At 43.9% G+C, this 61,703-nt stretch overlaps 1 protein-coding gene across 1 annotated transcript; it reads left to right on the top strand.

Moving 5' to 3' along the window:
• The first annotated feature begins 24,612 nt into the window (after positions 1 to 24,612).
• On the top strand, positions 24,613 to 52,613 carry Ctr9 (CTR9 homolog, Paf1/RNA polymerase II complex component). Its single transcript, XM_059268828.1, has 25 exons — positions 24,613 to 24,834; positions 25,908 to 26,006; positions 31,142 to 31,381; positions 31,833 to 31,950; positions 32,960 to 33,049; positions 35,936 to 36,084; positions 37,885 to 37,992; positions 39,892 to 39,999; positions 40,104 to 40,340; positions 40,460 to 40,549; positions 40,637 to 40,765; positions 40,852 to 41,035; positions 42,229 to 42,317; positions 42,921 to 43,106; positions 43,183 to 43,270; positions 43,412 to 43,560; positions 45,349 to 45,465; positions 45,586 to 45,731; positions 46,429 to 46,500; positions 46,888 to 47,023; positions 47,128 to 47,274; positions 48,036 to 48,193; positions 49,185 to 49,281; positions 49,506 to 49,618; positions 51,614 to 52,613. Exons 1-25 carry the CDS (start codon positions 24,790 to 24,792, stop codon positions 52,032 to 52,034), a joined length of 3,516 nt encoding a protein of 1,171 aa, XP_059124811.1. The 5' UTR covers positions 24,613 to 24,789; the 3' UTR covers positions 52,035 to 52,613.
• The last annotated feature ends 9,090 nt before the right edge of the window (positions 52,614 to 61,703 follow it).

Below are 61,703 nucleotides of genomic sequence, written 5' to 3'. Positions count from 1 at the left end.
TACTATACTCTACATGAAATTCAGCCACTCCTTTGGACTCAGTGCTAAAACAAAAACAAAAAAGACCACACCAACTATGTGCACAATCTTTGTGGAAAACATGAAGCAGAGGTCCTGGGAAAGGATGTTACAATATAGCACCTGGCCTGGCACCATCCAGGGTCCTTCTGCCTGTTGCTGGAGAATTTTTCTCCAGCTCCCGCCACCAAGTCCCGCCAGTCCCAGAGCCCACTTATAAAATAAACACACAGACTCTTACATTATTTAAACTGCTTGGCCATTAGCTCAGGCCTGTTATTGTCTAGCTCTTACTCTTATATTTAGCCCATTTCTATTAATCTTTACTTTGCCACATGGCTCATGGCTTACTGGTACCTTACATCTTCCTTGTCCTGATGGCGGCTGGCAGTGTCTCTCTCTCAGCCTTCCACTTCCCAGAATTCTTTTCCTTGTCCCGCCTATACTTCCTGCCTAGCCAATGGCCAATCAGTGATTTATTTACTGACCAATCAGCAACACACTTGACATACAGACCATCCCACAGCACTTCCCCTTTTCTTTTCTTAAAAAGGAAGGTTTTAACTTTAACATAGTAAAATTACATATAACAAAACAATTATCAAGCAAGAATTACAGTTACAATATTAAAGAAGAGATCCTATCTATCTTATATTTGTAAGTTTAAGGTTTTATATCTAACTTATCTTTTATTATAACTAAGGAAAATTGTAAGTATCTAGTCTTTAACCATATCAAAGACCTCAGAAGGATATATTACTACCTGAGAAATGGAGAAGGATATAAGCAACTTTTAGGAGTCTTGTAGGGTAGACAGAGACAGCTGGCAGCCTGGACAGTCATTCAAAGTTCTCTTGTAAAGTTGGGGCATCTGTCTTCAGCCCACAGGCCTAGAGTCTCTTATTCATTTTTCTCTGTGTCCTGTAGAATGTCTGGCAGTTTTCTCTGCAAAGCAGGAACCTGAAGGACCATTTTGTCAAGCAAAGTTCAGTGGTCATCTTTGTATGGGTCCTGCATGTCCAGTTGATCAGGCAGTCCAGGCAAGAACAGTTTCTTGCCCAAATGGCTATTTTTGTCAAGATGATAAACTCCGTATGGAGTGTCTTCGATGCCCATCCTCCTTTTTGAAGTAAATCGGTGCTGTCAGGAGCAGACATGTCTCACTGTCCAGAAAGTCTAAATTTTTAAAACATTTTAAATGCCATATTCTGTAGGTCTTTGAAGTGTTTGAAGACTACCTATCTATCTGAAATATAACTATGTATACCTAGAAGACTTAACTAACATGGCTACAAATATGATTATCATAGATGACTAATTATTAATCTATTTTTTAATTATCCATTATAATTTTAAATGAGTTACATAAACATAATACCTCAAACAAGAATAGAAATATATATATATATACAGTATAACAAAATTAAGTTTAAACTTGTATCAATAAACTAAAATCTATAGCGATGTAAAACATTTTAAACAAGTTGTTACTCTTTAAAAGTAGGTTCATTAATCTACCCTTTCATCCTATCATATCTAAACTATCCCCTTTTTTTCTTTAGAAAGAGATTGTATTTATAATCAACCTGCTTTAAATAAAAATATTGGTTTTTCTCTGTCCCACACCAGAGGGCTCTTCTGATTTGGGACATAAGAATCTCTTAACCATTTTTTTTTTTTTGAGCAATATGTCTGGGTTTAGAGGGGGAGTGAGCCAATTCCATCTCTAAAGCCAGCTTGGTATATTTGGGAATTTGGGCGTAGCTTCTCTTACTACTTCCTGCTGGAGGGGGGCGCTGTATCTTATGGGGACATAAAGAAAATTTTAGCATCATGGAGTAGTCCGTGAGGCTGTATCGTCTGAGCCAGTTGACTTGAAACCATTCTGGATGTTGAATCATCTGGGCCATGGTGTCTTTGGAGACCTTTCAGGGGGTCTTGGCTGGTCAAACCTGATGTATCTTAATCTGGAACAAATCCATAGTCTCTGGCTTTCTGTGGAAACAAGAGCAGAGACTCTTTTCCAAAGCAACATATCCTTATATCCAAATTTTGAAGTCAAGGTACCTTTAAAATATACATTTTGGCATAACTCAACAGCTTTTACAATCAAATGTTTTTCTGCAGTTACGAATATCAAAGAGAACATAATCCAGATTCTTTGTGTGGTAGCCATCTTTACGTGGCTTATTTTTTTATATTAGTGTGAGCCTATTGCTTTAAACTGCAGCCTTCTAAGCCTGAAATGGCGCAGTGGCTGCTGGCTCCGCCCATTTCAGCTTCCCAACATGGCGGCGGTCCGCTTTCCGCCAGCTCTGGGAGCCATGACTCTCAGAAATAGTGGGTCTACATTTTTACCAAAGTAGCGTGTAGCCCAGAAACCTCTTTTTTTGTTTTGTACTAGCAAAGGCTAAATTCACCACACAGTTTAATGTGCTACTTGCAGAGGCCTCATTCCCACCATATTGTAGGTCGAGAGCGCACGCTAGGAACCCGCCAGTAGCTCAAACCGGCAGCTGCCGCTTATTTGAGAGAGACAATTAGGAAGCTGTTTTTAGTTCCGTTTTAGAATCTTTTTTTTAAGTTTTTAGGTGGAAACTCTTGCCCCACGTTGGGCGCCATTTGTTGCTGGAGAATTTTTCTCCAGCTCCCGCCACCAAGTCCCGCCAGTCCCAGAGCCCACTTATAAAATAAACACACAGACTCTTACATTATTTAAACTGCTTGGCCATTAGCTCAGGCCTGTTATTGTCTAGCTCTTACTCTTATATTTAGCCCATTTCTATTAATCTTTACTTTGCCACATGGCTCATGGCTTACTGGTACCTTACATCTTCCTTGTCCTGATGGCGGCTGGCAGTGTCTCTCTCTCAGCCTTCCACTTCCCAGAATTCTTTTCCTTGTCCCGCCTATACTTCCTGCCTAGCCAATGGCCAATCAGTGATTTATTTACTGACCAATCAGCAACACACTTGACATACAGACCATCCCACAGCATCTGCCTCTAGCTATTTCTGCTCACCTCTCTCCAGGTACATCTCAGTGACTCATTCACACACACACACACACACACACACACACACACACACACACACATTCTCTGAGAGCAACCCAGCAATTGAAGCCTCTCCATCCCACTTGGATTGCTTAGCTGAAGAGTAAAGTCCACTCTGGCAAGGGTCAGCCAGTCCAGATTCACAACAGGGGATTAAGCGTCTTACAGAATCACCAGAAGGGATTTAGAAAAGAGTTTAGGCTGAGCTTTCAGCAAGGCTCCCAGAAGACCTGGGCCACCAGACAAGCAGCAGGGACCCTCTAGCCAGGAGTCCACCTTTTCCAGAGCCATTGGCACCCGACTAAATGTGCACCCCTTGCTTCCCAATGCCCCAGCTGATGGCTGAAGGATGTCTGTCTGTACTCCCAGAGAAAGGCCAGTCAGCTCCACCATTGCAAGGCCAGCAGCAAGTGCAGGAGAAAAAGTGTGGCCTCTGTTCTCCCACAGAGCTTCAGAAACCCCTTGGGTGTCCCAGCTGCATGGGATTCTGGGAAATATAGGTTTTAGCTTTCCCGTCTTTGCTATGTTGTAGAGGTCTAGATGGCAAGAAACTGAAGGAAGCTTCCAGGCAACAGCTCAGAAGAAATTAATGCCACCAACACACATGAGTAAACTCAGTATGTCCCCAGACACCTAATGACTACGCCATAAGTCTTCACTCTCTCTGTGGAAACTCTGAAATGGAACCAAGTAAGCTGAGCCAGAGTCCTGAGCTCTGTAAAGCTTTGAGAATCTCTTTCACACTGCAATAGATTCTGAGGTACTTTCCTTCACAGTGTCCTCAACTCCATTCTGGACCATAGCTGTCCCTGTGAGGACAGAGGAGAAAGAGGTGTAATACTTTTCTTGTGTAGTACTTTGACGTCAGACTTTCTGCCCAAGAGAATACAGACCTGAGTCAGATCTCCTGGTCTACCTAGAAGTTGATATACCCAGCTGAGCACTCATTCTTGAGATATGAAACACACACACACACACACACACACACACACACACACACACACATGGGCACAGGCACAGGCACAGGCACACCCTTCACTTAGCAGACGCCATCTTCCCTGCTCTGAAACAGAGCAGTGACAGGAAGCCTGCTTCCCCATGGCCCCAGGTAGGGTAGGAGTGAGGCAAGGAGGGTGCCCCAAGTCCTGAGTTTTCTACGTTACAGGAGATACCCCCCCGTTAGGCTCATGCAAGGTCAGGGTGCCAAGAGAACCAGTGTATCCTTAAATGCATGCCCTGTAGACCTCCCCTGGACCTTCCACTCCCACTTTCTCCAGAGCAGACCTAACATACACGACTACCTGAATCTTGCTATTCCTGAGGGCCCTGGCCTGGCATGGTGGGCAGACTTCCTGCCATATCCAGTATGATTCCCAGGCCAGATGTGAGAGGTGCTGGGACTCTCTGAGAACCAACTCTTTCTGCCCGATGTATTAGTTACTCAGCTTGTTGCTGTAACAGGAATAACCGACAAGAGCAGCTTAGTGAAGGAAGGATTTACTCTGGCCCACAGCTCGAGAGGTTCATCATGATGGTGAAGGCACCAGCCATGGGATGACCCTCCTCAGTTAACCCTCCCTGGAAACACCAGACACACCAGAGGTGTATTTCCTAGGTGACTCTAAATCCAGTCAGCTTGGCAATAAAGAGTAACATCAGGCTCTCTGGATTCATAAGACTTCCACCATTTCCTGATGCCTCCGTGGGGCCACTAGCCTTCTGCCCATGCAGTAAGAACGCCTCCTTCTTTCCCACCAACAGTTGGCATGAGAGGCAGCATGTGGCTTGGCCTGCCCCCCCACTGCTCCCAAGGGGAAAAATAAACAGGAAGAACTGTTCATGCATTCATGCACTGCCTTCCTGCCCCCTCTCAGACTCAGTGTGGCAATTTTTATGAGGAAAGGACTCCAGGGTGCCTGCAAACCTGCTCAGCACTGTGTCTTATGCAGCGTGGGAACAGCTGCTCTTTGGGGAGCCAGACACTGAGTTAAGTGCTCTACTTATGGGTTTTGGTTGGACTTACACCAAGACTTGTGCTCAGGTCTGAAACTCAAAACTTGATAGTTTGCTGTACTCTCTGATGTCACAGAGCAAATGCATCATGGCCCTAGAACTTAAACTCATAGTTGGGCTCCAAGTCCAGGTGCCCAGTTCCTGAACTGCAGGTCCACTGGGCCTGTTTTCTTTTCTCTCTTTCTTTCCTTTCTTTCTTTCTTTCTTTCTTTCTTTCTTTCTTTCTTTCTTTCTTTCTTTCTTTCTTTCTTTCTTTCCTTCTTTCTTTCCTTCCTTCCTTCCTTCCTTCTTTCCTTTCTTTCTTTCCTTCCTTCTTTCTTTCCTTCCTTCTTTCCATCCTCCTCTCTTTCTTCCTTCCTTCACTTTGTGTATGTATATGTGTGTGTATTGATGTGGGTGGGTGTTCATGTTCGTATAGGTGGGTGTTTATGTGTGTTGAAGTGTGTGTGTTCGTGTATGTGTGTATTCATGTGCATGTGGGTGTTCGTGTGGGTGAGTGTTGATGTGTGTGTTCATGTGTATGTGTGTGTGTGTGTGTGTGTGTGTGTGTGTGTGTGTGATGTGGGTGGGTGTCCATGTAAATATGGGTTCATATGAGTGCACATATATGTGGAAGCCAAAGTACAATCTCAGGTGCCATTCCTCAGGAGAACCATCAGTTTCTGTTTGTTTTTAAGGTTTACTTATTTGTATTTCATATGTATGAGTGTTTTGCTTGTACATCTGTGAGTGAGCCAGGTGTTTGCAGTACCCAAGGAGGCCAGAAGAACTGGAGTTACAGGTAGCTGTGAGCTGCAATGTGGGTGCTGGGAATCAAACCCAGGTCCTCTGAAGCACTGAGCCGTTTCTCCAGGTCTCCTGTCTGTCAGGATCTTTAAGACAAGGTCTTTCACTGGGACCTGGGCTGGCCTGGTGGTCTAGGCCTGTCTCTGTGTCCCCAGAGCTGGGGTTGATTACAAGCATGTACCCACCACACCCAGATATTTTAAATAAGGGTTCTGGGGACCAGACTCAGGTCCTCATGCTTTGAGCGCTTTACGAGCGGAGCCGTGGCCCCAGGCCAGAAAACGACTTTCTAAGACCTGCCTTGCTTCTAGCCACCACAATTAGAACTTACTCTTAGAGGCCCTCCTCCCTGCTCCCCCACCACTCCTGTGAACAGTTAGATAACTGAAAGAACATTTGCGGTCTTAGTTCTTCACAAACCCTTTCTCCTCCGAAGAGCCTACCCAAAGCAGATCACACACAGGAGGCAGGCCGCCTCCTGGAATGCCGAGTTCAGGCATTCCATCCTGGAGAGGCACTGCAAGCTTTTGAGCCAAAGGGCCCTAGACTGGAAGCTGAGCTCCACCCTGTGTTGAGTGGAAGACACCCGCTCGGAGACATGCTCATCATCTGTCCTCAAAGTGGGATGAGTAGTGTTCACTTCTCAGAGTGGTTAGAGGCTGGCAGTGGGGGGCGACAGCCAAGGTTTCCTGCCCGCCCCCCCACCAATCCAAAGACACTGGCTTGAATCTCATCTCAGCCTCTACAAGAAGTTAAGATCCACATTGTCCTCCAGGTTTGAATTGTGCCACTTTCCTTAGAAGGCAGAGGCTGGCTGGAGAGATGGCTCAGAGGTTAAGAGCACTGATTGCTCTTCCAGAGGTCCTGAGTTCAATTCCCAGCAACCACATGGTGGCTCACAACCATCTGTAACGAGATCTGGTGCCCTCTTCTGGCCTGCAGGCACACATGCTGTATACATAATAAATAAATAAATCTTAAAAAAAAAAAAAAAAAAAAAAAAGAAGGCAGAGGCTGCTCTGGGTCCTGGTTGAAATGCTTCTCCTCCTATGTGAAGTTCCAAGAACTGTGTCTGTGGTCACACTGAGGACCAAAAGGCAGAAAGGAAGGAGAGAGCGGCTGCACCTCTCCAGGCCTCCCGTCGAGAGTTCTGACAGGAGCTGCTGCTCCTTGGGAATTGTGGATAGAAGAAACAGAAAAGCCCAGGGTGAATGAATTAAAAAACCATGGCAACGTAACGATGGAATCTAAAGCACAGAGGTGGCACAGGCTGTTCTGGGGTTCCCAATATGGGGAGGAGGGGTGCTGTTGCAACTCTGTCTGCCAGTCTCTCATCTGCATATACCCATCGGCCTTTTCTAACCTGGCCTTTTCTTGGAGTAAGGGAATATTCGTTGACAGCTTCCACGGCTGCTTGGCTTACTCATTCTTCAGACAGTTGTAGTCACCAAGGCAGTGTCAAGGGGCTGGGATTGTGTTGGTGGTAGCTGGGGACTGAGAATTGATTTGATCCTAGACTTAAATCACACCAAGATGTGTGCATATAGTGCATGTGGTGTGTGGACGTGTGTTTATGCAAGGCGTATGAGTTGAGAAACCAAAATCTTGGACTAAGCAGTTTCCATGCAGGACCTTGCACTCTGGTTGCTGCCGCTGTGACCTCCATGGCCCCCAGGAACCTGTACAGGATCCCTTTCCCCAGCAGTGCCCATGACAGGCTGGACATTTAAAACAAACACAAACAAAAACCCTTACCAACGAAAAGGACAGAAGGAAAACCAACTCAGAGAGCAGAAGAAATGAAGGTATTTCTAACCATGTATGTCCTGGGACCAACACTTTCAGCCTTCCCAGCTCCCCGCTTGGCAAACAGGCCCCAAATCCCACTTGTAGTAGTCACCATTCCACCTGGGGGCCAGGCAGCCCTTCATAGCTCCACCCCCACCCGTCTTCCCATCTCATTTTTCCCTTTCCCAGGAACCCACAGGAAGACACTGACACTCAGTGCTGTATCAGCATATCTCAACACAGTAGTAAGGCTCCCTCAAGCTCTGTCTTTACTCTGTCAAGCACTAGAGAACTGCGGAAAAACTAGAGAAGCCCAGGATGTGGCTGGCTGCTCAGCCCAGGACCTGCAGGCAGATCCCGGAGTCCAGGTCCTGCACGGCCCTCTGCTGCCCCCTGCTGGGTCCTGGCCTGCACAGCCTCTGGCTCCCCGGCAACTGCCCATTCAGTCAACCCTCCCTAAAACAGGCTTGCCAACATTTTCACCTACACATCACACATCACTACTCACTATGCTGGAACCCGTACGAAGTCACATCAATGTGTTTTTTTTTTAAGATTTATTTGTTTGTTTGTTTGTTTGTTTGTCTGTTTGTTTATTATGTATACAGTGTGCCTGCAAACCAGAAGAGGTACCAGAGGGCACCAGGTGGTTCTGAGCCACCCCGTGGTTGCTGGGAATTGAACTCAAGACTTCTAGAAGAGCAGCCAGTGCTCTTAACCTCAGAGCCATCTCTCCAGCCCCTCAATGTGTTTCTTAAAAAACAAAAAGGAAGCTGGGCAGTTGTGGCCCATGCCTTTAATGCCAGCAGATGCAGGCTGATCTCTGAGTTTGAGGCCAGCCTGGTCTTCAGAGCGCATTACAGGACAGCCAGTGCTACAAAGAGAAACCTTGTCTTGGAAAACAAAAACAGAAATAAAAACCCCAACAACAACAACAAAAGGCAGAAAAGGGTTAAAGTTACTTACAGAGTCACAGTAGGGTTCAAAGCTTATTCAGTGCTAAACCATACTTACTGTATGCCTGCTATTTACTAGATTCTGGTCAGAGCTAAGGATAAGAACAGGAACAAAAAGAAGCAATCCCTAGGGCAACTTGCCCTGAATCAACACAGCAGTGACTCATCCTGAAAATAAGGTGCTGTGGGGTGGGGGTGGGGTAAAAAGAGGCAACCAACCATCTGATAAGGGGGCAAAGGACAAAGGGCCAGAGGCAAGGAGTCAGGGGAGATGGAGCCAAGAGCACGGGGTGGGGGTGGGGGGGTTCCGCCCTGAGCAGAGGATGAGAAGACACTGGCCTGTCACCTAAAGCACTGTGTCCCGGAAGGCTGTACAGATGGGAGATGGTGCCTGTTTGTCTTTCTGTTCCCATCCCTGGCTGACCTCTCCTCCAGGCTCTGGGAACTGTCATCCCTTGGTGTCTGTTTCCTGCTCTGTTCTGTCTGCACTCTCTTGCCCCATTGTTCTGATTCTAAACAACGTTCACACATGGGCTGGTGTCTCCACGTGGACCTCTCTGCAGACTACATATGGCATAAACTCTTTTCTGCCTGCTTTTGGGTTTCCTAGGCAAGACCCTAACACCTCTACCCTAAACTCCACAGTTAATGCCAATCTCCTCCCCTTCACTCCCAACCCCATTTCCTCTAACTTTTGGTTAGCACACAGAGAAATGAGTTGTACTGTCACACATTCATACATATATGTCATTATACCCTGTTTATTCACCCCACATTGTAGCAGGAATCTTAACAGTTCTTATTCATAAAAACAAACCCGGGGCCAGTTACTGGGGTGAAATGCTGGATGGTCAGAAAGATAGAACAAGCCACAGCTAACCTCACCTGGCCAACTTCTCAGCTGATCTTGTTTCCTCAGACTGGAAGCCTCTGTGTCCTCATATCTGAATGGCTCTCAGCTGAACTGTGCTGCTCAAAACCTAAAAGCTTAACCAGCCAAATGCTTCTAGTTCCTGGTCTTCATGTCTTATATACCTTTCTACTACCTGCTATCACTCCCTGGGATTAAAGACTCACTTCTAGGATTAAAGGCGTGAGTCACCATGCTTGGCTGTATCCTTGAACATATGGATTTCTGCCTCTGGAATGCTAGGATTAAAGGTGTGTGCTACCACTGCCTATCCTCTATGTTTAATATTGTGGCTGTTCTGTCTCTGACCCCAGATAAGTTTATTAGCATGCACAATACTTCAGGAAACACAATACCACACCACATTCACTGCCTCCCCCACTCCACAAAGCTCCCCTCTGCTGGTCCCTTTCCTCTCCCACCATGGTCCCCCTTCTTTCATGACACTTATATTCCATTATCCTCTCTTGCCTGCTGCTCCAACCCACCTTGAATGCTTCCTTTCCTCTCATGGTCTCATTTCTCCTTTCATGTCACACACACACACACACACACACACACACACCAAAACAAATTTTTAATCTAGATTTTGTTTCTAAGTGAAAATATATAGTATTTGCCTTTCTATGGCTTATTTTTCTTAACATAATGGTCTCCACTTCCATCTACTGAAAAATGTCATAATTTCTTTCTTTTTTTACAACTAAACATAATCTCACTGTGTATATGCACCACATTTCCTTTTTCATGAATCTGTTGATGGAATATAAAACCCAGAGGCCTTAAAGAGAGAAGCCAATAAATTAGCACAAATAACACTATTATTTGGGTATGAAAGGAGAAAATTATTCAAAAGACAAACTCCAAAACAGAAAAAAAAATCTTAAAACAGATTTGCCAAAGAGTTCTTTCCTTAACTTAAACAGAACTGGTATAAATGAATGTGTGTGTGTGTGTGTGTGTGTGTGTGTGTGTGTGTGTGTGTGTGTGTAGCCAATAGAAAACCATGCCAAGTATAAAAATACTTTATAGAAAAATAAATGTGGAAGACTCTGAACATATGGGTAGATGTTCTCCTCTGGTATAATTGAAGAAATTAAAATAGTTCATTTAGCAAACTGGCAAAAAACTCTTCTCTGGTGCCAGGAGGAATCACCCCCTCACTGAGGGTGCAGGCAGAGCAAGTACATACATTCTTCTTTCTTTCTTTCCACCCCGCAGGACAGGGTTTCAGAGATGAGACTCCATCTGTCCTGGAACTGGCTCTGTAGACCAGGCTGGCCTCGGACTCACGAGATCCACCTACCTCTGCCTCTCAAGCACTGAGGTTAAAGGCTTGTGACACCACCACCTGGCACATTCATTCTTTTTCTTTTTTTGCTTCCTGGGGATCAAACCCAGGAACTTGTGCATGCCAAGTGGCATACTCTGCCCCCGAGCTACAGTCACAGCCTGGATGCATCAAATTGCAGTTTCATTTTAGAATCTATCAACATTTAAAAGATATATGTCCATTCACATAGCAAATAATTTAGGCATGTTTGTGTTACACTTACATATACATGGAGCTATGTGTAGATACTACCTGTCTTTGTTAGGGTTTCTATTGCTGCAACGAAACACCCTGACTAAAAGGTGAGTTGGGGAGGAAAGGGTTTATTTGGCTTACACTTCTAGATCATAGTCCATCACCGGAGGAAGCCTGAGTAGGAACTCAAGCAGGGCAGGAACCTGGAAGCAGGAGCTGATGCACAGGCCATGGAGGGTACTGCTTATTGGCTTGTTTCCCCTGGACTGCTCAGCCTGCTTTCTTATAGAACCCAGGACCACCAGCCCAGGGATGGCACCACCTACCATGGGCTGGGCCCTCCCCCATTGGTCACTAAATGAGAAAATGCCTTACAGATGGATCTATAGAGACATTTCATCAACTAGGGCTCCTTCCTCTCTGATGACTGACTCTAGTTTCTGTCAAGTTGACACACAAAACCAGCCAGTGCACTATCCTTGTGTATGTAGAGGGTTGCTCTTGACAGAATTTTTATAAGAGCAAACTGCAAAGTACACATCAAAGTAGGCAAATTGGGGCCTGGAAAAATGGCTCAGCAGTAAGAGCACTTGCCCAGCAACTTTGAGGACCAGAGTTCAGATCCCAGCACCCACATAGGCCAGATATGGCCTTGCTGATGTCTATAACTCCGGCACTGAGACGGGCAGAGACAGGAGAATCGTTGGAGCTCTCTGGTTACCAGCCTGGCTGAAACAGAAAAGCTAGAGACTGAGTTGGTAACTGATCAGACCTGCATGATGAAGTCTCCATAAAAGTCCCTCAACTGTCCCATCCAGATGACTTAGATGCCTGGATACAGGAGGTGGGATCCTTAGGAGGACATAGCGGCCCAGCACCCTTCTCTACTATATCTTGTTCCGTGCTTCTTTTCCTGGCTGTTCGTCTTTTTCACTTGTTTTTCAACTGTGAGCAGCCTGTAATCCAGTGTTGCTCTGAGTGTGTGAGCTTCTCTCACAAGGTAATGGACCTAGAGGAGGGAGACACTGGAACCCCAGTTTAGAGCTGAAGGTGCAAGTGCTGGGTCACCACCTAGAACTTGAGATCTGCAGCTGAAAGAGGTAACAGTCTTGAGTTGCTGAGCCTTAACCCGTGGGCTGTGTGGCTCAGTCTCCATTGGATAGTGCTCAAACTGAGTCAAATTAACAGGACCTCCAGATTGGGTCTTCTGGAGAATTCACTAATACATGGGAAACACCTCACATACATTTTAGTGACTGGAAGTGTCTGTGTTGAGTGGTAAGTAGGAAAAGATAAAAAACACTGTATATGTCAGCAATCCCAGCATTTGGGGAGTGTTGCTGGGAAGGTTAGAGGTCATCTTCAGCTGTGTAGCTGTTTATGAAACTCTGCCTTAAAAAGCAAAGCAAGAGGGTTGGGGATTTAGCTCAGTGGTAAAGTGCTTGCCTAGCAAGCACAAGGCCCTGAGTTCGGGTCTCAGCTCTGGAAAATTAAAAAAAAAAAAAAAAAAAAAAAAAGCAAAGCAAGAAGCCAGGTAAGGTGGGTCACCCCTGTAGCCCAGGCACTTAGGAGGCTCAGAAGGAGCTGGACTGTGAGGCCAGCCTCGGGGTACACAGCAAAGCTGAGATTATTCTAACCTATAAGAGAGCCTCCCTCGAGAAACTGAAACACAGCTGGTGTGGTGCTCACCTTCAATCCCAGCACTTGGGAGGTTGAGGCAGGCAGATCTTTGCAATTTTCAGGACAGCCAGGGCTACACAGAAAAATTCTCTAAGTGAGTGAGTGAGAGAGAGAGAGACAGAGAGAGACAGAGACAGAGACAGAGAGAGACAGAGAACACTAAAACAAATACACAAGTATTCCTGCATGTAGAGGGAACTAGACAAAGTTTCATCTAGACAGACAAACTTATTTTAATAGATACCGCTTGGATCTAAAGACAGAAAAATCCTTTTTGTTACTGTGTGTTCTTGGACAGCTCAGTGAACTTTCTAAGCTTCGGGTCCTTCACCTGAAACAGGAACAGTCACTCTCCCTTTTAGAGATCTTACTCAAATCAGACGTATCGTGTGCTGAGTGCCTGCTATAAGACCATTTTTCTACTGTCTGACTTAACAATCTTCTATTCCTAGGTTCTCAACGCGTGGGCCCTGGACCAGCAACATCAGTATCAGCTGGAGACTCAATAAAAATGAACGTTATCCACTCCTAAGAACTAGACACTTGGGAGCTACCCAGCAATCTGGGTTTAACTCACCCCCAGGTGAAGGCTGTAACACTGACAACTTGCAGAGCTCACAGAGACTGATTTGTCTCTGAAACACACGAAAATCTCTCCAGACCTTAAAAGGCTCTCCTTCTATCTGAGTGTGGTGGTGCACTCCTTTAATCCCAGCACTTTGGAGACAGAGGCAAGCAGATCTCTATGAGTTTGAGGCCAGCCTGGTCTACACAGTGAGTTCCAGGACAGCCAGGACTATGTAGAGATACCTTATCTCAAAAAACAAAGAGATCCCCTTCCATCCCATCATAACAGAAAGTTATTTTAAAACGCTATTAATGTTGGAAGAGAATCTTTCCAAACAAAGCAAAAAGACTTGAAATAAAAATAGTGCTGACATTTAAATCCCAATGCCTTTTAAAATTATCTCTGTAAGCAGGTCTGCTGTATGGGAGCAGCCTGCCCTGTGGCAAAGGCATGTCAGGGTGACCCGGATTTGAACTTTCCTTGGCCAAAACTCACTGATAAGTTGGCAAAGTTTACTACTCTGCTTAAGCCATTAATTTCACTAGCCACAAACTCCATAGTCAAGCTGACTTTCCACATAATTGAGGGGATAGCTGGGAAAGACTTTTGTAAATCATTATATCATTCTTTAGGCATAAAAATCACACGAGGATAAGCAAAAGAGTCTCCAGTAAAGAACAAGTTGATTCACTTTGTTTTGTCTTGCTTTGTTTTTCTCTGCCATAACAAGTCCCAGAAGTCAGTGGTATGTTTCCTGTTTTTGTTTTTATGTGTATGGGTGGTTTGCCTACATCTATATCTATACACCACATACATGCCCGGTGCCAACAAAGGCCAGAAGAAGGCATCAGACACCCTGAAACTAGAGTTACAGATGGTTGTGGGGCAGCCATGAGGGTGCTCACCATCCTGGGAACCACCCTTTTGACACATTTCAGCAGAATTTCAGCAGAAGGCTTCCTAGAGCAGAACGGAAACACAGCAGACACCAAAGAATTTACGTTTTAGTGGTGTCATGATCTCACTTGTCACAGGCCCTAAAGCATCTTCTTGTCAAGATGCTGTTCTGCTTGAAATCCGTTTACTTCTCTCCTTCAAAAACCATTAATAGTAAAGTCTTTAAAAGGAGAAGAGGGGGATCTAGTGGCTCTTGGGGGACAAGGAAAGTGGGGAGAGAAAAGCTAAGAAACTCTGTCCCACTTTAAATGAGAGAAAACACAAAGGACACATAGAGGGTGGATGACGTAGAAACAGCACCGACCACACATATTACACTTCATCTCATTTTCCCATCATCACAGGAGACAGACGACTGCCATCACCTGTACTACAGACGACAGTGCTCATGTCATGGGGCTGCACTGAAACAATGAATGGCTTTCAGGATGTAATATTCTGACACAAGAAGACATTCACAGTTTGCTAGTTGCTACTATTCAATTACTACCTGAGGAAATAAGGATCAACCAAAAAGATTAAGTGACCTGCCCAGACATTCTGAGGATAGCACACACTTAAGGACCATTGCTACATTTACCTGTTGGCTTGGGAAGTCCCAGGCCAGGCAAATCAACCTGCAATACAGACCTGTGCAAACACCTATACTTTAAAAAAAAAAAAAAAAAAGGATTATTTCATTTTTAAAATCTCAATCCTTCTTCCCCTCTCTTCCTCTTCCTCCCCCCCATATGTGTGTGTCTGTGTGTATGTGTGTGTATATGTGTGTCTCTGTGTGTGTGTGAATGCCTTTGGAAGCCAGAAAAGGGCATCCAATCCCCTGGGCTGGAGTTAGATAGTTTCGAGCCACCATGTGGATGCTGAGAACCAAACTCAGGTTCTCTGCAAGAGCAGCCAATGCTTTCCCTATACTTAACTTTTATACCCACAGGCCAGACTGTCACCTATATTGGTGGGATTTTTTTTCCAGCTTTTCCTTTTCCTCCAGCTTACTCCTTTTTTAAGGAGTGTAGCATGGGTCTGAGGCCCTAAGTCTGTGTTCTTACAAATATCAAACACAAGTCCCTGGAATATGGAAACAATACCCTGCTCTCACCTGTCACTCTATGGGAGACATAGCAAAGGCTTAAAATGTTAAATTATTAGGTGACTTAGCCAAGAATTTCTGAAGATGTACATTCTTTTTTTAATTCAGCAAATGTAGGCATTCTTAGCAAGAAAGTGTTGTGGGTTATTTGTACACTGTGTGAAGGTGTTTTGCTATGATTGGTATAATAAAAAGCTGAATGGCCAATAGCTAGGCAGGAGGTATAGGTGGGATTTCTAGGAGAAGGAATCTAGGCAGGAGAGTGGGGAGAAGACAGAGAAGAAGCAGGATGGGTGGTACATGACAAGAGCATAGATGAATAGAAATGGGTTAATTTAAGTTATAAGAGCTAGTTAAAAACAAGCCTAAGCTAAGGCCACGCTTTGATAATTAAAAGTCTCTGTATCATTCTTTGGGAGCTAGCTGGCAGGATAGAGAAAGACTCATTACATAAGGCGTCCAATGTGGCAACATGTATTTCCACACAGGACCTGAGAAAGCTTTAACAAAGTTTCAAACACACAAAGAGCTAGATACAGCTTCCTTGTCCTGCAGCCTCTCAGGCCAGCTGGTGCCCAGTGGTATACAGAGCCATGGCTCCCTGCCCCTGCCTGTGGGCTGGAGGCAGCTGTCAGAGCAGCACAGCAGCTGGTGTGGCCGTCAAGGTTTGTCTTGTGGTCAGAGAATGCTGTAGGCTTGAAGTACAGATCAAGAAAACCTTTAAACAGATACAATAAAAAATGGGTATAGACAAGTCATAGAAAAAATAAATAGCTTAAAAATAATTAAGTAAACCGGGCAGTGGTGGCGCACGCCTTTAATCCCAGCACTCGGGAGGCAGAGCCAGGCGGATCTCTGTGAGTTCGAGGCCAGCCTGGGCTACCAAGTGAGTCCCAGGAAAGGTGCAAAGCTACACAGAGAAACCCTGTCTCAAAAAACCAAAAAAAAAAAAAAATTAAGTAAAATCTTTAAAGAGAGAGTAAAGTAATATAAAAAGAATAAGCCACATAAAGATAGAAAATACACAGGGTGTCTGGATCATCTAGTGCTTTGTCGACTTTTTTAAATGCTAGTGAACAAAACACAATAGCTGCTGAGAGCACTGGATTATGGAAACTGCTAAATTACACCAAACTATATATTTTTAAAATGTCTTAACTTCAAAATGGAAGTCAGAAAATATGTGGCATTGGGGGAGAGGTTGTGCCTTTGTTTCCACAGTAAACAAAAAGTTATGGTTCTCTTCAAAATTAATGAAGATCAGAATTGATCAGGGGAGACCTCCTGAAAATCTTGGCTACAAACATAAAAAAAGAAACCAAAAGAGACTATAGGATAGGTGACATATACGCTGATCCCTTCACATGGGAACAGCTCTGGGACTGGATGAGACATGATAAATCTTGTTGGCTACAGAGTCCTCATGACTTCTTGTTACATGCCATCCTTTCATAGGGCATGGATAGAGGTTTGGTTATACAGTACAAATAGACTTATAAAGTTGACAGATGCCTTTTACCTGCTCAAACACAGAACAAAAAAAAAAAAATCATCTTTAACTGACTTGTGCACACTGCACATTCCATACTTGTGTTAATGTAGATATGTATGTTACCTTTAAAAGTTTGTGTATTTTCAGAAAGAAAAAAAGGGCCAAACACCAATAAAGAAGATAAGTAACCCAGATGATCCAGTCTCTCAGAATGCCTCTGTTGCAGTTTCCTCAAAAATTTATATACAGGGCCAGGCGATGGTGGCACACACCTTTAATTCCAGCACTCGGGAGGCAGAGGCAGGCAGATCTCTGTGAGTTCGAGGCCAGCCTGGGCTACAGAGTGAGTTCCAGGAAAGGTGCCAAAGCTACACAGAGAAATCCTGTCTCGAAAAAAAAAATCTATATCCAGAACAACTTCAAAGCTGCTAGCTGAGATGATCCTGCTCCACGAACTACTCTAGTCAGGACTTCAGATAACCCTATACTGTCCCATTACACAGAGACTGGACAACAAATGAAACAGCTAGCTCTCCCAGGACTTGACCATGATCTCAATTGTCTCAGGGTCCCCTAAAGATGCCAGTGCCCCCAGACAACAGGAAGCAGTCTAAAGGACATGAAGCCCACATTCCCAAGAGGTAGAGTGGGTGGGTTTTGATTATTTGGTGGGTTATGGATGTTTATCACTGTTTAGGGGGTTTGGTTACAATTTGTTATTGGTAATGGTCAAGAAAAAAGCTGAACAAAGCTTAGAATCAGGGATCTCTTTCTGAAGGGAAAAAGGGTGAATATAATACAGAAATGATGGGATAAAAGAGTGGATTGTTGAGCCTACTTTTGAACAACCACTGGTCTCAAGATATTTTACATTGGTATAGATTTTTGTATATTCATACAAATTGAAGGTTATTTTTGTTATGCTGTATATATGTTGCTATTCTTGTTTAAGGTATTGTACCAATGCAGCTTATTTTAAAATGTAATATAAATTTCTAGTCCTTGAAAGTTATTATTGTAAACTATTTAGGATAATTAAGAAATACAGGTTAGTAGTTAGTCATCTAACAATCAAATTTGTGGCCAGATTAGGTATGCTTTCAAGGTCAAATAGAGACATATTTTAGATAGACCAATGGTCTTCAAACACTTCAGAGACCTACAGAATATGGCATTTAAGATATTTTAATAACCTAAGGCTTTTTATGACAGTAAGACACATCTGCTCCTGGTAGCACCAATTTACTTCAAAAAAAGATGATGGGCATCAAAGAACCTCCATATGGAGCTTGCTTTTATTGTGGAAAAGTTAGCCACTGGGCAAGAATCTGCCCTTGCCTCAACTGCTGACAGAATGCTGTCCAAATTAGACGAGTAGGGCACAAAAGAAAGTGATTGCCAAACATTACCAAGACAAGTTAGAACAGTCCTTCAAAATTTCTGCTTTACAAAAAAGTGTGTCAGATATTCCAGGCCTATAGTCCAAAGATGGATGCCCCAATGTTGCAGAGGAACCTTGGGTGACTGTCCAGGTAGCCATTTCTTTGTCATTTCTATAGTTTTGGAAGTTGCTTACTGTGTACTTCCTGTTTACTCAGGTAATATTGTATCCTTTTTGGGTCTTTGATGGGATTGAAGACTAGATAGTTATAGTTACAGTTTTCCTTGTTACCAAATTCAGAAAAGAAACTCACAAAAGATGTATAAAATATATATGGTTAAGAGACATAAAAGCTTAAGTTGTTTATTTAAGAAAATGTTTTAAGGTCTAAAAAGAGTTTTAGGTTGCCAATACAAGTTAGGATAAAAAGCAAATTAGGGCAAAACTTTGGACTCACCAAGATAGGATAGATAATGGATTATTTTCTCTAAATTTGCCAAATATAGATAGACTGAACATTGTAAATGTAATACTTAGTTGATAATTGTTCTTATTGTATATAGTTTTACTATGTTATAGTTAAACCTTTCCTTTTTATTTAAACAAAAGGGGGGAATGTGGGATATTTGTACACTGTATGAAGATATATATCCCAAAAAGGGGGGGGGGGGTTGGAGATTTAGCTCAGCGGTAGAGTGCTTGCCTAGCAAGCTCAAGGCCCTGGGTTCGATCCTCAGCTCCAAAAAAAAAAGAAGATATATTGCTATGATTGGTGTAATAAAAAGCTGAATGGCCAATAGCTAGGCAGGAGGTAGGTGGGGACTTCTGGGTAGAGGGAGGAAGTAGGAGGAGGAATCTAGGCATGAAGGGTGTGTGTGTGTGTGTGAGGAGACACAGAGGAAGCAGGATGGGTGGTACATGACAAAGCATAGATGAATAAAAATGGGTTAAGTTATAAGAGCTAGTTAAAAACAAGCCTAAGCTGTACATGATAAAATGGTAGATTATTGAATCTACTTTTAAAAAGCAACTACTAGTTTTAAATACTTTTACATTGGATTTAATTTTTGTATATTGTGTACAAATTGTGTATATTGATTCAAAGTTGAGATTATTGTTGTTGGAATATACTGTACATACACTTCTAATCTTGTTCAAGGTATTGTACCTATACAGTTCATTTAACAATGTAATGCAAATTTCTAGTCCTTGAAAGTTATTATTACCAACTAATTAGGATATAAGGAAATGTAGGTTAGTAGTTAATCACCTATTACAATTAAACTTGTAGTCAGGTTAGGTATGTTTTCAAGGTCAAACAGATATATTTTAGATGACAGGTCATCTTCAAACACTTCAGAGATCTACAGAATATGGCATTTAAGATGTTTTAATAACATAGATTCTTTTTTTTTTTAATGACTATGAGACATGTCCACTCCTGGCAGCACCAATCTACTTCAGAGAAGATGATGGGCATCAAAGAAACTCCATATGGAGTTTATTTTCTTTGTGACAAAAGTTAGCCACTGAGCAAGGAAATGCCCTTGCCTCAACTGCTGACAGTATGATATACAAAGAGACAAGCAGGATACAAAACAAAGGACTGCCAAACCTTGCCAAGACAAGGTAGAAAGGTCCTTTAGAATATCTGGCTTCACAGATAAATCTGTCAGATATGCTAGGCCTGTAGGCCGAAGATGGATGCCCCAACATTGCAGAGGAAACTTGAGTGTCTGTCCAGGCAGCCAGCTGTTTCTGACATTTCTCACATTTTTTGGAAGTTGCTTGTTTGCACTTTCTGTTTACTTAGGTAACATTATTTCCTTCTTGGGTCTCTGAGGGAGTTGAAGACTAGGCAGTTATAGTTATAGTTTTCCTTGTTAACAAATTTAGAAAAGAAACTCACTAAAGAGGTGTAAAGTGTATAAGTTTGGAACACATCAAAATATAGTTTTTGGTTGGTAATACAAGTTAGGATAGAAAGTGAATTAGGTACATCAGTTTGGACTCACCAAAATATGATAAATAATGGTGTATTTTCTCTGAATCTGTCAAAAGTTAATGCCTGGACATTGTTAATGTAATTCTTGACAATATATTGTATATACTTATTGTACTTATTATATATAGTTTTTCTTATATTAGTTATAACCTTCTTTTATTATTTTAGACAAAAAAGGGGAAATGTGTTGATATATTGTGTATCAAATAAAGCTTGTCTGAGGATCAGAAGACAGAGCCAGCCACTAGATTAAACATAGAGAGCAGGCAGTAGTGGCAAACACCTTTAATCCTAGGGGAGGCAGAGATCTACCTGGATCTCTGTGAGTTCAAAGCCATCCTGGACTACATGAGATTGATTCAGTCTAGGAGAGAAACAGAGCCAGGCAGTGGTGGCACACACCTTTAATCCCAGCACTTGGGATCTCAGGCCTTTGCTAGCAGTGTTTGAGAAGCACACATGCCACTAATCCCAGCACTAGGAAGGAAGTGATAAAGCTGGGCAGAGAAAGGCATATAAGGCGTGAAGAGACAGGAACTAAAGCCCTTTCAGCTGAGGACTCAGAAAGAGACTTGCAGTCTAAGGATTTGTGGAGATAGGATCTCACCTTCCATTCGGCCTGAGGATTCGGTAGTGGTGAGAAGATTCTCTAGTGGCTTGTTCCTTTGTCTCTCTGATCTTTCAGTATTTACCCCAATATTTTAAGACCATTTTAGACTTCATACAAAACTAAGTTAAGGCCAAGCTTTCATAATTAATAAATCTCTGTGTCATTATTTGAGAGCTGGGAGGTGGCTGGTAGAACAGAGAAAGACTCCTTACAGGAAAAAAAATCTGGTTATTGTAATCTGCTGAAACAAAATTCCCATGTTAAAGTCTTAAGTTCCAATATGTAGAATACATTTAGAGATAGAATCATTGACAATGTAATTATATTAAAATAAGGTCATTAAGGTGATTTCTAGTCCACCTTGAGTGATGTCCTAATAGGCAGTTGCAGGAAGAACTTTGACCCACAGAGGGAATGACTGTATGAACACACAGGGAGAAAACATGCACACACAGGCCAAGAAAAGACACCTCAGGGGAAAAATAACCAGCCCCAACAACATCTTGGTCTTTAACTCTCAGCCTCTCAGAGCTGTGAGAAAATAAATTTCTATACCCCAGCCTGAAGTACCTTATTATTTATTACTTAAGCCATATCAAACTATTTACAGCTTCTCAAACCTTTTTAACAACGTATACAAACTGCTCAAAATATTTCCTTTTGTGTACTAATACTTAAAAGATATCTAATTGAAGAACTAAAATATTCTTTGTTAAAATGAAATATTCCTTACAGCTTTTAATATTTAGCTATTGTGCCAACATCTAAAGTAGCTTGTTTTCCAGGTTGGCTCATTGTGTTTAACACAGCCACCGACCACAATGTCGACACCAGAGAGCAGCCCTCCCAATCTGTTCTGAATGTTTACTTCACATCCTCAGTTACTAAGCATGTTCATGCTTCACCCTGACCTGGGGCACAGAGGCCCAACATGAAGCTCAGAATTTTTGTTGCTGTCATTATTTGTTTGGTTTTGATTTAGTTGAGTTCTCAATATTTAGCCCTGGCTGATCTAGAACTCTCTATGTAGACCAGGCTAGCTGCCGACTCACAGAGATCCACCTCTCTGCTTCCTGGGCGTCAGGATTGAAGGCATGTGACACCACATCCAGTGGAGCTCAGCATTTTGTGACTAGACATTGCGAAATCAAGCTAACTGAAATACTCTTTGAAATCACTCTGAAACTGGACCTACAGCTTTAAAATCTCTGATCCTATCAGTGTCTGCCACAGTCAGGGAAAGACAAAAGGCTGGCTGCATTATGTCAGGAGTTGTACCTTAGGTCGCACTTCTCAGGACTGTGGCAGGTGGTCTTCTGCCCACCATTAGACATTGTCCTATATGGTTTATTTCAGAGCATGAAGTATGTTGCATTTCCTGCTGTGGGACATCAGCACGGACTGATGCCATAGCCTTTGCTCTACATGGCTTCACCTACTCTCCACTCACATATTATTTTGCAATCTCATGGCTTTCTTCTGGATTTATGAAGCTCTTCTTTCTAGTACACACCCACCCAAATCATACTAATTTTCCCACTAATTATCACTTCTTCCAAATCCCAGTCTAAATCAAGTTCCCCTCTTGGCCAACCATTGAGCTCTACATTATCAATTAGGACATCCTTGGTTACCAGTAAAGAAAGACCAAACAGCTAACAGGGACTTTCATATCCTGGAGGCTTTGGGACATGTAGGATAACAGCTACCATCTACCACCCACCGTGGTGTGTATTTTTGTGATGTGTCATGTAATGAACAGAATTTACTGTAGTGCCCAAAACAGTATTTATTAACTGCATATGAGGACACTTGAAATATGGCTAATCCAAGTGGAGGGTTGAATTTTAGTTTTAATTCATTGAAATTATGGAAAAATGAGGTATATGACTTCTTTTCCAAATATAAATGTTAGGAAATATAAATATTGACCCAAATAAAGTTAAACAACTAAGTTAAGTATATATGTTTAAAATACATGCTGGATTTCTAAGAACTAATAGGAAAAATGTAACTTATAACTCAACTTTAATATTGACGATTAGTTGAATTCTGGATTTACTGAGTTTAAATAAAATGTATTACTACATTTAATTTCATCTGGCTTTTATGTTTTAATATGGCAGCTAAAATGTTTTAAGTTATGATGGGCATGATGGCACACACCTTTAATCTTAGCATTGGGAAGTCAGAGCTAGATGGATCTCTGTGAGTTCGAGACCAACCTGATCTACTTAGTGAGCTACAGGCTATTCAAGGTTACATAGCAAGACCTGGCCTAAAAAAAAGTTTTAAAAATTACATATGTAGTTAGCATTATACTTATATTGGCAAGCACTGATCTAAACATTTAAATAGTTACACAACCATTAAGTCAAAACATAAATTTAATACAGTTTCTCCTCAGGGGTTTTAAGGGAGTTGAGAGGAAAAATCATAAAGGAATTGGTATTTTTTTAAACCAAATTGTATAATATGGGTGAAACTGGGTTGGAGCTTGGAAGCAAAGTAGATGAAGAGTCAGAAAGATGACAAAGGGTAATAGTGGCTTTGGCTCAGCAGAAGAAATGGGCAGGACGAGCAGGGACACCTCTGAAAACACTTGCAGGTGGGAGGGGGTGGCTGTTTGTTTCTTTCTTTGTTTTGAGACAGGGTCTCTCTATTTATGTAGCCCCAGACAAGGCTGGAACTCGATATATAGAGCAGGGTGTCCTCAAACTCACAGAATCCACCTGCCTCTGCCTCCTGAGAGCTGGAGTAAAGGCGTTCACCACCATGCCCAGCTAAACTGGCACTTTTAACTTGCTTATTTATTTGAGATTCTTCCCTTATTTACTTTTTTACCCCAAACACAGAAAACTAATTTAATACTCTTCTATAATGAAATCATTAGCTAAAATATTTTCATTCAAGTTCTATAGTTCTATTATTTAGGTTTAACCAAATTCTTCTGATTTTATTTAAATAAAATCTAGCGGTGCCTTTTAACTGTGCTTCCAAAGAAATATAAGTACATGAAGAAATATATAAAAGCCAGGTGCCCAAGCTCATGTCCATAAGCGCAGCAATCAGAAGGCTGAAGGGTCAGGAGTTTCAGGTCAGCCTGGGGTAGTGAGACCCTGTCTCAAAAAATAAAATAGGGCCGGCAAGATGGTTCAGCAGGTAAAACCACCTGGCGCCAAACCTGACGACCTGAGTTCGATCCCCAGGACCTACAGAGTGAGTAGGAGGAGAAAACTGACTCCCACAAGGTGTCCCCTGACCTCCATTCGCCACACCATGGGTTGTGTGTCCCCATATACAAATACACGCAACAAATAAAAATAAAAATTTGTGCAGTACCACCATAATTTCAGAATTCACTGCGCATGTCTATTTAAACTAGTCACAAAGATATCACCAGTGTGACTTGCACAAACAGGATGCAGAAAGACTAAACGACTGCGGCACTGATAAATGACTGAGTTGGCCCCAAGAAACTTAGAGGGCCCGGGCGAGGGCCCCCCCATAGTGTTCGTCATCAGAGGCCCCTCCCCACCGGGGGCGTGCTTTCGCCTTACACGCTTTTTCTCCCCTCGGCGCGGGCCTGTGCTGAACTCGGTTCGGACAACTTAGGGGCAGACGCCGGGCTCCCGAAGGCGTTCGGGTCACCTGCGGCCGGCACACCGACAACCTCGGAAAGATCAGTCTATCCAGAGACGGACGCGCCTGAGCCACAGGGCGGAGCTCGCGTGGGACACGCCCTCTTGATAGTGCTTCCGGGCTAGGGGGCGGGGCCTCCGGAAGTGGCTTGTCGCAGGCGGAGGCTCGTTGTTTCAGCGGCCGACCAGGAGAGAGAAGCCGGAGCTCAGGCAGCTCGGCGGGGTGTGCGGTGTGGTAACCTCTACACGGCTAGAAGCCAGGACAGCGAGCTGCCGAGCGGCGGGGTGAGGAGTGCCCGCTTTCCGAGCTCGCCATGTCTCGGGGCTCCATCGAGATTCCCCTCCGGGATACTGACGAGGTGGGTGCCGAGTGTGGAGCGGGGGAGGGCTGTGAACTTGGACGATCCCAGCGCCGACTTTGCTCCCCTTGGTTTCTGAGCGGAGAGCCGCGGTCCAGCTCCCCGACCGAGGCTCCGCTCACCTGCTCGCCTTTCTAGCTGCAAGGACTTCGGGAAAGTTCGCCTGCAGCCTCTCCTTGTTGACAGTCCTCGGCTCGGCTGTCTTCCTAATTCCGGGGCGCAGGGGTGTGAGCGCCGGGTAAACCTCACAGATTGCAGAGGGCGCTCGATGACCCTCCCCACCCCCACCCCCGGGTCTACCTGCTGCTCAAACTCGCAGTCCTTTTTTTTTTTTTTTTTTTTTTTTTTTAACCTCCCTGGGGATCTCAGAGGTCGCTCTTAGTGCCTTCGAAGAAGAGGCTGTCAAGGCACACTCTTACACAGCTCCCTCACGGAGATAAGGGGCCCGAGATTTAGCCGCTCTGGTGTGCTGGGTGGCAATGACCCACTCTCCTCCATGGGTGATGAGCGGTTTGTCTGAAAAAGCTCCAGCTTTGCTTCAGTCTTACTGGATATTTCTCACGTTAATTTTTGATCGAGGTAGAATTTATTTCTAAAATCCGATAGTCTTGGGTATATTCCAGAACACTTTTCTTCTTATTTTTGGTGTCCGTATTTCAGGCATGTATGTGACACGAAATGCTGCCTCCATGATTTATGTTTACGTTAGCATTCAACTTTGCCTGGCCCCTGGGGTCGTGTTTCTCAAGATCTCAGACCTATGGCATCAGCACTTTATTGGATTATAGGTTATACAAAGTTTCATTTTGTTTTTGAGTAAACAAGTCATTGGGAATTTTATAGTTTTAGTGATGTGAAGACAGCTAACAGTATTTGTCTGCTTCTTTATGCTTTGACCAAATCAGACTACAACGTATTTGCCATGTGTTCCCCAAATATGAACATGTATAGTTCACCCCATTCAAAGTGAGTACACACCCTTTGTATATACATATTGATGAGCATTCAGAAAACATAGAAAAGAAAAATTGTGAATTTAAAAAGGGAGATGAAACATTTATTTTGTGTTTTAGGTCATTGAACTTGACTTCGATCAGTTACCGGAGGGAGATGAAGTTATCAGTATTCTGAAGCAGGAGCACACACAACTGCACATATGGATTGCTTTGGCGGTCAGTATTCATATAGCAGATTATTTGTTGACTGGAAAAATATGATTTTGGTTTTCAAGTACAGTAATAGCCCACATGATTAAACCAGCTCAGTTGTACAATCATGTATGAAATCATCTGTATGAAAATCAGTTTTGCCAGGTATGTTGGCTCATACCTTTAATCCCAGCACTGGAGAAGCAGAGGCAGGTCAGTGTCTGAATTTGAGGCCAGCCTGGTCTATAAAAAACAGTGAGGGCTATACAGCCTGTCTTGAAAAACCAAAAAAAAAAAAAAAAGAAAGAAAAGAAAAGACAATTATATTATTGTTTATGGAACAAACAATAAGGGCAGTTTCCTAAAAACAACTCCACTGGTAAATTAATGTTTGTTGATAAAGGCAAGATTCATTTAAAGTAAATAGTTTTCTATATTGAGGTTTTAATTACTTAGAGGTAATTCAATGAAGCTTAAGTATAGATTGTATAAATATTGCTCTCCATAACTTTTTTTTTTTTTTTTTTTTTTTTTATACCTAACGGAAACACAACTTTTCATCTGGCCGGGTTTGGTGGGAGCTGGGTATGCCTGCAAAGTTTTTCCCCAAGTCCGGCTACGGGCTTCAGCGTGGAGCATCCTCGGAGACCGGACTGAGACGCCGCCGTCGGCTAGCGGACGTTCCCCGGGACGGCGCGGCCGGCCGAGGCTCCCTCCGCACGCCAGTTCCGTGCTCACTCCAGCGGCCGGCAGCACGGCTCGCCCGCCCGGCCTCCGCGGCTCCCAGCCGCGCTCCCCGCCCCCCACGGGCAGCCCGGCGCCCGCCCAGAACGGCACGGGACCCCCGCCTCCAGCCCCCGTCCGGGCGGGCCCGAACTTTTTTTTTTTTTTTTAAAAAACATCTAGAAGGTGATTGGTCTCTAAAGCTAACATAAAAAAGCCCTTTGGGGTAAAATTTATTTTACCTTTATGCTTTTTTGTCTTATTTGTTGCTACTTCCATAATATGAATGTTACTGGAAATTCTCAGTAAAATCCGATCTGAGAGCCTAAAACTTTGGACTCTCTACTGCCTGGCACCATGTTTCCTTTTTATGAGAAGTGGTAAAATAAACTCTATACTCAATCCTAAACTGGTAAGCCACAAGTGGCTTTCATATGGATACATAAGTTCCTACTATTACCTTGATGGTCAGAAAAATAGATTTGGAATTGGGCCTATCTTTTGCTCAAGTATCCTGTGGATTGAACCTAGGTCCTTGTAAATGCTAGGCAAACACTCATCTACTAAGCTATATCCCCAGCCTTGTTTTTACCTTTTATTTTGAGACAGTCTCACTAAGTTGCCCAGGCTGGCTTTGAACTTTTAGTCTTCCTGCTCAGTCTTCCAAGTATACGTTTTAAAAAATATATACTTATTAATGCACAGTATACATATTAATGTATTTCTCTGAGATGTTTCCATGTATCCGTATGTTGAGTGTTGGTCATATCTACACCCTCTTACCTCCCTCACTCCCTTGCCCCTTCTAGTAATCCATCTACTTTGAGATTATCCTTTTTTTCTCTTCTCAATTCCAGCTTCACATACAAAATATCTGTATAATGCTTGACCTTTTATATGTGTCTGTAGCATGAATCTTAAAAGTTCTTATTAATAAAAACAAATCCGGGCCAGGTATTGGGGTGAAATGCTGGATGGTCAGAGAACCAGAACAGGCTACAGCTATCTCACCTCGCCGGATCCTCAGCTGGTCTTGTTTCCTCAGACTGGAGGCCTCTGAGTCCTCATCCAGAATGGGTCTCAGCTGAACTGCTGCTCAAAAGCCTGAATGCTTAACCAGCCAAATGCTTAACCAGCCAAATGCTGCTAGTTTCTGGTCCTCACCCCTTATATATCTTTCTGCTTTCTACCACCACTCCCTGGGATTAAAGGCTTGCTTTCTGGGATTAAAGGTGTGAGTCACCATGCCTGGCCATTTCCAATGTGGCCTTGAGCTCACAGAGATCCAGAGGGATTTCTACCTCTGGAGTGCTAGGATTAAAGGTGTGAGTGCCACCATTTTCTAGCCTTTGTGTCTAGTGGCTGTCTGTCTCTGACCCCAGATAAGTTTATTAGGGTGCACAATATTTTGGGGAATACACATATGGAATACAACCATATGTGTCCTCTAGTTCCATTCATTTTCCTGAATATAACATGATTCATTCTGTATGGCTAGATGAAACTCTCTTATATGGGTAGTATATTTACCATTCATCTATTGATAGGCACCTAGGCTGATTCCATAGGTTGGCTGTTGTGAATAGTGCCACACTAAAAGTGGATGTACAGGGGGCTGGAGAAATGGCTCAGTGGTTAAGAGCACTGGCTGCTCTTCCAGAGGGTCTGGGTTCATTTTCCAATACCCACATGACAGCTCACAATTGTGTGTAACTCTAGTTCCAGGGGATCTGGTGTCCTCATGCAAATGTACATGCAGGCAAAACACCAATGCACACGAAAATAAAAATAAATAATTTTTTTAAGTGGATGTGCAGGTAGTGTTGATATATGTTGACTTTATTACCTTTGGGTATGAGACTAGAAGTGGTGTAGGTGGGACTTATGGTCCTAGCTAACGTTTTTTATTGTTGTAATTACTGAATATAGTCGTTTAAACTAGGGTGAGGTAGAATCTCCATATAATTTTTAGATTTTAATTTGGTTTTTCTTTTTTTTTGGAGTTTTTGTTTTGTTTATAAAAATTTATTCTTTATGTGTGTGAGTGCTTTGGCTGCATGAATGCTTGGGTACCATATGTATACCTGCTGCCTTCAGAGGCCAAAGGGGGTATTGGACCCCCTAGAACTGGGGGTATGGACAGTTGTTAGTTACCATTCAGTTTGCTGGTAACTAAACCCAGGTCTTCTGTGAGAGCAGCAAATGCTCTTAACTGCTGAGCCATCTTTCCATCCCCTGGTTTGTTGTTGTTTGGGTGATGTTGTTGTTTGAGACAGAATCTCATGTAGCCAGGCTGGCCTCAAACCTGCTATTTGGCTGAGGCTGGCCTTGAACTCCTGATCTTCCTGCCTTCACCTCCCAAGTGCTGGGCTTATAGGTTTGTGCCACCATGCCCAGCTCACAATGTACTTTTCGTATCCACTTTCCTGATGGCTAAAGATGCTGAGCATTTTTATGTCCTTAGTAGTTTGTACTTGCCCTTTTGGAAAGTATCTGTCATATTATTAGTTTGTTTGTTACTTGGCTTACTTATTCTTGTGTTTGTTTGCTTATTGTTTTCTGAGTTCTTTATGTATTCTAGAGATGAGTTCTCTGTTAGGCTAGCTTTTCTCCAGTCTGTAAGCTCTCTCCTTCACTCTGCTGACCCCTTTGCTGTGCAGACTTTCAGTTTATCATAGTTCTGTATGTTGGTTTGTGCTTTTGTTTCCTGAGATGTCTACACAAAGATCATCTTCCCAGCTGGGTGCAGTGGCATACTTAAAAGCCAGCATTTCAGCGTGTGAGGCAGGAGGATTACGTGTTTGAAGCTACTCTAGGCTACATATTGAGACTGTTCCCAAATAAAACAACAAAAAGTGTATTCCATTCACATAGGATATTCAAAGAAGTAGTATTGCTGATAGACATTGCCCTTTTGGCTAGAAGAGTCAAGTGTTCCTATTCCCTAGAGAGTAAGCCATTAATCTTGTTATTAATTGGTAGAATTTGTATTAATGGCATGTAGTTCCATGAAACAGATGCCTAGGGAAGTTACTCATCTGTCCAAAGTCACTGGTAATTTTTGGTAGAACCAAAACCAGAGCCCAAGTTGGTTTGTTGGTTTTGAGACAATGTCTCTTGTAGCATGCTAAGATTTTATTTATTCTTTACTGTGGGGTGACAGTAGTATGGTGTATGCATGTGTTTGCATGTGGGGTTTGTGTACATGCCCTTGTGTATGCATGTGGAGGCCAGAGGTCAACATTGGCTGTCCACTTTTTTTTTTTTTTTTTTTGGTTTTTTTTGAGACAGGGTTTCTCTGTGTAGCTTTGCGCCTTTCCTGGAACTCACTTGGTAGCCCAGGCTGGCCTCGAACTCACAGAGATCTGCCTGGCTCTGCCTCCCGAGTGCTGGGATTAAAGGCGTGCGCCACCACCGCCCGGCTTTTTTTTTTTTTTAAGACAGTGTTTCACTAAGTAGCCCTGGCTGGTCCAGATCTTATGTAGACCAGGCTGGCCTCAAACTCATAGAGATCCATCTGCCTCTGTCTCCCAGATGCTGGGATTAAATATGTGAACCACCACATCTGGCTTCACATTGTTTTTTGAGACAGGGTCTCTCACTAAACAGAACTCCCCACTTCATTTAGAGTGACTGGCCAAAAAGCTCCCACGATCCACTTGTCTCTGTTTCCTCAGTACTGGGATTAAACTGTTACCAGGTGAGAAAAAGAAGTATCTTTGGTGATTCCAGTTTTTATGGTGTTATTCAAGTCTAGCTGGCCTGTGATAAACCATTCATGTGTGAACTATACCATTTGATGTTGAGTCTGGGTGGACCTGTGAAGTGAGTGAATGTGTCCATCCCCCAGAGTTCTTTCCACTGTTCTTTCCCAGCCCTTCTCTTTCCAGCCACGACTGATCTGCTCTAGTTGCACTTTTTAAAAGATTTATTTATTTATTTACTTACTTATTTGTTTATTTATTTATTTGTATGAGTGCTCTATCTGCATGTACGACTTTATGCCAGAGGAGGGCATCAGATCCTACTATAGAGGGTTGTGAGCCACCATGTGGTTGCAGGGGATTGAACTCAGGACCTCTGGAAGAGCAGCCAGTGCTCTTAACCCCTGAGCCGTCTCTGCAGCCCCTCTAGTTGCATTTTTGTTGTTAAGTATTTTTTAGAGTCTTAAAAAAGGTAGAATCACACAGTATGTATTCTTTTGATGGACAGGCTTCTTTGAGCGTAATTATTTTGAGATTTATTTATGTTGTGGTAGCTGTCAATGGTTCACTCCTTTCATCACAGATATACAACAACTGGTTTATTGATTCACTTGTTAATCAATAGTTGGCTTCCAGTTTTTTACTATTCCAGATAAAGGTTCTATAAACATTTGTGTAGTTTTTGTATGTGGACACATGTTTAGTGATACTAATTTCATCCTTTCCCTTTAGCTGGAATACTACAAGCAAGGGAAAACAGAAGAGTTTGTAAAGTTGCTGGAAGCCGCACGGATAGATGGCAATTTGGACTATCGAGACCATGAGAAAGACCAGATGACTTGCTTGGATACATTGGCAGCCTACTATGTGCAACAGGCTCGGAAAGAAAAGAACAAAGACAATAAGAAGGACCTTATTACACAGGCAACCTTGTTGTATACAATGGCTGATAAAATTATTATGTATGATCAGGTAAGTCAAATTTGTCTGAATTTATGAGAACACAAAATACCACATGAAAGCAAAATATGAGTGTAGCGAATTCTTTGTGAAAGAATTTTTACTAAAATAACTGTTGATAATAGTCAAAAAGGAGGGTTTATTAAAATCAGAATTGTATTAGTCCTTTTACTGTTAAATTTGGGCAGATTTAGTAAATATGTACATGTTGAGTCGATAATCCCAGCGTTCTCAGGTGAATTTCAAGCAGATTTTAAGAATTGTGACCTTTGTTTTGTCATTGTTACCAGCACAGATTTACATTTCCAGGTAAGCTTTTCATCTGTGCTTAGAGATTCTCATTGGCAACCACACTGGTCGATTACAGAGCAATGCTATGCTTCCACCCTCCGTGCTTGCTTGGCATCGTTTGGCATGCTTTTGGTAAATTGCCTCTAGTCTTAGTAAAGTCTGTATATTACAGAACCATTTGTTGGGAAGAGCCTGCTTCTGTCTGCTCGAAGGTGACAAAATGGATCAGGCTGATGCACAGTTTCATTTTGTACTTAACCAGTCTCCAAACAATATTCCAGCCCTTCTTGGTGAGTGCTCTTCAGCAAGAACCTTAGGAATCTAGTTGATCAGCGTTATTGGAAGCTTTTATGTATAAATAAATAAATAAATAAATATAATATACAATATATACGTGTGTGTGTTTTATATATATTATATTATATATATATAGTGATATATATGAATATAATAAGCTAATTGTGTATGTGTGTGTGTATATGTCTATATAGAGAGTCCTGGTTAGTTTTTTATCAATTTGACACAAGGTAGAGTCAAATGGGAAAAGGAACCTCTATCAGGTTGCCTGTAGGCAAGTCTGTAGGGCATTTTCTTGATTGATAATTGATAGCGAAGAGTCTAGGCCACTGGAGCAGTGCCACCCTTGGGCAGGTGGTTTTGGGTGGTATAAAGAAAGCAGGCTGATGCCGGGCATTGGTGGCACACGCCTTTAATCCCAGCACTTGGGAGGCAGAGGCAGGTGGATCTTTGTGAGTTCGAGGCCAGCGTGGTCTACAGAGTGAGTTCCAGGAAAGGCGTAAAGCTACACAGAGAAACCCTGTCTGGAAAAAAAAAAAAGAAAGAAAGAAAGCAGGCTGAGCAAGTCAGGAGGAGCAAGCCAGTAAACAGCATTCCTCCATGGCCCCGCTTTATTTTCTGCCTCCAGGTTTCTGCTTGATGTTCACGTCCTAACTTCCCTTCGTGATAGACTAACTGTAAGCTAAAATAAGCTCTTCCCTCCCAAGTTGTTTTGGTCCTGGTGTTTATCACAGCAATTGAAAGCCAAGTAGAATAAGTTATTGTTTGCTTCCAAGGAGTCAACAAATAATCTTTTCATAGATAACTACAAGCTAGCTATTTATATTGTTATTTTACATAAAGACTTTTAGAACTAAATTAATGCACAACCTGTGGAAAACACATTTTAATATGTTAATTCACTATTTTGAAGTATTTCTTACTAAGATATAAATTAGTGTAAAGCAGTAGATTTGTGTTCTTTAATCGACAGAAAATGTTTGTTTGTTTAAATCACCACAGGGAAAGCTTGCATTTCATTTAACAAGAAGGATTATAGAGGAGCTCTTGCTTACTATAAAAAAGCATTGCGTACTAACCCAGGATGTCCAGGTAAGGGAAAATTTTAATTCTAAGCTGTTTGTGATCCAAATTAAAATGTTGAAAATTAATTATAAAAAGATACTTTAGGAGTAATGAAATGACACTTTCAAAGTTGTTTTGTTCTGGGGTTGGAGAAATGGTTCAGTGCATAAAGTACTTGCTGCCTAAGAGTAAGCCTGGAATTTAGATCACCTGCTCCCATAGAAAAGCCAGGTGGGTGTGGCAGCCATCTGTAATCCCAGCACTCAAAAGACAGAGATGGGATGCTGACACAAGCCAGCTAACAACACTCACCAAAATTGGTGAGCTCTGGTTTCATTGAGAAACTCTGCATAGATAAATAAAGAAGGATTGAGGAAGACAATATCAACCTTATGCCACCCTCTCCCTCCCTACAAAACACACACACACACACACACACACACACACACATACACACACACACATACGCACACGCACGCACATGCACACACGCGCAAGATATTTTTTTCTTGGTATTTTGTTTGATTTAAAACCTGGCTGGGCAGTGGTGGTGCACGCCTTTAATCTCAGCACTAAGGAGTCAGAGGCAGTGGATCTCTGCAAGTTCAAGACCAGCTTGGTCTATGAATCGAGTTCCAGGACAGCTAGGGCTATTACAAAGAGAAACCCTGTCTAGAAAAACCGAAACAAACAGAAAAACCTGGATGGCAGATCATATATTTTTGAGCTATGCTACTTTTCTTCCCAAATATTTTTCATTCAGTATATTTTGTTGTACATCAACTATGTGCCAGGCACTGTTCTGTGCAGAAAATGCAGCAGTGAACCAAAAGACAGAAGTTCCTGCCCTCTCATGTAATTCGGCTTCTAGTGAATTAAATGAGAAAAATAGATGCTGTAAAAGGTATTGGTAAAACTTGAGAACTTGAAGCAAAATAGGGCTATGAGAAGCACTGGGAGTTACTTAGGGTGGCCGGGGAAACTCGGGGCTAGAAAGTGCTAGAGTGACCAAGGATCATACAGATAGATGGGAGAGTGTCATTTCCGAAGGAGCACAGCAGGTACAAAGGGCCTCGAAAACTGCTTGGCAGGTTTGAGAAGTACTGTGTGTGTGTCCAGAGTGGAGATGGATGGGAGAAAGGAGATCAGCTGTGTGCTGCCCGATGCTTCTCATGTTGATCTTCTGAGACTGTATTAGAGACTTCAAGCTTTTGACGGAGAAGCCTTGGAGGGCTTTGGGCAGAAGAACGGTGTGATCTGACTTAGGTTTAAGAGCACTGTTGAACTAGATGCAGACTAGAGTGGGATGTGGGGTGAGTGGGCAAGCACAGAGGTAATGTGAACTGGGGAGAAGGCTCCTGCAAGTGTTTGGGTCACAGATTATTAAAGTTCACAGCTAGGGTGGCAACAGTGGTGGACATGTGCTTCCGTTCTAGTGTTTTGAAAGAGCGGATCGAAGCAAAAAGAGCAAGAATCAAAGGCCGCACAAACAGTTTTAGGAGTGGAGTTACATTTTACTACATTGTCAAACAGTTCAAGAGAAACTAGTTTTAGACATGAAAGGTTGAAATGCCTATCTGAGGCACAAGAGGGCAGACTTGTGTCTCATAGTTCATCAAAGAAGTCACCAGTATATGGATGGTGCAAAAGCCTGGAGAGTGCATGAAGACACAAGGGGAGGAAGTGTGCCCAGGAAAGAGGGCCCTGCATCCCTGAGCACAGTGGTTCTCAGCCTTCGTAACGCCCCACCTTTAATACAGTTCCTCGTGTGGTGACCCCAACCATAAGTTATTTTCTTTGCCACTTCAGAACTGTCATTTTGCTACTGTTGTAATGTAAATATCTGTTTTCTGATGGTCTTAGGCAAACCCTTTGAAAGGGTCAGTTAACTCCCAAAGGAATTGAGAACAGCTGCTCTAAAGTGTAGAGATTAGGAATATGGAAGACTCAGAAAAGCAGACTAAGGAGTGACCAGAGATAAGAAGAAAAAACTCAAAGTAATGTCCTTGAAGCCAAATGTGAAACATTTCTCAAGGGGAAGGTGATAGACTGTGTTGAATTCTATGGTTAGGCCAGTGAAATGGGCAGAATTGATGGTTGGATTTAGCACAGTGCAAATCACTGGTGACCTTTATAAAACAGTTTTAGTAGGATGGTGGGCATAGCACCTCACTAGAGTGGATGCCAGAGGAAATGGAAGAAAGGGATTAGAGGCAGCACTTGGAGGAGTCTGTTGTCAGGAAGAACAGGAGTGGGCTGGCCAACAGAAAGGAAACAGGAGCAAGAAGCACTTCTGTAAGATGGTAGAGTGTTGGAATATGGCTGAGAGTGGTCCAGAGAGGAAAAATATGGTAACAGGAAAAATGACAGGCAGCACTGTCTGCTGTCTTCACATAGATGAGAATGGATCCCATGACCAGTGGAGTGTAGCCTTAGGGGGGACATGTGTGCCCTGATATGACCTTGAAATGAGGGAGATGTATCAGCATAGCTCAGAAGCGAATGACGGCAGCTATGTGTACTCAGACAGAGTCTGAAGGTCTTGATGGGGTTTTTAGTCTCTATTTAAATACTAGAGTTATTCATGCATACACCAGTGTATATGTGTGCTCACTCTGTGTGTGTGCACACACATATACATAATAATTTTTAAATAGAAATGGAGCCAGTGGTGGTGGTTTACTGCAGTGAGTGCTACAAGATAAGAAAAATGCCAGTATTATGGTTCTTCTGTTGTATAGTAAGAGTGGTACCCAGAAGAGGAGAGAAGGATTGGAATGATACGGTCTAACTACTAGGGAAATCAAGTTTGTGGTAGGCCAGCGGGTCTTAAGGAGTCCAGATACTGGAAATTGAACTCTTAAGGTGTCCTAGGTTGACAGGACAAATGACTTGATTTTACTTATTTTTTAGCGGAAGTTCGTTTAGGAATGGGCCATTGCTTTGTCAAACTTAACAAACTGGAAAAAGCTCGACTAGCATTCAGCAGAGCCCTGGAACTCAACTCTAAGTGTGTGGGAGCACTGGTTGGACTGGCTGTTCTGGAACTCAACAATAAAGAGGTATGGGAGGAAGACGGTGTCTAGCTTCTGGTTTGCTAGGCCGGCTGTCCTTATCTAGGACTGCTAGAACAAGTTATGCTTCAGAAATCAAGACTTCAGGTTATAGATAGGAAGTGTGGTGCCTGTGCTGCAGACACCATCCCCAGAGCAAACACATTTGTATAGCATAGCCATATGAAGATAGCCTCACAGCTTAGGGAAAGGGGTCCCCACCACGTGAGTTTGCTTTTAAGACCAGCACTTGTGTGAATGTGGCACACACACCTCCAAAATGGCCTTAGAACTTTCTAAGGTTTAGAATTTCAGATGAGAGATTGCAGATGCATAAATCTGTCTGGAATGCATTTGACAAAGTAGGAAACCCACACTCAACCGACTTAAACATTAACATTTTTATAGTTTACTAAACAAGTGTCTAAGGTCTCAAATTTGATACCACAATATCACCAAACTCAGGGATTTTCAGTAACTTTATGTCAACCCCTCCTTAGTGTGTGACTTTTCCCTGTATCTGTCACTTCATATTCCTAAGATGGTGTGCAGCCCCAGGTGTCTGCTTGTTCCATTAGTCTCACAGGAGGGAAGGAAGCAAGAAGCTTTCCCCTAGGGCTTTCTCTCAGAAGTTCTGGACGATATATGAAGGCGGTTCCTGTCCCACCAGTTTATTTGATTGTCCAAATGGTTGCTGGTGTTTCTCAGTGTCAGCACTGTTGACAGTGAGCTGCATAATTCTTTATGTGAGTAACTGTCCTCTCTCTTGTGGAATGTTTACCAGCCTCTCTGGCCTTTACCCCTGAATGGCAGTACCATCTCCACAGTAGTGACAAAAACAGATATTGTCCCCAATGAGAATTTCTGCCTTAGGCCAATCTTTAGAGAAGGAGAATAGATTATCTTGACTAGTTTAGTTCAATCATGATTTGTCACCTGGGATTGGAAAAGGGGAAGGGAGCTTTCCTTCCAGAAATTAAAAGGTCTCACAGATTACAAAACCTATTCTGAGGCCAGGCATGGTGAGTCATACTTTCAGTCCTAGCACTCAGGAGACAGAGGTAGGCAGATGTGTGAGTTTCAGGCCAGTTTGATATACATAGAGGGTTCCAGTCCGACCAGAGATATGTGGTGAAATCCTGTGTCAGAAAGAAAGGAAGGAAGGAAGCTGTGTTCTGTTAGCAAGGTAAAATGGCTGCCACACCAAGAAGACAGCTGAGGCGAAGACTAATAAGTAGACAACCTGAGGCAAGAACTGAATGACAGACACACCCCATACTCACACACAAAATCAAATACTGAGATGCAAATGGGGATTGCATTAAAAATGAACGTTCAAAAATTGTAAGAAGGAACTGGAGAGATGGCTCAGCAGTTAAGAACACTTGCTGTTCCTGCAGAGGACTTGAGTTCAGTTCCCAGCACCCACACTGTAGCTCACAACTACCTATAATTGCAGTTCCTCTGCCTCCACAGTCACTGTACACACAAGTTATTCACATACACAGGCAAAATGCTCATACTTATCAATAAAAATAAATATCCTAAAAATATGTTTTCCCTTCTTTGTCCTCGAAGTGAGCATGAGTTATTAAGACAGGTACCAAATATATGTTGTTAACAAAAAACGAAATGGCAACAGTTCGGTACTTCCTTATTGGGAACTTTGCAACTTTGAGATGAAGAATAGCAACCTGTTCTATGGTATTGAACTGCAGGCATGGGACCTTATTTCTTGAAACTAAAAAAAACTGGACGTGCTGGTAAAGTGATGGTTCCACTCCACTCTAGTACATTGTTTTCTTTTAGGCTGATTCCATCAAAAATGGTGTGCAGCTTCTTTCCAGAGCCTACACTATTGACCCTAGCAACCCTATGGTACTGAACCACTTGGCAAACCACTTTTTCTTCAAGAAGGTAAAACATCACTTATTTGATTTTTAAATCTGGTTTTTCTGAATGTAGTCAGTATATGATTTTGGTTTAACTTGGGAAGAAATTTGAAAATGTTGTTTTGTTTTTGTTTTATTCCCAAATTAGAGCTTGTGTTAGTTGCCCAGGGATGAGTACATATTGATTCATTCTCTGACTTAATATGTATTGGCACTTTGTGCTGAGTACAGCCTGTGATCGGATGTAAGATAAGTAAGACTGCTTTCTGCACTCAAAGAAGCAGGCATGTAAGCACATGTGAATGTGAACGGAAAGGCCTCTGCTCACAGAGAAATAAGGAAGTAGTCAAGTGGGAAGGGGAGGTTTCCCCACAGGGCAGAAGCTTTTAACTTGTGTTAGACTGGCTGTCTCTAGGTAGTTGGAAGAGGAAAGGCAGGGGCTGAAGAGACCCTTAGCCTTTGGAGAAGTCAGAAGGTGCTGTGTTAGGCCCAGATAGGGGAGCCCTTGCTTCATAGCATTTGGCTGTAGTTGTATAGGATCAGAGTCAGTGGGGGTTCTCTTTATTTCTACCTGTTGATCTTGCCTATTAATTCCAACAATTTTGTGGAAGCAACGGTATTTTATATTTCTTAACGTACCAAATCCAAGATACTGCTGATAAAATTTTTCATTTTTAAAGTTTTTATTAGCATATTAATCATACATAATGGGTTTCACTGTGTCATTTTCATATATGTATATAATATGCCTTGCTCATATACCTCCATTTCCCTCTCATCCTCCTCCTGCTGATCCCTTCTTCTTTTCTGGTTTTTTGTCCTTTATTTGGTGACCCCATGGGTCTAAGTAGGATTGCTTGTAGCAACTTGGGTGAGGGGTTTTCTACAAGCTTATGGGCAGCTTACCAGAGGCTATACTGCTGAAGAAAATGTCTATCTCACTCACCAGTGACAAAGTTTTCACACAATAAACAGAAAAGTTTTAACCTGCCTTCTTGGAACCAGGGACTAAACTGTACTATAAACTTTAAAATACTTGTGTAACAAGTTTAGGTAAAACTTGACAAAAATGTATCAACCTTACTAATATGAGCTGTCACTCATGTATGTACTCAGTGCTTACTAAATCCCAAGTGTTGTTAAAAGTGCATTCCCAGTCCTTACTTCTGTAATGGTCACATCTACCCTATGAGGTAAATAGTCTGATCCATCTATCCTCTCTCTCTCCCTCCCTCCTTTTCCCTTCTTCCTTCTTTCCTTGAGTGGGTGTGCGCACATGTGCATATGAGTGCACAATTGTGTGGAGGCAAGAGGTTGGTGTTAGGTATTTTCCTCAATCACCCTTTACCTTTTTTTTGCAGATTTTATTTTTTATCTTTTGTGTTTATGAGTGTTTTGCCTACATGTATGTATGTACACCACATGGTGTCTGGTGCCTATGGAAGTTAGAAGAGGGCATCGGATCCCCTGGAACTGGAGTTACAGAAGGTTGTAAGCCACCATGTCAGGGCTGGAAACCTAACCTGGGTCCTCTGCAAGAGCAGCAGAGTCATTTCTTTAGTCCTTCTCTCCTCATTTTTTGAGATGGACCTGCACTCATGTCCCCATGACTGCATAGCTCTTACCAACTAAGCTATCTCCAGCCTGTGCCCATTTTCTTGATGAATAAATTGAGGCCGAGTTAATAGCTTAGAGCTTAATAATGCTGCATCAATCCTGTTTGATGTTTTACTTCTTGAATTTATGGAAGCATACTGATTATTCATTAAGCATTAGGTTATAACTGCTACAGTGCTAAAGTTTATTTAGGGAGAAGATGAAAAATATACCTTATAGCTAACTGAAATGTTACCAATTAAAATAAACCACTATTCAGGCAGTCTTCTGACATCACTCAGTTGATTTTTCTGGTCCTCCAATTCAGGATTATAGTAAAGTGCAGCACCTGGCTCTCCATGCATTCCACAACACAGAGGTGGAGGCTATGCAAGCAGAAAGCTGTTACCAGCTGGCTCGATCATTCCACGTTCAGGTAAGACTGTCCACCTTTCTAAATAGTTAGTCTTTCTAATTACAGATTTCAGTTTTCCAACACTTCTGTATCTGTTACTTGTCTTGTTTTATTCTCATTATTAGGAAGATTATGACCAAGCCTTTCAGTACTACTACCAGGCCACACAGTTTGCTTCATCCTCCTTTGTACTACCATTTTTTGGTTTGGGACAAATGTATATTTATCGAGGTGACAAAGAGAATGCGTCTCAGTGCTTCGAGAAAGTTTTGAAAGCTTATCCCAACAATTACGAAACTATGAAAATTCTTGGCTCTCTCTATGCTGCTTCAGAAGATCAGGAGAAACGAGACATAGCGAAGGTATGTTGTAAATCTTAACTACCCTGAGACTCTGAGAAGTGGGAACACGTTACAGAAGATGTGGGTTTTTATTTTGTTTTTTACTGACAGCATTATTTTAATGATCTCATTTATTGCAGGGCCATTTGAAGAAGGTCACAGAACAGTATCCTGATGATGTGGAAGCTTGGATTGAATTAGCCCAGATCTTAGAACAGACTGACATACAGGTATTGACGTCTACTTTTCATATCCTAAATGATGTGTTTCTCTTTGATCTGTGAGTGAACCTTACTCTGTCTGCCGTAAAAATGCAGGGTGCCCTTTCAGCCTATGGAACAGCCACCCGCATCCTGCAGGAGAAGGTGCAGGCCGATGTCCCTCCTGAAATTCTGAATAACGTTGGGGCCCTCCATTTTAGACTTGGAAACCTAGGCGAAGCAAAGGTGGGGAAACAGAAACCTTCCTTTTTGTCTATGCCTGACCGAGCTGGTCAGCCATGGCCAATAACAATGTGTTTTCTTTCTCACAGAAATACTTCTTGGCATCACTGGACCGTGCAAAGGCAGAAGCCGAGCACGATGAACACTATTACAACGCCATCTCTGTTACCACCTCCTACAACTTAGCCAGGCTCTACGAGGCCATGTGTGAATTCCATGAAGCAGAGAAACTGTACAAAAACATTTTACGAGAGCATCCTAACTATGTTGACTGTAAGAATTCCAGATTTCTTTCGTGTGATAAAGTTCCTAAATTCTCATAATAACAGAAAACTTACTTAGAAAAGAAAGTCTTTGTTAAAATCAGTAATAATTTTTTTTTTAAGGGTCTAATATTCCCTTTTCTGCAAGGCAAATTTGTCTCCGTAAAAAAAGATGCAGTTTAGTTTGGTAGTTCTCATCTAGAATCCTGGCACTCAGGAAGCAGAGGCAGGAGCATCAGGGATTCAGGCCAGCCTCCCTGTCTAGCAGGTTTGAGGCCCCCTGGCTGTGTAGGGAATAAAGTGGAATAAAACAGGTGCAGTTTCATGTACTTATACTGGGAAATAAGGATCAGCAAAAGCCACTTGAGCCATGTTCAGTGGCAGGTTGGGCCTCTGCCTAGTGAGTCAGCTGCAGTTCCCTGGCGTGTTTTATAATGGGTAGAGTTTGTGAGTTACCTTCTTTGACTTTGCACCAACATTTTTACATGGTGTGATAGTAAAACTGTTTTTTGTTTTTTGTTTTTTTTTTCTTGAAACAAGTATTACTAAAATGTCCTGGTTTGAATTTTTACAACAGGCACTGTAAATCATTGACATTTAAAATTAACCTATATGCTTTTTAGCAGTTCTTCCTTTTCGAAGGTTTTACTCTCCATAGTTTCATTTGCCTATACTCAATTCTGCTCTCAAAATACTATATGAAAAATTCTATAAGTAACCCATAATTTCAAATTGTGGACCATTCTAAGTGTCGTGATGAAATCTTATGTTGCTCTGCTCCACCTGGCCCAGGATGTGAATCATCCCACTACTTGATGCTCATACTGTTGGTGACTGAGCAGCCATTTCAGAGAGCAGCTTGAGAGGACATCAGTATTTGTGTGCATGGTGGTCCCAGCCAGGTGTGGTGCACACATCTTTAATCCCAGAACTCCTGGGGCAAAGGCAGGTGGAGCTCTCTGAGTTCAAGGCCAGCCAGAGGTACATAGTAAGGCCCTATCTCAAAAAAGAAAAAAAGAAAGATTGATCTAGTGATGCAGTTTCTCTTTTGCCTAGAGTGATGTGTCATGTGTCTTCATATGTGAGGCTTTTCTCTTCTCTGACTGAAAGTATTAACAAAACATGACTGTTCCGAAAGTAGACTTCGGGGTTAGGCCCCTTTAGAGAGGAGATAGTGAAGATGAATTAAATGTGCACTTTCAGGCTATCTTCGCCTAGGAGCCATGGCCAGAGATAAAGGAAACTTCTATGAAGCTTCAGATTGGTTTAAGGAAGCCCTTCAGATCAATCAGGTTGGTGGTGTCACCTTTTACCTTTCAAAATCAGTCTGTCCATTTAATGGCTGTGATGTCTCTAATAACCATGGCATCTGTTTTTAGTGGCTTGGTTTGGATTTGTTTGTTTGTTCCACTTGTTAAAGACTGTAAGGAGTATAATAGTGTGTGTGAGTAGTCACGTCTGAATCAGCATCAGTTTTTTGAGTATATAGAGCTGTTTCCCTCTCATCCTTCCCTTCCTTGTCTGCGTCCTGTCCTTTCCCCTGCATCAGCCCAGAGTCGGTGTCTCAGCATTCTGTAGGTGATTGGAGCTTCTGATTGTGGCTCACAGGAAGAGGAGACTGCACACTGCAGCCTGGAGCCCTGGAAGACAGGTTTACAAGTTGTTATCTGCTCCAGCTGCCGGCCAGTGCGCTGTTGTTTACTTCAGTCCCTTCTGTTGACTTGGTGTGCTGATAAGACACTAAGTTGATCTTGTAACTCACTAATGGGTCTCAACTGGCAGTCTGAAAACCACCATTGTAATGTAGCTGTGAACCTCTTCAGTTATTAGCCATTGTAAGATGACTGAGTTCTCAGATCCTGGATTGGAAAGTTTGCTTCTTTATATTTACATAGGATCACCCAGATGCCTGGTCTTTGATTGGTAACCTCCATCTGGCAAAACAAGAGTGGGGCCCAGGCCAGAAGAAGTTTGAGAGGATATTAAAACAGCCAGCCACACAGAGTGACACTTACTCTATGCTGGCCCTTGGCAACGTGTGGCTCCAGACTTTGCACCAGCCAACCCGAGACCGAGAAAAGGTAATCCCCTGTCTCCTTCAGCAAGATTGGTGTCCCTGTCCTTGTTGAGTTTTCCAGTAATTATTCTTTCCTATAGGAAAAGCGTCATCAAGACCGTGCCCTGGCTATCTACAAACAAGTCCTCAGAAATGATGCCAAGAACCTGTATGCTGCCAATGGCATAGGTAACTAGAAGCCTTGGTCCATAGGGATTGGTGAAAGTAGTGCTTTTGTTTTCCTGATGGGGCAGCTCTTTTAATATTGGACTTTTAGTTGTTTTTGCAGAGGTTAGGACATTCTCAGTGTCAGCCTTTGTGTAACTTTAGGAGCAGTATTGGCCCACAAAGGATACTTCCGTGAAGCCCGTGATGTGTTTGCCCAAGTGAGAGAAGCAACAGCAGATATCAGTGACGTGTGGCTGAACTTAGCACACATCTACGTGGAGCAGAAGCAGTACATCAGCGCCGTTCAGATGGTAATGTCTTTGCCTCTCCAGATATTTGCATGTCGTGGGGAGCCAATGCTTCCTTAACCCTTCTGACCCCATCATGGACTTTTGAGATCTCCTCTGATACTGTCTGTTCAGAGGTTTGTAACCATGTAATGACAAGGCCAGGTAGATGTGAGTCCCAGTTCCAGGAATGCATGCCATAGGCAGAAACTATCCTCTTTGACCGTTTCCCTCTCTGTAAAGTGGAAGTCTCTTAACCTCAGAGAACTTTGTGAGGATCTGGAATGAAAAGAACTGGGCACTAACATGAAGAACAAGTATCCACTAAACAGCAGGGTTTAGTATTTATTCCTTCAGTTTCTGAAGTGAATCGAGTTCCAGAAATGTTAAGTGATTTTTATTGTTAATTTGTTTTGTTGTGTTGTTTGTTTTTTAACAGTCTCTTTATTGCCCTGGCTGATCTTAAGTGCCTGTGTTTAAGTGTCCTCCCACTTCAGCCTCCCAAGTACTTGGGATTACAATCTCATACAACTGCCTTTAGTTTAAATGGCTTGTGTTTGTTTTGTTGGTGGGTTTCTCTGTGTATCCCTGGCTGTCCTGCATTACTTTATTTACCAGGCTGGCCTCGAACTCAGTGATCCACCTGTCTCTGCCTCCCGAGTGCTAGGATTAAAGGTGTGCACCACTACTACCCAGCTTAAATGGCTTATCTTTTAGTATTTTTTTTTACTTTTATGTGGGCATGTGTTGTATGAAAGTATGCCATGGTGCCTGAGGAGGCCAGAGAAGGCTTTGATCTGGAGCTGGAGCTACAGGCTGCTGTGGACCACCTGACCATGGGTGCTGGGAGATAAACCATCCTATCTGTAGAATAGCAGCACTGCCTTCTAGAAATGCAAATTAGTCATTAGGGATATTCCTGGAAAAACTGTCTTACCATTTCCCATGAAATTACTTTGTCAGTTACCTATAACAGGGTGTGTGCTTGTGGTTAAGTGTCGTGTTTAAATAAAACTTAACTGGGGGGGGGGGGGCTGGAGAGGTGACTCAGTGGGTAGGAGCACTTGTTGCATGGTTGTGAGGACCTAACAGTTGAGATTCCTAGCACCCATGTCAAATCTGACAATGCCTATTTGTAAACTCAGTGCTGTCAGGGTAGAGATAGGAGGATCACTGGGGCAGCAAACCAAGGAGCAATGTGTGTGTGGCAAGCTCTAGGTTCCATGAGAAGTCCTGTCTCAAGGGGATAAGGTGGCAAGTGGCCTCTGCATCCACACCTCCCGCCATACATGTGAGGTACATGTCATGCATATTAGAGTAAAAAGTGAAAAAAAATTAAGTCAGATATTCATTTGTTAGTCTGACCAACAAATTAACTGAAGTTAACAAATTAACTTCCTATGCTCATTCCACAGATCCCAAGAGGACAATGCTAAAGTATGTCACCCATGTAATGACAAGGCCAGGGTGTAATCTGTCATGGTGGTTAGCAAAGTGATTCTAGATAGTGTTCTAAAGATAGAAGCTAAAGGGGAGGCAGACAGACAGACAGACTTCAATTTCTTTACCCTTCCATTTAGTGCTGATCCAAATTTCAAGTGAAAAAAATATTTTGCGTCTAACTTTTCTGTGGTCAGATTTTTATGTTGTAAAAGTGTATGCTGGCAAATGTCAGAAGTCAACTCCAGATATTCTCTGAAATTCATCGGAGTGGAGTGTCTTCAGAGCTTGAAAACTGCTTTGAGATCCTGACATAGTATGAAAATATGCTTCATCCCCGCTGTGTCTCAGACTAACATTTCCTTTTTGTAGTATGAGAACTGCCTCAGAAAGTTCTATAAGCACCAAAACACTGAAGTCGTGCTCTACCTGGCTCGGGCCCTCTTCAAGTGTGGCAAGTTACAGGAGTGTAAGCAAACTCTGCTGAAGGTAAAGGACTCCTGTGCCCCGCCCACTGCTCCTGAACCGCTTCGCTTCTTGCTTTTTCCTTGTTAAAATCCCTTCTGTGGCATTCAATCATAAGTTATTTGCTTTGCTTTCTGTTTACAGGCCAGACATGTGGCACCCAGTGATACAGTTCTGATGTTTAATGTGGCCTTGGTCTTGCAAAGATTAGCTACCTCTGTTCTGAAAGATGAAAAGAGTAATCTGAAGGAAGTCCTTAATGCTGTGAAAGAGCTGGAGCTTGCACACAGGTAATAATTTTGAAGAAGAAGAATGGCTTTTCAGTGGTTTGCTTCCTTGAAACTGTCTCAAAAGATACAAAAAACGACTTCCCTCAAAGAATAACCATTGGAGGTCTAGCACAGGTTCGTTTTAGGCGAAAGCACACAGTTACCATGTGGTGGCGCCAAACTCCAGGCTGAGTTCTGCCACACTGGGCTCGTGAAGCCTGATCTCTGACCCTGGCTGGCTAGCTGCAGGCCTGCCCTAGAGTTTTCATTAATCTCTCAGGAGTACGAGCTAGCACGTTACACATGTGAACTGTTTAGTCTCCACTTGTGTGGTCTCAATGTTTTGTACCAGTATGTCTTTGTGGGATGTTGATTTTCATCAAGTTAGGATTAAGATTTTTATCACTCACTGCTTACCAGATTTATTCAGCTCAGTTCAAATGTGTTTATCCTTATAGGACTTAGCAATTCAATGTGTGGTAAAATGAAAAGCTCACATCTCTGAGTGATCAGGTGAAGTGTTAGTGCTAAACTCCACCCACCGTGCTGATACAGTTACTTAGTCAGTCCTACTGTTTACGACCTGTTGTTAGTTATCTCTTAGTTTACTGACCAGTATTAAATACATTTTTGCCTTTCTTGATGAACTTCTGTTTATTAACATACTGAGGCTATTAATGATGCAGATTAAGTGAAATGTCTTCTTCTTTTCATTTAGATACTTCAGTTACTTGAGTAAAGTAGGAGATAAAATGAGATTCGATTTGGCCCTTGCTGCCTCTGAAGCCAGGTAATGCCTGTTTACAGAGGTGGCTTTGGGGGAAGTGGCTGTATTGGTGTGGATCAGGAAAGTGTGGCCATAACACGGTGGATCCTGGCCTTCTCGAAGTTACTTACTCCCTCTCCTACAGCATCTTCTCAGACTTTGAGGAAATTGATGGACCATTAGCACTTAGGTTGTGGAGAAATTGTTTTTCTTTCTGTTGTCTTTTTAAAGCAGGGTCTTGCTCTGCAGCCAGGCTAGAACTCAGGATCCTCCAAGGGATGGGAGTACCGGCCTGAGCCACCTGTCACTGAGTCCAGACAGGAATCCTGAGTTGGGGAACTTAGCACAGTTGATAGCATTGGTGTGGGTTTAATCCTAAGTGATGCGTTTTCTCTGCATCTGAAATGTTAGGCAGTGCTCTGACCTACTGAGCCAGGCCCAGTACCATGTGGCCCGGGCACGCAAGCAGGATGAGGAAGAACGGGAGCTGCGGGCCAAGCAGGAGCAGGAGAAGGAGCTCCTAAGACAGAAGCTTCTCAAAGAGCAGGTGCGTGCACATGCTGTGGGTTTAGGGAGCCAGTCCTCTGTCTACTCTGTGGTGGTTTTGTTCATCTTAAGGACGTTTTGATAAGTCCCCATACTGCCTCTTAGGAAGAGAAACGTCTCAGAGAAAAGGAAGAGCAAAAGAAACTTTTGGAGCAGCGGGCTCAGTATGTGGAGAAGACCAAAAATATCCTCATGTTCACTGGCGAGACTGAAGCAACAAAGGAGAAGAAAAGAGGTGGAGGTGGAGGGCGGGTAAGATCCAGCCCCATGTCTGCAGTGACCTCAGAGTCTGCCTTTGGGCTTTCCGAAGTGAAGAGCAGAGTCTAGTTGGCTCTGCTCTTTGTTCTTAGCCCTGACTTCTACCAAGGGATAGTCGTCCAACACAGCATTGCAGTGGCCGGTGTAGGCAGTGGCCGGTGTAGGCAGTGGCCCCTGCCTTTGTGGTGTGTGTGGTGCTGTGGAGGAACACAGGTCTTGACACATCCGTGCTCTGCAGTTCTACTGCTGACCTCGCCAACCAGATGGTTCCTGCTTTCATGATGGCTCAATCTACACTTCCTTGACTTCTCATGGTGTAAAAATGAGCCTTTGGTAGAACTGTACTTTGAATCTTGGTCTTTTGCCAAGCTGAGGTATTTGGGGTGAAGTTCTTTTGTGATGTTGGGTGGCTGCAGAGACCCACAGCTCCCAGTCAGCCACATGATCATGAAGGCGAACAACGAATACTTTTCTACATTCTGTGGAGCTAAATGGGTTAAATGCATTTTTGCCTGAAGATGTGTTTACCTTGTGGTGACTTCTCAGGTAGTTGATGATATTTGCCAAATTGGAAACAATGGGCTTCTCTTGACAAGTGCTGGAAATTCGGGCCTATCCAAGCCCCTCATCCATGTGACTTAATCAAAGGTCCTCAGTTGTCAGAGACCTGCAAAGGCACTGTACAGCTTCCGGCACCTGGAGGTGCCGTCACTACCTACCTGTAAGTAGCTGACTGTGGTCTCCTTGGGCCGTAGCGTTCTAAGAAAGGCGGCGAGTTTGATGAGTTTGTCAATGACGACACCGATGACGACCTCCCTATATCCAAAAAGAAGAAGAGAAGGAAGGGCAGTGGCAGTGAACCGGAAGGCGAAGAGGAGGAAGGTGGAGAGAGGAAGAGGAAGCGGAGGAGAAGGTAGTGTCTTCATTAATGTTCTAAGTGTCTGTAAAGCCAGGAGACCTTTCTTTTCTGAATTATACATCTCCATCTTCCCAAACTGACTCCCTGCTTCAACCTATTTCAGTATCCAGGCTCTTAGTTTGCAGTATCTCTACATTGTTCCCTGAAAACAGCTGACAGTCACCATTGTCTTTCTTGTCATTTTGTTTTTTGAAATAGGGTCTCGTGTACCTCATACTGGCTTTGAATTCACTCTGTAGCCCAGGTTGACCTTAAACTCAGAGATCTACTTGTCTCTGGCTTAGGAGCACTGGGATTATTGGTGTGCGCCACCACACCAGTTTTCTTCTCTTGTAGTGTATTTTGGACACAAATGGGAAGTGAGCTGCCTGGGTGGCAGCTGTACACTGGCGGTCACTGAGCCCGTTCCTCTCTGGAATGTGGGTGAATGGAGGTGAAAGTGCTCTGTACCCACCCACTGCCAACTGTCACAGGGTGCCCCAAGCTTTCCTGCCTGGAGTCTCCTTTCAGCTATTTCACCCAGGCCCATCTGCCCTTCCTATCTCTTGGCCAGTTATCCTTGAGAAAGAACCTGTGAATCCATTCAGACTGTCCCTTGTATAGCTGTGGTGAGGATTGTGGTAGCAGGGGGAAGGTGAAGGGAAGGGAAGAGAAGGAAGGAACGAACGAACGAACGAACGAACGAACAGAGGGAGGAAGGGAGAGTAGGGGAAGATTTGGAGATCCAAACCCAGGGCGTTCCTCACTCATTCCCTGCACCAGCACAGACTGCAGTGGAGATGGAGGAGGGAGCTGCACAGTGACAAGCTAGTAGCAGATGTTGTGCAGACCAGTGATGTGCAGACTTTATGCCCTGTGCCCTTGAACCCACAGTGTAGCTGAGGTCAGATCCACACAGAAAGGTTCTACTGTGATGGATGGCAAAGTAGCCTCAGGCCTGGCAGGTGTGAACCTCCTGACAAGTTCTTGATGTTTACTGTTTAAGACCTCAGAAGGGAGAAGAAGGATCTGACGATGATGATACAGAAAATGGCCCCAAACCAAAGAAACGCCGTCCACCAAGAGCAGAGAAGAAGAAGGCTGTAAGTTCTAGAGCTGTCTTCCTGCTCCCCCACCCCCACCCCGGGAGGAGGGTGTATAAGGCTGACAGTGTAAGCGTGCTGCAGTGCACTTCTGCAGCTTCTCCCAGCACAGATGCTTGCTTCCACTGGTGGCTGCTGATCTGTTGTTACTATAAAACCTGTCTAATAAGATGGCCCAGTAACGTGAGAACCTCAACTAATGGGCCATGCTTGACATTCTCTAGCCCAAGCCAGAACGCCTGCCTCCTTCAATGAAGGGAAAAATAAAATCCAAAGCCATTATATCATCGAGCGACGATTCTTCAGATGAGGATAAACTGAAGATTGCTGATGAAGGGTAAGAAGCACTCTGTCCCCACTAAGTTCTGATGATGGTAAGCTCCAGTCTGGGCAAGAATTTCCCCAGGCTAAATTCTAACAGCTCGAAGCCACAGTGGCTGCTAACCGGCTGTCTGCGACCTCCTCTCTGTCTCTGTCGTCCTACGAGGGAGAACAGAGTTGGAGAACAGGTGACTGGGGGTGGTCAGTGTGACATGCTGTCTTCTCACCAGCTTCAGGCTGCCATTGTATTTCAGTGACTTCCTGCCTCAGACTTGTACTCCGTGCCTAGCTGTCTTGGCCTCTTGTAGCTAGAAGAAGCCATAACAGACATCTCATCTCATTCAGAAACTTGGCTGATGTTTCCTGGGGGCATAACCACTCCTAAGCAAAGTGTCATTCTGCTGCCCAGGACTGACTGGCTAGCAGTACTAGGAGTAGTCTGGCCCTGGCCTTGAGATGAGGAATTTAGTGTCCATTTCTTCCCCTGATGGGTAGGTGACACACCTTGGCCTTCCTTGGTGGATTTATCCTAGACAGCCTGTCCAGAGTTTACCCTGAGCTCCTAGCCTTGGTGAAGTGACACCTGACTGTGCTAGCCTCTGGAGCTCCCAGGCCCACCCTAGACTCCTGGAATAGAGCTTTCCCTACCACACTCCCAGGATTCCTCTGTTGTTTCATCATTCATCCTGTTGATGTCCCTCCTGAGAAACTGACAGGTGAAGGGGATACAGAGGTAAAGACAGGCTCAGGAATGCCCCAAGGAACTTCTTTAGCTGCAGTGGAGAGTAACAGACCCAAACCACCTTGCAGTGGGCTGTGTGTGTGCACCTCACATTCCATTTTCTGCTCTGGGGAGCACATCCACCCTGGAGGTGGTAGAGGTAGCTCCTGGTTTTGGCAAGTGCCGTGGTAGGGGGAGAGGGAGTGTGGTGGTCAGAGGAGACACCATCTGTGAGCCTGCCTGTGGTCTCCTCTGCTCTGGCAATACTGGCTCACACAAAGCTGGATTGCTTTTCCCTGAAGGGCTGCTTTGCCCCTGTCCTCACAGTGTTCCCCCAGGGCTGTTGGTTAGAGGTCTGAGGCTAGTGGAAGAGATGCAGAATTTTCAAAAAATAAGTCTGTGAGGCTGAGCTGCTGCCAGGCTTGTGCCTATAGTCAAGGCCAAATTTATTGGTGCCATTTACATCAGTTCAACATGAAACTCCTGAGTCCCAGCCGTCATGAAAGATCTGAGCACTGGGGCAGTTGAATGAAGTGACCCACTGACCTTGAGTGGATCTGCAGAGTGAACATCAGTGCCATCGCTTGGTCACAGCGCCTTGTTCTCAGAGTGACCTGGGCTAGCTTGTGCATGTATGGTTCCTTCTTTCAGACCTCGGCACAAGGAGCCTCTCTTGAGTCTGTAGGGATGTCTTCCCTTCTGAGAGAGGAACATACTCCCCTTCCTCACCCTTCCTGGTCTGAGGCATGCCAGAAGGTATCCTGGAAACCAAAGCTGTGGAATATGCCAGAGCAGCACATGGCTGAGGAGGCAGCCTCCCAGTGGTCAAGGGTGTGCTTCTAACCTGTGGAAGCTCCAGGAGGCCTCACTTTCCCTGACACATGTCAACCGACAGGGGGAACTTGGGAACAAAAGTTAGTAAGCTTAGCCCCTTCGTCCCAGCTCATGTCTGATAAAGCTCATCCTGGTGAAGACCTGGAGCCTTCACAAATGCCACAACAGCAGTGAGGTGACTCTTCAGGTGTCTGTTGACAAGGGTGTTCTAGGACAGGAAATAGCCTGCTGTTCCGATCTTAGGACTCCTAAGTCTCAGCCACATCAGAGGTCCAGCATTTCATCTTTGTGCCTAGGATTTGTTGATATGGTCAGCTAAGGACTTCCCACCCTGTGCCCTTTGGAGAAGCCCACGTTTACAGTGTCCCAGGGGCCCCTGTGTAAGGCACCAGGCATGACCCAGAACAGGAAGTGCTGTTGGCTGTCCTGGTGTCTCACCTACACCTCTCTCCTCAGACATCCCAGGAATAGCAACAGTGACTCTGATGATGACGAGCGACCCAATAGACGGGCCTCCTCTGAGAGCGAGTCAGATGACAACCAGAACAAGTCTGGCAGCGAGGCAGGCAGCCCTCCAAGGTCGGGAAGACGGGAGTCGGATGAGGATTCCGACAGTGACCAGCCATCCAGAAAGAGAAGGCGCTCGGGCTCTGAGCAGTCGGACAATGAGTCAGCGCAGTCTGGGAGAAGCCCCTCCGGAGGTTCAGAAAACGATTCTCGCCCGGCTTCTCCAAGTGCAGAGTCGGACCGTGAATCGGAGCAGGGATCCGATAACGAGGGTTCTGGCCAAGGCTCTGGAAATGAATCGGAACCAGAGGGCTCAAACAATGAGGCCTCAGACCGAGGCTCAGAACGTGGATCAGATGATAGTGACTAGGTTTTATTTCATCAAAGACTCCATGGGGGTGGGGGGAGCTTTATAATATATAAAAGCTGTGATAAAAAACATTTCAGATGGTTAGTCATTTGTGAAACTTTTCTTAAGGCATTTTTTTTTTTCTATTTGTATATTTACTAAACTCCAAGAGACATTTCCTGTGCTAGAGTCCAGTGTCTGGAACTGGAGCAATGAGACTCCTTCATTGTGGTGCAGCTCCACCTGTCATATGTGAAAACTGCAGTATCATATGCTAAAGCATTCCTGCAAGGCTTGCCCAGGCTAGCCTGGTCTCCAGTAGGCAGCATGCTGCTATGTACGGTTTTTGTGGCAAACTTTTACCAAATGTTGCAGAAACCGGGGTATATTTGTTACCTTTTGAGTTGAAATATAAGTTTTATTTCTAGAGGAAGAGATGTCCCTGTGTGGAACTCGGAAAGGAAGGTGTTCCCAGTGTGAAGCTGCAGCCATGGGTCAGAGTTGTAAACACTGGGGTGGGTAAGGTGTGGAAAGTACTTTTCTGTTGTTGGAATGGGAAGACCTCCCCCAGCCACTTAATAAATTCTTCTACCAACCATAGTGGGTAGCCTTGTGTCCTTTCTTTTTGCTCGGTAACATATATTTAATACAAATATATTAAGCAAAAATTTGGAAAACCGTCCAAACCAAAGGCCATTTCCTCAAGGCTTCTGTAATTCATGGCAGATTCCTGGAGGCTTTTTTAAATACACAAGAAGACTATGAATATTTATTTATTTTTGTTTTGTGTTTTTTGTTTGTTTGAGGCAAGGTCTCTACATAGCCCTGTCCAGGAATTCAGTATGCATACTAAGCTGACCTCCAACTCACAGAGATCCACCTCCCTCTGCCTCCCAAGTGCTGGGATTAAAACCACACCAGGCTGAATTTTTATTTTTAATAAATAATATATTTTGATAAGCATTGTAAGAAAGCTTTAATGGCTGGGCAGTGGTGGCACACGCCTTTAATCCCAGCACTCAGGAGGCAGAGGCAGGTGGATCTCTTGAGTTTGAGGCCAGCCTGGTCTACAGAGTGAGATCCAGAACAGGCTCCAAAACTACACAGAGAAACCCTGTCTCAAAAAAAACAAAAAAGAAAGAAAGCTTTAATGAGTGTGTGAAGTGTACCTAAAGTCAGTGAACTGAGAATGCAGAGACAAAATGCCCTCTTGCAAGAAAACCCCATGACTACGTTTGTCCCTGTGGTATGAAGTGCAGTGCTAGTGTCTGCACAGAGTGTGGAGAAACCAAGGAGAAAGCAGACCAGGCAAGATTTCCTGAAAGACAGGAGCCCGCAGGCCCTGGGCAACCCTGCTTCTCAGAGGACCTCTGGGGTGCTGTGGGCAGAGGCAAGTGCAGTGATGGAGGGGGGCAATAACTCCTGGGGAGCTAAGGATGTGGGTGTGCTGAATGGGTGCAGGTCACACCGCTCGTTCTATTATGCGCAGATGAGAAGGCATGTGGTGATGTGTCTGCACTTTTCCAGAACACCAGTAGCACTCAAATCTGTCCCCAAGTGACAAGAATCCATCAAAAAAAAAAATTTTTTTTTTCCTACTTGGAAGTTCCCAGGACTGCAGGTAGTAAATAGCCCACCAGAAGGCAGGCCTTGGGAAAGCCAGAGATAACACGTAGAGTGGTTTCTGTTGTGATCAGGCCATGTCCCTCTCTCAGTTACTCCATATGGTATAAAACTAGCATTCCAGGCTGTGCCTTGCTCTAGGAGACTTCATTTTATAAGCAACTTTAAAAATGTATGTGTGCCTGTGTGTACATATGTGCACCACATGCATGAAGATATTCTGAAGGCCAGAAGAGCTGCCTGATGTGGGTGTTAGGAACTGAACTCTAGTCCTGGAAAAGCAGCAAACACTTGTAAGCACTGAGCCATTTCTCCAGTTCCCTGTAAACGTGTTTGTTTTGTTTGTTTGTTTTTACTCCATTTTGAGGGAGAAAGATGACCATGGTCTCTGGGTGGACCTAGAAATACCATCTGCCAGACACGACTCATTCAGTGCAGATTAATAAGTGACTTACTCCTGGGAATAGGAAGGGTGCCACCCTGTAAGCTGACTGAAGTGAATTAAGACTGGGGGGAGGGGTACATGGAAGTGTTAAAATCACATCAAGAGGCAGAGGCAGGTGGATGAAATCTTGCCTCAAAAGGAAGAAAACCAGGGGAACCAGGTCCAAGACTTTATTGGACTTGTCAACCAAGGAAAGGGTGGAACTCTTCCTTGGATCCTATGGGCGATGGACAACTGCCACTGAGACAGCAGTCTCACATCAACCTCCTGTCTGATACCTGGTGTGTAGGTTGAAGACTGAGGACCCTCCGCGTCCCTAGAGCTTCAGCTACGTTCAGCCCCTGGCTGTTGACAAGGCCTACTTGACTGCCTGACTATACCCCTTGTCTGCCCCTCTGGACCTGGTCCTGGTCACCTGTTTCCTGCTCCTGACCCATATCCTGCTTCAGAAAGGTTTAGTCTTTCACCTAGCAGCTGTGCTCTGCAGCTTTGCTCCCTCCAGGCACTCTCTGGTCCATCACTACAGACTCTCAGTCCTCCTCTGAAGCCTCTCAAACTGCTGCATGCAGCCTTTTTAACCTGTATTCATTCTGTAACCCTCATATAAGAATGGCCCCCATAGCCTATGTTTGAACGCTTGGTCCACACACAGTTGGTGAACTGTTTGAGAAGGATTAGGAGGCGGGGCATTGTTGGGGGAGGTGTGTCACTGACTTTGAGATTTGAAAGCCCACACTATTCCCAGTTCTCTCTCTCTCTCTCTCTCTCTCTCTCTCTCTCTCTCCCCTCTCTCCTCTTTCTCCTCTTTTTCTTCTCTCTCTCTCCCCTCTCTCCTCTTTCTCCTCTTTTTCCTCTCTCTCCTCTCTCCTCTCTCTGCCATGTGCTTGTGAATCAGATGTAAGCTCTCAGCTACTGCTCCAGCACCATGCTTGCCTGCCTGCTGCCATGCTCCCCACCATGATGGTCATGGACTTATCCTCTGGAACCGTGAGTCCCCAAATTAGGTGCTTTCTTTTATAAGTTGCCTAGGTCATGATGTCTTATCACAGCAATAGGAAAGTAACCAAGACTATAGATACGTAGATACATTTACTATGCTGTGTGTAATATGAGCATTAATAGTAATTAGACTGCGAAGAGAGGAGGAAGGGGAAACTGTCAGGATGTGATATATTAGAGAAGAATTTAAAAAAAAAAAAAAAAACGAACCTGCATTTGCCTCAGCCAACCTACCAAGGCGGACAAACTATATGCAAGTTGCTCTGCTCTCCCTGAAAACACGAAACCTTGTGAATGTATTGTCCCTCAATAAATCCTGACATTGTCTTCCTGTGTGTCTAGCGTAGTACATTCACATGTCTGTGGTGATTTGGCCTCAGAAGTGCCTCTGGGTAACACCGCTCTGCTTCTGTTGAATCAGGCTGGTTCTGTGTCCCCAGATTACCAGAACATCAATATTCTCATCACCCTAGCCTGCTGCAGAAGACTCTGAGGTTCCCTGAGGCATAGCTTCCTTTGGAGCCTACATCTTGGAGCCTGGACACTCACTGCAGGAGTGGTCCAAAGAGGGAATGCCCTCTGACAAAGGACCCATGGCAGACTTGACTGGCCCTGCTTGGCTGCTGCCCTCTGGGACCCACAGAAACTGGTCTCCATTGTCCTGGAGCTGGGATTCTATGTCATCGGCTCCATTCCCTTAGTGGGGCTGCTGCCAACAGAAGGCTGTAGAGAAGAACCCGTAGGGGAACAGCCCAGACCCTATGGCTGAGGATGTAACTTGGTTGGTTGGGTATCTGGCATGCATGAAGGCCAAGTCTGAGTTTTTCCTGAGCTACACGAGACCCTGGAGTTCAGCAGTCTTGGATCAGAATCTCACTCCTCAGTGCAGAAGCTGTGTGACCTTGGGCATGTTTGTCTTCCCAGCTGGCTTCTTGGCCCATCTGAATCAGACCATTTCTCCTACAGTAAGGTTTAAAACCTCGTTTGAGAAAATGATTTTCATTGTCTTTGTTGATAAGTCAGAATTAGACCAGGCACCACCATAAAACCAGAACTACTGAACTGAAAAATAAGTTTTGTTGCCAATTATGCAAGAAAAACCATTTTATTCTAAACCCAAAGCCTTAACCACCTTCCCCAAGTTACTGTTGTCAGATGCAGTAAGCACAGAGCTCTTCCCTAACAGCAAGAGTGCACTGAGCTCTCAGGATGCAACCGGGCATTATAAACAGAATAAGAGCGAAGCTATAAATTCCCAGAAAAATCACCCTTTGGATGCATGGTCCTATTCCTCATGCCCAACTTGTCTGGACCAGTGGGGCGAGGTCAGATATTCCTTCCTCGGTTATTCTTCTAAAATGTTTTCTTCCTCCCATTCTTTGTGCCACCCAGTCCTCCGAGCAAAACATCCACCGTCAGCTGAGCAGTGGTGGCGCATGCCTTTAATCCCCGCACTTGGGAGGCAAAGGCAAACGGATCTCTGTGAGTTCAAGGCCAGCCTGGTCTACAGAGCGAGTTCCAGGCAGGCTCCAAAGCTACACAGAGAAATCCTGTCTCGGAAGGAAAACAAAAACAAAACACCGTCTTTCAGATCAGCTGTACCTGTTTGCAGTAGCCTGTCACTAGCGGGCCTGTAAACTGTTAACATTCCCTCATAGAAAGATGCAGAGGAGAGGGTCATTGGACCCTCGTCTGAGATTCCCAGGGCACCTCTCTCGGCCATCTGGAGGCAGTTCTGCCCTAATTCCACATAGCCTCAGGGGCTCAGGAGCCACTGGAGTAAATAGGCTGTGGAAAGCCGCCTGAAGGGGGCACCCACGCTATGAGGAAACCACCAATCCATGCTGGTGAAGATTTTTGGGTAAGTCTGCTTTGGGGACGCCACACTCCTGCTGCTAGCACCGGCCCCCCCCCCCCCCCCCCATGCTCCATAAGCAAGCCCAATGAACTCATTGCTTCCCGGGTTGATCATTGTTCTTAGCGTTCGAGGAGGAGGGGTAGATGTTGTTGACGACTCTCCAGATAAGGAATTCTCAAAACGCCAGTGTTCTTTGAGAAAAATATTTTAATCTAATGCAGTTGAAGTCTTGAGTGTTTCTAAATAATTGAAAATGGTATTTACTATTTCAGGCCTAAAATTTCATAGATATGGATAGATACATTATAGTTTTGCCTATAAATCTATGTATTTGGCTCTAGTTTCTTGCTTTTCCTCTGCTTTGTAGAAGAAATGTTTCTGGTAATATTTTCCATTTTTAAATATTAATTCTTAGAAAAGACTTCAATTTTGAGTTAATAAAAATATTTTATGTTAATTACATAATTATTTTGGGTGCATGTGTGTAGATGATCCAATCTTGCCACTGTTGTCTCTCCAGGGACTAGCAGATATTTGGTCATGAAAGCCACAGTTAGTGACCGAACACTGAGGAGGTGTGAGGCTTCTAGAGACCAGATTTTCAGATGTTTTATTGCTGAGTTTGAGTTCACATTCTCATCCACCTTGTCTTTCAAATAGAGCTTTGCGCCCAAGAGTCTTTTCTAGGACACACAGTCTCCTTTAAGAAGTCTAGGGACTATGCCAGGCGGTGGTGGTGCATACCTTTAGTCCCAGCACTAAGGAGGCAAAGGCAGGAGGATCTCTGTGAGTTCAAACCCAGCCTGGTCTACAGAGTAAGTTCCAGGACAGCTAGGGCTATGCAGAGAAGCCCTGTTTTGAAAAAACAAAACAGAGAGAGAGAGAGAGAGAGAGAGAGAGAGAGAGAGAGAGAGAGAGAGAGAGAGAGAGAGGAGAGGCAGGCCCACGGACCAGTTGTGAAAATGCTGCACTCTATAGCCCTGTGACAATTAGCAAAGTTTTCAGTGTCAAATCCCAGAAACCCTGTTTTAAATTAATTTAACAGGAGCTTGGATAGCTTGGATTGATTGTACCTGGAGCAGAGCCGCACTTAGGGGAGATTGGTGACAGGAATGTGTGGCCCGATTAGAAGACTCAGTGTCGCCAGGTTTCGTGGCAGAGGCCGGTAACCCCTGTACTCCAGAGGCTGAGGCAGAAGGATCTCTGTCAGTTTGAGACCAGCTTGGGCTACATAGTGAGGTCCAGATGAGTCTGGAATACATAATGAGACCCTGTCTAAAAAAAAAAAAAAAAAAAAAAAAAACACTCACAAAACAAAAACAACTTCCCCTTGAACAAGCAAGAAGACCTGATGTCCAAAAAACTCAGCTTCATCCTTTTAATCATGGGTGCCAGATGTATGATACAAAATGCAAAGCTGATCCACTGGCCCTGCTCCTCATTGTTTTTAGGATTCGTTTGATTCTAATCTTGTGTCTGTGTCTCTGTGAGGGTATGTGGTGCACATGAGTGCAAGTGCCTGTAGAGGACAGACATCAACTACCCTGGAGCTGGAGTTTCAAGCCGTTGCAAGCCACCCAATATGGGTGAGTACTGGGAACCAAACTCAGCTCCTCTGGAAAATTAACAATTGCTCCTCATCACTGAACCATGTCTTCAGTCCCTGTACTGTCTTAAAAAAAATTTTTTTTTTACGTTATTTATTTGTGGGGAAGGAGAGTTGATGTGTATGCCACGGTGCACATGTGGGGGTCAGAGTAAAACTTGTGGAAGTTGGTTCTCTCCATCCACCATGTGAGGCCTGGGAATTGAATTCCCATCACCAGGCTTGTAGGTAACTTTCCCTGTTGAACCGTCTCATGCATGTACATGCGCGCATGCGCGCGCGCACACAACCCTGTGGTCTCTCAATCGCACTGCTCTCGTTTCTCACAGAGTTGGAGGTAGGGGATACATACGGGGTGCCACAGCAGAGGTCAGAGGACAACTTGCAGAAATTGGTTCTCTCCTCCCCTGTGAGTCCCTGAGATGAGATTTAGGTCATCTTGGTGGCAAGCACGTTCATCCGCTGCGCCATCTCGTCCACCTCCTCAGCAGTCTTCTGTGTGCAGGATAGAAACTGATACTGACCCTCTTTGGCCTGCATGGGGCTATAACTTGGACATTGGTCATTGTCACGTGCTGCTGAAAAACTATAGTATGTAGTTTTCTGGTATGGCCCTGTAGATTTTCACACTGCTAATTGAAATGCTCTGTTGAAAAGTCCCCACCATACAGAGAATTCAAGAACTGTGGGGAGTGAGTATGCCCCTGTGTGTATGAGTTTTCATGACCTACCATGTCAAGGACATCAATGCCTCAGAACTATGGGAAAGGCAAGACATTCCCCTGGTCGAGTGTTGACAAAGCGATGATCTTTAGGTGAAAACAGTATATGCAGAAAGCACCCACTGCAGCCTCCTCGTCCTGGACGACTATGAGATCACACCCTGTGTGATGTAATACTCTGAAAATATCTCTTATGTTTTAAGAGACCGAAACTTTTGCTGGACCTCACAGCCAGAGTTAATAATACACCTTGAAGGCATATAAGACTGCCATGCTGCTGTGTGTTCAGTATGTTTGTTTAGCCTTTAAGAGAACTCTGAGGGGTTGGGGATTTAGCTCAGTGTTAGAGCATTTGCCTAGCTCTACCTGGGTTCGGCCCTCAGCTCTGGGGGGTGGGGGGAGAACTCTGTAACAACCTTGCTTGCCTTGGATTGCCTCGTGTAATCAGCTTTTACATCAAAACTAATGCTGAGCTGCAGTATTAAGATCTGTAACTTCCACGACCCTGACCCAAGAGTAATGCATGTGTGTTTGTGGTTTTTGATAGTCATTTGTTGGAAATAGACTGAAAGCAAGTCTTAAAAAATGAATATCCACATAAGTGCTGAGTGCAGCTTTTGGACATTGTTGGATAGCGTTTGCTTGTTGTCTGAGTCAGTGGGAGTCGATGACTTCACCCCTTGTAAAATGGTTCAGGATTTCTGTAAAGCTTTCCTCGTTCCTTTCCCCATCTGATGTTTTCTATGCTGTTCAATTTAAAGAAAGAGATCAAAGCCCTTTGTTAGGGACAGACACATTCAGACACACGGCCAGAGACAGACAGATTCTGAAGACAGCGCTAGGCAGGCACAGATTCCGATTCATACAACAGACGGATGGGAATGATGGCAGACATGGAGAAAGCAAAGGAGAGGAGTCAAATCTGGGCTCACTCTTGGGGAAGTGACACCAAGAAGTGCTTTGATTTCTGTCCTTAGTGTGACACCAATCAATGCATTATTGGTGACTCTGAGTTTAATATCAATGTGTTCAAACTGATGAAATCTCCCCCCTCACTACTCCCCTCCAGAGACACCCTACTGAGATTAGCTTACCCTCCTCCTCACTCATGCGCCTCCGAGTATTCAGGCTGCTGGTTCATCTCCATCTGAGCAGAGGGCACCTGAACCCAGCTCGATGTTACTTGTGTCTGTCTTTCTTAATCAGCTGTTGCTTTCCAGGGTCCAGCCGTGGCAAAAATAGACCTTATATCTTTTATATCTGTTTCCCAAGGTCCCCCGGTCATTAAGACTTAGCAAGAAATATTCATTTATTTTTTGTTCTTTGCATTTCTTGACAGAAATGGTGGCTAATCCCAGCACTTATCGGCAGAAGGTAGGAGGAACAAAGCCTGAGGACAGCCTGGACTATATGGTGAGACTCGGCTGAAACAAAACAGAAACACTTATCTAAAGAGAGGAGCTCGGGCCAGTTATTGGACCCTTGGCTCTTTGTCATGCCTTGCTCCTCTCTCTTCTACCGGGAATTCTAGCAAGTTCGGCTGATATGAGTCAGGTTGGCACAAGAGCTATGAAACAGCAGCCGTGTGTCATGAGGCAACACTATGAAGGTTCTCTCTCTGCTTCAAGTGTTTTGAGGGCCAGAGAGGTGGCTTAGCCGGTAAAGATGCTTGCCAACAAGCTTTACTCTGGCACCCAAATGCTGGAAGGAGAGAACCCTCAAGTTGTCTGCTGGTCTCCACATGCACACCATGGCTTGCACATGCCCATACATATATACACACTTGCACACAAAATAAATATTTACATAAATTTTTTATTAACTAAAATTTATAAGCCTTTGGGAGGTATGTGAAATAGTTCAGCTACTAATATTTCATTTACTGTTACATTAAAATGCACATTTAAAAACACATATTATATTAGTGTGTATTAATAACTAGTGTTTTCTTCTGCCCACATTTCATAAAATAATTTCATTCAACTCTACATAAAATCTTTGGCCAGTGACTTGACCCTATGGTTTTTTGTTTGTTTGTTTGTTTGTTTGTTTGTTTTGAGACCAGGTTTCTCTGTATAATTTTGGCTGTCCTAGATCTCTCTCTGTAGACCAGGCTGGCCTCAAACTCACAGAGATCCTCCTGCCTCTGCCTCCCTAGTGCTGGGATTAAAGGCATGTGCCACCACCGCCCAGCACCCTCATGGTTTTTGAGAGAGCATCACCATTGTGTTGCTTGAAGTCCAGGCCTTGGGAATCTGTGTCCCTGATCAGCCAGAAACATTATCCTAAATTCCAGGATAATGAGTGCCTGTCCTCTCATTAGGACAGCTGGCCTTCCATTTACCCAGTAGGTGGGGACTCCCTTCAATGTACTGCTTTAAAAAGTACTTGGAGCTGGAGATATGGCTCAGTGGGTAAGACCTCACACGGCTTCCTC

The sequence above is a fragment of the Peromyscus eremicus genome, chromosome 1, assembly GCF_949786415.1.
Source record: "Peromyscus eremicus chromosome 1, PerEre_H2_v1, whole genome shotgun sequence".
Lineage (NCBI taxonomy): Eukaryota > Metazoa > Chordata > Mammalia > Rodentia > Cricetidae > Peromyscus > Peromyscus eremicus.
This window is presented reverse-complemented; position numbering and strand designations above follow the sequence as displayed.

What these genes read in the sequence shown, in the direction of transcription:
- Ctr9 (XM_059268828.1), top strand. Translation starts at nt 24,790, where the DNA reads ATGTCTCGGGGCTCCATCGAGATTCCCCTCCGGGATACTGACGAG. An exon ending in CAATATTCCAGCCCTTCTTG is followed by an intron (nt 31,951 to 32,959) that starts GTGAGTGCTCTT and finishes AAATCACCACAG; the next exon opens with GGAAAGCTTGCATTTCATTT. An exon ending in TACTAACCCAGGATGTCCAG is followed by an intron (nt 33,050 to 35,935) that starts GTAAGGGAAAAT and finishes CTTATTTTTTAG; the next exon opens with CGGAAGTTCGTTTAGGAATG.